General features: G+C 37.2%; 1 protein-coding gene across 2 annotated transcripts; it reads left to right on the top strand.

Moving 5' to 3' along the window:
- The first annotated feature begins 14,103 nt into the window (after positions 1–14,103).
- AT-HF (HIS HF) lies at positions 14,104–62,705 on the top strand. Of its 2 annotated transcripts, none has more exons than XM_089980957.1 (19): positions 14,104–14,318; positions 14,552–14,634; positions 16,443–16,537; positions 17,738–17,841; positions 19,821–19,990; positions 20,144–20,258; positions 23,267–23,325; positions 23,424–23,459; positions 23,646–23,744; positions 28,725–28,787; positions 28,885–28,947; positions 29,083–29,165; positions 29,801–29,909; positions 30,008–30,061; positions 30,660–30,747; positions 30,904–30,941; positions 31,788–31,893; positions 54,713–54,879; positions 62,436–62,705. In XM_089980957.1, the coding sequence occupies exons 1-19, from the start codon at positions 14,165–14,167 to the stop codon at positions 62,493–62,495; spliced, it is 1,746 nt and encodes a 581-aa protein (XP_089837083.1). In that variant the 5' UTR covers positions 14,104–14,164; the 3' UTR covers positions 62,496–62,705. The 2 variants fall into 2 exon arrangements, with proteins under 2 accessions (XP_089837083.1, XP_089837082.1); XM_089980956.1 differs by having other exon boundaries at positions 23,421–23,459.
- The last annotated feature ends 9,384 nt before the right edge of the window (positions 62,706–72,089 follow it).

The raw sequence follows: 72,089 nt of genomic DNA, 5'->3' as shown, positions 1-72,089 counted from the left end.
GACCTATTGAATGGCTATGTGATTGTTGTTAACCTCAATGCCCAAATAAATGAAGTTGAAGATGTGGCCACCTGTAGTGGTAGTTGTGAGAAGGCGGAGGAGGTATCTAACCAAGGGGTTAAAGTGAATATGGACCCTCCTCATAAAGTAGATGTAAGTGAAGTTTATGTGGTTGGTCGGATGTGAACACTGCTTAGGAGTCTGATGATGCTCTTTATACGTATGAAAAGTGCATGCTCCAACGAAGAGGTCACATTGGAGAAGAAGGTTCAATGCTCGTAGATAGGTAGAAATTCATTGTAATTTACTAATTTTATTCATTAATTGATATATATATATATATATATATATATATATATATATATATATATATATATATATATATATATATATATATATATATTGCTACTATGCACGAGTGCAATTGATTAGTTTGTCATGTACGTCTGCAACATGTTAAAATTCATTGCAATTGACTGATTTCATTGATTAAACTGATATATATATATATACATATATATATATAATATTGTTACTATGCATTAAATCATTGACGCCAACTGATTTGAGTAAAATTAATTTGGATTGCAGGATTCTCAGTCAATTGCACTACAAGAAAAACGTTAATTAGCGACATAAATAATCTGTCACAAATTTGTGATGGATTAGCTAGAGAACACTAGTCGTCCCTAAAATTAGAATTAGCTGCAGAATTAGTGAATGAAAAAATATGTCCAAATCCATCGCCAATTAGTGATAGATTAGCGACGGAAAAATTCTATCTCAAACTCCGTCGCAACTTAGCGACGGATGAGCGACAAAATATTTTCGTCGCTAATTGGTGATGGATTAGGAGACGGATTTTTTCTGTCACTAATTTCCCCATAAATTCCTAATGCGAGTCCCTTTCTTTCCCTTTCTTTTTCATTCCTCGCAGACAGTCGTTTCCTGTCGCCCGTCGGCCGAGTTCTTTCCTTTTGCCGCCCGCCGCTCGAGTAACTTCTTCCCTCACTCTGTCTCTCTCGCCGCCGCGTGCCGTCACCAATCACTAACCCCGAACCCTCACTCACCTTCCCAGAAACCTCTCTTGTTGATCATCGTGTGCCACCGCCAACCACCGACCGTCGTGTGCCACCGTCGACCACCGACCGCCGTGTTACTTTTTCCCTCACTCCATCTTTGTTGCCACCGTGTGCCACCACTGACCACCTACCCCGAACCCTCACTCACCTTCCCTGAACCCCCTCTCCTTCCATCGATCGCCGTGTGCCACTGTCGTGTGCCACCGCTGACCATCAACCGCCATGTGCCACCACCGACCATCGATTGCCGTGTTACTTCTTCCCTCACTTACATTGTTGAACCCTCTCCCTCGCTCGACTCTCATAGTCGAACCCTCATTCACCTCTCTAGGTAACCTCTCACCCCCTCTCTCTTTCTCTTGTGTCTTCTTCTTCTACTTCTGTTTCTTTTTTGTCGACCGACAGTGGCTTATCGTTCTTCCCTGTCGGCAAACCATGGCCGCTCCGTAGGGGCTTAAGGCCCTACCAATTTTTTTGACAGGTCGGCAGGGTAGACACCCTCTGCCACCTATGAAAAAAATCAACAGAGGCTTTGGGCCCCTGCCTCATTTTTCTTGATTTTAAGGGAGGGGCTCAACCCCTTCTCATTTCTCCTTCTTGGTAAGGGAGGGGTCGAGACCCCCTCTCTGTTGCTTGAGTTATGAGGGAGGGGTTCGGCCCCTTCATTGTACCTTCTTTGTTTTCATTCGGTCGTCAGGGGGCGGAGCCCCCTGTCCTTGGTTATTTCAGTCGGCAGGGTCCGGAGCTCCGCCGCCCTCAGTTCACTTTGTTTCTTCGGTCAGATGTTGTCTTTTTTCGTCGGACAGGGAGGGCGAAGCTCCTATCTGAGTGGTTCTTTTTCCGATAGGAGGAGGGAGCTCTACGCCCTGTCGTGTTCTCCTTTCGTCAGGCAGAGTGTGGCGAAGCTCATTGTCTGTGTCTTTGTCTTTAGCTGGCAGTCTTTGTCATTGCAGGTGCATAGCAGAGCAAAATGCGCGATGCTTAATGCTAAACATCGTATGCGACTTAAAATGCCATACGAAAAGAAAGAAGAAAAATGCACATGCAAATCGGGTAAATACCCATGGTGAGTAAGTGATACATGCACATCATAAGTTATTTACTTTCTTGGATGTAACATTTTCCTGCTCACACACTCACTTAGTTGTAGATATCTTGAACTATTTTGCTGGAGTTCGGATACCATGCTAGGTATGATAGTAGTTAGCGGGATATTAGATTGTGTTTGCTGCATGTACATGTTTGACATTGTTGTGATATGAATGATTGAATGTATTGCAATGTTTGATGTGACTATATGCATGCTTGCATAAAGTTATTTTGGATTTGATTATCATTTCATGTGAAATTGTATCATGAAAATATGCTTAAATTGAATGTATCGTATTTGTGAATGTGATTTCATCATTCTAAATATCCTTGTGATTTGTATAAATATGATGTGATGGTGTTATACACAAAAATATTGAATTATCAATGCATGCATAATAGTTTATGGAATTGCATTTCATGCTTGTAATAGAGAGGGGAAGAAAATTTGTGCATTAACTGAAACAAAAAAGTGCTCACCAACAATCACCAAACAAAAATTTCTAAAAGATTTGTAAATCACATAGCATTCTTATGATTCTCTTTTAATTGGTTAGGATAATATCCATAACATCATAGGATAAAATGACTGCAAATCGTGAATGGATGTACCGTAGGATAATTGACAATGAGGTATCACTTGAATATATGGATGGTGTTGATAGTTTTATTGAATTTGCAACGGCAAGTGTCAGTACAGTGGATCCCACAGGTCAGATCAGGTGCCTCTGCACGATGTGTAAGAACAATCGATTTATAGAACCTCATGATGTTAGACATCACCTATATAGGAAGGGTTTTGTGAGTGATTATCAGAATTGGACGCTTCATGGTGAAGAATTTTGGAATAATTTTAACGCATGGATGGATGTGGTGCACGATAATTCATATATGGATTTGATATTTGATGCCGTAGGACCAAAACTGGGTTCTGCTATGGGTTCTAATGATGTACCAACTGGGGCAAAGGAAGAAGCAGCAAATGATGCAGCTAGTAGATTTTATGACTTACTTAGAGATGTTGATGAGCCACTTTGGAATGGTTGCAAGAGTCACAATATCTTGTTTACAGTTCTTCAACTACTGAATTTGAAGTCCGCGCATAATTTGAGTCAATCATGTTTTGATCGTCTATGCTCTATTATGAAGAGTATGTTGCTCAAAGATGAAAAATTGTCATAAAATTTCTATTGTGCGAAGGTTATGATCAATACTCTAGGTATGGGGTATCAAAAGATAGATGCTTGTCTAAATCACTGCATGTTGTATTTTAAAGATCAAGAAAATAGTAGATCATGTCCGTCATGTGGGCATCCTCGGTTCAAGCTAAAGACAAAAGGCAATGGTAGCACGGGATCAAAAGAAGTGTCATACAAGTCGCTCTGCTACTTCCCTCTCACCCCTAGATTGCAACGATTGTATATGTCTTCGAGGACAGCTAAACACATGAGATGACATGCAAATAAAGTTCAATATGATGAAGACAAGATCATGTATCCTGTTGACGCGGAAGCATGAAAGCACTTTGATCGTACTCATCAGACCTTCACAATGAAATTGAGAAATGTTTGAATCGGTTTATGTACAAAGGGATTTAATCCATTTGAGGGTAGATCAACTCCATACTCGTATTGGCCAGTATTTGTCACCCCATACAACATTCCTCCAAGCTTGTGTATGAAGCATCAAAATCTTTTCTTGTCTCTATTGATCCCTGGTCCGACGTCTCCAAGCCAAAATCTTGATGTATATTTAAGGTCATTGATTGATGAACTGAAAATACTATGGGATGACAGTGTTCTTACGTACGATGCCCACAAAAAACAAAACTTTAATATAAAGGTTGTTGCTCTATGGACAATCAGTGACTTCTATGCATATGGTATGTTATCTGATTGGAGCACATATGAGAGATTGGTATGTCCATACTGCATGGAGGATACAAAATCTTTTAGATTGACGTAAGAAAGGAAGCCGTGTGGGTTTGATTGTCACCATCGATTTCTATCCAGCGACCATCCATTTTGACGACAAAGGAATGTGTTTCGAGCAGTCACAGCTGAAATAGAAGGTCCACCTACACGGTTGTTTGGCATAGAGATTTTAAGACGATTGCGATACTTTCTATATGGACTGACAGATGCCTATTGTCCGACACCCTTTCTTGGATTTAGGAAGGATCATAATTGGACAAAGAAATTTATATTTTAAGAACTACCATATTGGCCGACCTTATTGATATGACATAATTTGGATATGATGCATATAGAGAAAAATATGTTTGATAATGTCTTCAATACGGTAATGAATGACAGAAAAAATGAAGGATAACCTGAAGGCCCGTATGGAGTTAAAAGTAATATGCAAAAGACCATAATTGAAACTCAAAGGGTACAATGACAAAGTACTAAAACCAAAGGCAATGTACATGCTTGGACCAGATTAAGTAAAGCAGGTATGTCAATGGTTGAGACAGTTGAGACTTTCAGATGGATACGTCTCTAATATTGCTCGGGTTGCAAAGATAGACGAGGGACAATTATATGGGTTGAAGAGCCATGATTGTCATGTCATTATGCAATGGTTGATTCTCCTAGCATTCCATGATATATTAGACAAACCTATATGAGGGTATTATCCGAGTTGAGTAGATTTTTTAAAACATTATGTGCATCAGAAGTTGTAATAACTAAGATAAAGAATCTTGAGGATTCTGTCGTCACTACTATTTGTCAGTCAGAGAAGATATTTCTGCCAGCATTTTTTGATGTTATGGAACATGTGATCATACATTTGCCATATGAACTTAGGGTTAGTGGTCTTGTGCAATATCGATGGATGTACCAATTTGAAAGGTATATTTTTTTTTATATTTTTCTCTCCAATGCTACTGGGAATTTATTGTATTACGAGATGTATATTGTTGACAAATACATGTTTGACCTAAAAAAAGGTTCAGAATAAAGCAAGAGTGGAGGGTTCAATTTGTGAGGCATACACTTTAGAAGAGATTTTAAAAATTTCATCTATGTACTTTGAACCTCACATTTCAGTACGTTACACTTACCCACCTCGTAATGATAATGGAGAACAAGTTATTTGTGACTGACAAACTATCGATATTTAAACCACTTGAGCATGCCTTTGGCAGTTGCCGATCAAGACTCTTCGAAGATCGAGAGAAAGACGCAACACAAATCTATATCCTTTTTAATTGCTCAGCGATCGACCCCTACATCGAGCAAGTATACTTAATATGTTACAATAAGTTCTTTACGTACGTACATGGTTCAATAATATAATTATTTATTAAGTGTAGACGATTTGATCTGGAGTTGCGAAGAGAACTTCTACATCTCACTGATTCAGAAGTACAGAAACAACATGAAAATAAGTTTGTGTCATTAATGAAAGAGTTGGTAAGGACGATGACATACATTCTTTTCGTGTAAACAACAATATGTAACTTAATTGGTCGTAATCACAGTCATTGTTTATGCTTGTAGGTCCGCCATGGTGATGTTAATGATCAAGGAATATGTGATTTACAAAATGGTCCGACCAAAGTTGTGCAATATTACAACGAGTACATCGTAAATGACTATTGATTAAATACAAAAGACTACGATATAAACAAGTCAATGATGAATAGTGGCGTGTGTGTCAAGGATAACAGCTGTGATGAAAATGAACATGACTACTATGATGTTATAGAAGAAATAATGGAGTTGACTTACTTAGGCATAAATAACAGGGTAACTTTATTCAAGTGTCATTGGTTTGATCCCACAACAACAAGAGTCGATAAAGCCTTAGACATTGTGGAAGTGAATCATAAATCAAGGATTAGAACATATGAACTATTCATATTAGCCTCACAAACTCAACAAGTTTACTATATTTCATATCCGAATACAAGGAAGTCAGATAGAAATGAATGGTGGGCAGTTTGCATGGTGAAGTCTAATTTATACCCTGAGTATGATCAGTTATAGGAAGACAAGATTGCTAAAGGGGGTGATTACTATTAATCAGATGATATGTATGACTTCTCTTATAGTCACGATGTCACACATGGTCTACATGTCACATCTTCATTGTCCGATGGCACACGTATGGAAGAATGTGATCTAAATGATATACCAAGTGGATGAGTGTCTAATGAAGAAGAGGACGAAGATAAGGAGGAGGGAGATACGACAATGATATGTATTTATTGTATTAATAAACATTGTAATAAACAAGTTACCATGAATTACATTATTATAAACATTTAATTCTTAATTATTAATCTATACTATAATCATTACTTTGTAGGAGTCATACGAGCAACAGATGGTAGAGCGATATGGCAATGACTCCACTCAGCATCCGCCTTTTGATCCTACAACATTGGTGACTATAACCGGTGAACCCAAAAATGGTCGAGTATTCGGGTTTGGGAGTAATATGAACATCACACCGGTCATTGCCTCCTTCAGCCAGGGCTCTCAGAGTTCTCCGGCCAGCATCAACTCACAGTGTCCGATTGACCCTGCTAATTCTTGGGATGGTGTCCGCCAGCTTGTTAAAGACACAATACGTGACTTTTTACATGAAGCCATTTTCAACGTTGTCCATATTGAGTTATGCAGCCTTTTTCGGTACAGGGGAACTTCGTCTGCAGGTGCCCAGGTGCCCATCAGGTATGAAAGTTTCATATCATTTATTTCATGTCGTTAGATTTCAAGCTAGTATATGCATGATTTCATCACATATGAGCATGATTTCATAACTATGAAAGTTTTTTAACTGCCTTATAACACATATATGCATGATTGAATCACTATAAAAGTTTTTTTACAACTTTAGAACACATATATAAGCATGATTTCATCACTATGAAAGGTTTTTGACAACCTTAGAACACATATATGCATGATTGAATCACTATCAAAGTTTTTTGACAACCTTAGAACATATATGAGCATGATTTCATCACTATGAAAGTTTTTTTACTGCCTTATAACACATATATGCATTATTGGATCACTATGAAAGTTTTTTTACAACCTTAGAACACATATGAGCATGATTTCATCACTATAAAAGTTTTTTGACTGCCTTATAACACATATATGTATGATTGAATCACTATAAAAATTTCTTGACAACCTTAGAACACATATAAGCATGATTTCATCACTATGAAAGTTTTTTTGACAACCTTAGAACACATATATGCATGATTGAATCATTATGAAAGTTTTTTGACAATCTTAGAACATATATGAGCATGATTGAATCAATATGAAAGTTTTTTGACAACCTTAGAACATATATATATATATATATATATATATATATATATATATATATATATATATATATACATGATTGAATCACTATGAAAGTTTTTTGACAACCTTAGAACACATATATAAGCATGATTTCATCACTATGAAATTGTTTGACTGCCTTATAACATATATATGCATGATTGAATCACTATGAATTTTTTTTGACAACCTTAGAACACATATGAGCATGATTTCATCACTATAAAAGTTTTTTGACTGCCTTATAACACATATATGCATGATTTCATCACTATAAAAGTTTTTTGACGACCTTAAAACACATATAAGCATGATTTCATCACTATGAAAGTTTTTTTACTGCCTTATAACACATATATGCATGATTGAATCACTATAAAAGTTTTTTGACAACCTTAGAACACATATATAAGAATGATTTCATCACTATAAAATTGTTTGACTACCTTATAACACATATATGCATGATTGAATCACTATGAAAGTTTTTTGACAACCTTATAACACATATAAGCATGATTTCATCACTATGAAAGTTTTTTGACTGCCTTATAACACATATATGCATGATTGAATCACTATAAAAGTTTTTTGACAACCTTAGAACACATATATGCATGATTGAATCACTATGAAAGTTTTTTGACAGCCTTAGAACACATATATAAGCATGATTTCATCACTATGAAATTGTTTGACTGCCTTATAACACATATATGCATGATTGAATCACTATGAAAGTTTTTTTATAACCTTAGAACACATATAAGCATGATTGCATCACTATAAAAGTTTTTTGACTGCCTTATAACACATATATGTATGCTTGTGATACATAACACATTTATTTGACAACCTTATAAACCATATATGCATGCTTGAATCACTATGACATTTTTTTGACAACCTTAGAACACATCTGCGTAATTCAATCACTGTGAATTTTTTTTGTCAGCCCTAGAACACATATCTGAATTCTGTTAATGTCCTCTACTTTATTGCTAGTCTATGTGTCATTCATCCATGGTACTTTGATTGCCTTAGATTAGGTGCATTGCATATAATTTATTTCATTATATTTTGTTTATCAATACTAACATTTCGGTTCTCTTGTAGGATGCTGGAGATAATCAGCGTAGAGGAGCTGATGGAGTCATGGATGAAGGGGCAGATCGAGACAATGAAGAGGATGATGCTCTGAATCTTGACGATGATTAGATTCATGTGTTGAATTTGTTGCACTTTCTTGTTGTTTCAAACGAAACTCTTTGTATATGTTCACTTGTAAATAATTAAAACTTGGCAAGGATTATAGTGGATCGATAAAATTTTCCCCTTGTAACTTGTGTTAAATTTGTTTCACCTGCTTTATATATGTATTTTTTATGTGTATTTTGTTTTTTATACACATGTTATATAAATTGTATAACAAGAATTTTTTTCTCGATATTTATATTTTAAACAAATTTTTTTATTTATTTATTTTAAATTTATGATGGATATTCCGTCGCTAATATCCATTGCGAATTTAGCGACAGATTAGGGATGAATATTTATCTGTCTCAAAAATAGAATTATCTGATGTTTTGCGGCGGAATGTAATCCATCGCGAATCCGTCGATAAATTGGCGACAGAATTTAGCGATAGATTATCGACGAATATGTATCTATCACAAAACCAAATCAATCCTTATTTTGTGACAGATCATGACATTTGCTAATCCATCGCGAATTAGCGATGGAAGTAGCGACATATCAGTCATGTCGCTAATTAGCGACCAAGAAATTGTGACAGACTCTATCCATCGTTAAGTCGTCGCCAATTCGTTGCTAAACAGTTCAGTGATGGATTAGCGTCGGATAGCGTTCGTCGCTAATTTGCATAATTCTTGTAGTGTTGATTCAAAAGAACTGGCATCATGCATGCATCGGTTCTACTAGAACCAAGCACACCAATGGTTTTTAACACTAATAGAGGAAATGGAGGAGTTGTTGGATCAAATGTAATTTCGCAAATTCTTAATGATCACATCATAGAAGATCAGTCACCCCATCTTATAAGCCATTGCACAATTTTGAAATCCGACAATCATCACATTCTAATTCGAAGAACTTGAGATGACCATCACATTGGTGGACGTGGCACAAATAACCAGACTCAAGTGTCATGGAGAGCCAGTTAGTGGTCACATTAGGAAAATTTAAAGCACCCGTGTGATATTTATTTGCAAGCAGATGATAATGCGTTTAAAACCGATAAGATCAATTTTCATGGCTTAAGAGTAATTATGACCCTAATAAGATAAGGAGGATGAAGGTGAAACTACCCTGTGTTGGAGGGAAGGATGGTAAAAGGGTGGACAAGACAGTGAGCATATTCTTGTTGTACTTTTTTAGTTTATACTTATTTATCGACAATGGTGGGAAGTCTGTCCATGCATTGTACATTGAACTATTGGAATACCTGGATTGCGTCGATCAATACTTATGGAAAGTAGCTACACTTGCACACCTGTATGCAAGTCTGAGCAACACGAGGAGTGAAAGAAAAAATTTTGTTGGCATGTTGGTGTTGGAGGTATTTATTCTTTCATTATACTTAAACATTTGATTTATAGTTATTACTATACCTATATATTGTGTATCGGTCCTTGTTATCATTGTTATGTAGATTTGGATATGGGAGCACATATCTATTGAAAGACCTCATATGCTCAATGTTGCACATGAATTTTTACGTGCCGCAATGTGGAGTCGGTTACGCAACAAAGATTACCATAATCGAAGATTGATGGGTCCTTGCATGTCACATGTTGATTGCGTTGCATTGCTTCATAAGTTGACTAGGGCAAATGTAAGTATTGTTGTTGATATTTCCTATATATATATATATTTTAATAAATGCATGTATGTAAACCTAACCCTAAAGAAAATGTAGGTAAATTGGTGCCCCTATGAAGGTGCATTGGAGGAGGAGGAAAATATTGATGTGGTTGTAGGGGCAAATGTCATCCTTAGGAAGGACATTTGGATGTACAACATGAATGAAGTTGAGTATCAAATGGCCAACTGAGTCGTTCAACAATTTGGTTTTGTTCAACAACTAACCAGTCGCCCTTGCATGGTTAGCAAATTTCTATTGCACGTCATAAATGATCGGATGAAGGATTGACCCACGATATTCCTCTCCAAACATCGTCTTGTCGTCCATGGAACGTGCTAGCAATGACAATTTTATAGTTGTCTAGTAAGTTGAATGTTCTTCAACGACAAAGAGGGTCTTTCAGAGGAAAAAGAAAGTTGAAGAGAAGCACAAAAGGACTGTAAGTGGATCAGAGGGTGAGTTGACTTTTGCACTTGAAGAAATCCGTATGTTGAAGAATATAATACATACTTAAGAGGATATGATACGTACTTAAACTGGCCTTCTAGAGAACACAAATAAGGTCATCAAGGAGCTACGATTGCAACAATCACAATATCTTCAATCATAAAAATTTATTTGATTATTTTTTTATTTTTTATATATATTTAAAGATCAACATTGTAACTCATTGATTTGTATATAATGTCATTTGAATATTTTTATGAATAATTTTTTATATAAAGTTGTATGTTTGTTATTCTTTTGTATATAATGTCATTGATTGAATGTTTAAATGTAAATCTGAAATCATGGTTGAATGTTAAAATGTTTTGCATGATCAATCTTGAAAACATTGTTGAATGTTTAAATGATTTGAATGTTTAAACTAAAATCATTGTTGAATGATTTGTATATAACGTTAATTTTATATGCTTATATGTTTTCAAATCATTTGAATGTTTGAATGCCTATCTACTTACATTCACTGTTATTTGGTTTGTTATATGCAAAAATCTACAACTGGTTTATATATGATTCAAGAAATTCACAAAAAATAAGAAATATCATATATTTGTCATAATTTTGCAAATAATTAAGTACAATATTTGTGATATTTGGAGATTTGCAAATAACTTCATGCAAGAGCATTCGATATATGCGAAAAAGTTATTTACAAAATTAATGGTAAGTGTTATTTATGTGGTTTTATAAAGTATATGCGAAATAGTAGAATATTTATGAGAGGTGTTTTGTAAATATATTTGTGCAAAATATTAACATATATGCGAACACATAGGATATTTGTAATTTTGGTGGTTTCATTTTCACTGAAATTTCCCAAATAAATTTATGCGAATTCGTGATGTTTAAATTCACATAAATAAATATGCGATTCTTGATTTAAGTGGGTGTTGTAGGTAGCCGACGAGCGATACAATTTTATTGTAAAAAAGCCAAAGTTCACAGTTGTGAAGGACAAAAGGGTTCTGACAATGTCGAATATTTGCAATTTTGAATATCAAAAGAATATCAGAAATCGTAGAGTTTTTAGGAAATCAGCAAATTACCGGTACCATATGATTATTTTCCATGAAAGTTTCATACTACATCTGATATGTTTGCATTCGTAATTTGATATTCTTTTGTCTTTGTCCAAGGTTAGGTAAAAAAAAAAAACAACCCAATCCTGGCTGATCACCTGACCAATGTCCATCCCTAAGAAAAAATTGCTGCCATGCATGAATTTTTTCAGTGTTTAAATAAAATTTTTCAACCATTGATTCTTTGGGTGCCTTTAGCGATTGAGGAATTTGTTTGTCTTAAATTCTCTTCTATTCGTTTTACGTGCAAGTTGATTAAAAAAAAACGCATTTGGTAGAGAACAATGCAATACAAAATTCAGGAGGGTGTTGTTGACATGTCTCGTTATCCATTCTTTATTTGGCAATGAAAGGACGCTATTGTGGACCACAAGACAAAGAGTTTCTGGCCGTACCCGAACCTGAATAGGTTTAGGTTTGGTTTGAGTTTTACTTTTAGACCCGATTCAGAATGGGGTCTGATAAGAGCCTAACCTGACTCGGTTACACCCTAATATAGGTCATTTGAAAGGTTAAATTTCAAAACAATAAAAAAAGTATAAAAGACTGGATTATTTTTGCTCAACACGTACAGTGATACATCGTGTTACCCGTTTTTTTGAAAAATTGTAGGATTTGGATTGAGTGGTGATAATCGTGTTATATGGGTTATACATAGCCAATATTGTGACAATGGTACATACAGAATCTGAATCCGACCCGGATTCGGAATGTTGATCTGAAGACACTAGTCAGATCCTTTGGGACTTCGACCTATTTGCATCTCTAACACTGAGAGATAGGGCTCGGCATCGGGCCCACCCAACATGTTAATAGACCAGGTTTTGAGAGGCTCGGGTTTGAAGAAAAGCTCATGGCCCAGTTTATTAGCCCAACGAGCCAATGTAAAGTGGGTTGGGTCCGATCTAACCTGACCTTACCTAATCTTAAAAAGAATAAATGCTTGATTGAAATTATAAGTTAACCAGAGAATAACAAGTTCTCATGCAACTAATTCTTAATCAGCCAAATAATAATAATTAACAAATAACAAGTTTCTATGCAACTATTAAAATTTTTATATTAATAAAAAATTAATAAATAACTCAAGCTCATCCGCTGGCTCGAGCACGGCCTACGTATATAATGGGTCAGTTTTTGATCGGATACCTAACAAGATCAGACCTAAAATCATAATCCAATCCAATCCTAACCTATGGTGGACCTGGTCGGCTTTGCCCGTTGGGCTGGGAAGCAGACCAGGTCATGCTTAACATGAGTTTTTTTGCTCATGCCAACATCGTGGCTGCCTGTTTTGTATTTTGAAAAGTGAAAAAGTCAACGAAACAGTTATATACTAAGCGGCATTCATCCAAAATACAAACAACCGGTCACGGCAGGAACTAAAAAGCTTATGTTCAGACCTGATCTGCTTCTCAGCCCGACGGGCCAAGCCCAAGGGCGTAGCTTCCGGCCTCCCGAAACAGTTAATTTTTTTTGTTTTTTTTTTTAAAAGCCCAGCCCTGACTGCAGCAAATAGTTTGATTTGTCCAAAATAGATTTTTATTAATAATTGTAGCCATTTTTTATTTTATCTCAATTTTTTTTTTCGGGGGCCCGAACGCTTTTTTTGCTACACCCCTGTTTGCCCCCTCACATGAATCCTAGCTACGCCCCTGGCCAAAGCCGATCAGGCCGGCCATAGGTCATGATTGGATTATGATTTTAGGTCCGATCTCGTTAGGTATCGGATCGAAATCTGACCCGTTATATACGTAGGCCGTGCTCGAGCCAGCTGGATGAGACTGAGTTATTTATTAATTTTGTATTAATATAAAAATTTTAATAGTTGCATATAAACTTGTTATTTTAAATGTTGGCATGAGCAAGAAAGCTTATGTTCCGCGGAAGCAGATCAGGTCATGCTGAAAATGAGCGTTTTCGCTCATGCTGACATCGTGGCCATCCGATTTGCATTTTAAAACAAACTCAAAAGTCAACAAAACCACGTGGCATTCATCCAAAATGCAAACAGCGGCCACGATGTCCGCATGAGCAAAAACGCTCATTTTCGACCTGATCTGCTTCCATGTTCCGCGGGCTGCCTGGCCGGTTGCCCACACTACTGAGAGATAAGTTATCACGCCCCACTGGTTTTGGTCATTTCACTCGGAGATTGTTTATTTGGAGGGAAGGACCTCTCTGTCTGTCTGTCTCTCTCTCCGATCAATGGAGGCGACTCGGGCTTCTCCCCTGAACGCTTCATCGCGATCGTCGTCTCAATCCCTTCTCTTCAGACGTCACGGAGATTTCGCGAAGCTTCCTTTCTTCCGCCCCCGCTCGCGGAATTTCTCCATCCGTGCGTCCGCTGCTTCTGATTCAGGTGAAATTTGTTTTTCCTTCCAAAAACCCTAAAAACATCGTTTTTTTGTTCTCATCTCCATCTTATTATGCGCTTCTTTTTGTATGCGTTTTACTTTTCTTTTTTTAGCGGTTTCTTGAGTCTACCTTTGAGCTCTCTTCCATTCTCCCTCTCCTTTTTGTTATCAAATTTGCGGTATTCGATATTGATGCCTAGTTTGTGATTATTTCGTGTTGCTTCCCCGAAAATTTCAGTGGTTACGTTGCTGGATTACGGTGCTGGTAATGTCAGGAGCGTGCGTAATGCTATTCGGTCGCTCGGTTTCGAAATCAAAGATGTAATGATCTGCTCTCTTGCAACTAGAAATTCTCCCGTTGTTTCTCTATCGATTTCTTTTCTTATCTCATCTCTTTGCTCTTACTGCAATCTAGGATTCAGTTAAGTTGCATTGATCAAGAAACGTCTGATCTAGAACTACTATTTTCTTTCCGGATGGTGATGGTTAGAAGATATCGGTTATCTTGTGGAGAAAATGAAAATATTGTGATCGGATGGAGGGATATGCGCATTTGTGCAAACGATTGTCCTTGTATTGGCGATATGAATTGATTGAGGAGGATGCCTCCTTTCGGATTTCATACTCCCAATGGTTAAATAAAGCATGATTTCGATCAGTAATGCATGATATACCTTTTTCAATCAAAATGTGGCACATTATAGCTTATTAGTAGTGTTCGGCCATGTGTTCACAGTTGAAATAATGAGAATTGAGTTCTATACATGGAATGATGCGAGGAGAAAGCAGTGGAGGTGAGTGTACATTGAAAGTTTATTACAAAATGAGTGTTTCTTAATTAGAAGAGAATTGAAGCTTGATTACAAACAGTGTTTCTTAGTTAGAAGCGACCGTGCAAGACACCATTGATCATGGTGTTGGGCACTCTTGTACTATATTAACAAGGTTCTTTTTGTTTGGAGGTGACAACTAGTCATTCCTTTATCTCTTTTATTATCAATAGAAAATTCGCTTTGACAGCTGGAATTAAAAAACAACTCATTTTTACCTGAACAAGTAGTGTACTTCAAAATATTTCAATAGTTGATGGTGCAGATAATGGTTGGTAGGCACACTTGAGCCAGATTAACAATATTGTTTTAATTGGACAAGGAATATTGTAGTCGCTTTTGCTTGTAACCTTGAAATTTATTGGTGTAACCAACGAGGTGAATGCATATGTTCGATTGATGTTAAAAAATGTTGAAAAAAAGGAAAAAGAATGAGCTCATTTATGTTCAGCAGCTATTTCACTTCAAACTATTTCTTAATGGTGCTGCTCCTGGTGGGAGCACATATGCCACGTTAATAGGCTCATTTTTTTGGCAAGGAACCTTCCACATGCTTGATGACATTGTCTTTTATTGGCATAACTGGCATGATAGTATGAATAGTCTTTCTTGCCCCCTTGCATTGCACATGCATTTTATCCAATATATCCCAAAGTTTGCATTGAGATCCTTGGAAGTCTAAACCAGAGTTACTGGAAGCTTCTTGGATAGGTGGGAAGCTCGCTTCAGAAGTCTGATACTCCTCGCTTTCGAAACCTGATGAAAATCTCGATTCTCCCACGCTTCTCTTATGCTTTCCACATGCTTCATCTATTATTCTTATATGTTCTTTCACTCTACTTTTCATGTTTTTTTATGTGTTTCCTCTCGCGCTTCTCATTTACTTCCATGTGCTTTGTCTAAATTGACCATCGTCATTTTTAGATTTTGTTAAAAAAAAAAATTTACACTAAAAATCATAAAATTTAAGAATAGTCACTTTTATTTTAGTTTTTATTTGTGTTCAATTTTGATTCCCATTCAATTATTTTATTGCTTTTTATTTTTTATTTTTCGCTTACCGCTTCCTATACATTTTAAAATGCATCGCTTATCGCTTCCGCTTACCGTATCGTTTCCCTCTTCCTCTTCCTAGTCTGGAAACCTTGGTCTAAACAACTAGAGGTGCTGAAGGTAGAAAATGAAGGAAAAAAGGGAAGTTGCATACTGTGATTGCATTGATAAATTCATATTTTCATTGACTTTAAGGGGGAACTTGGTAGACTTTACATAGTTTTGAAGAAAACACTATGTTTTCAGGTACAAAGGCCAGAAGATATTCTTGATGCCAACCGACTTGTGTTTCCTGGTGTGGGAGCCTTTGCAGCAGCAATGGATGTGCTGAATCAGAGGGGGTATGTGCATCAGTTTATTCTCTGAAATGTCATTGTTCTACCATTTGGAGATAGTGATGTGTCTGTTATGTGTATGGGCTATAACTGTATCTATATCACAGTTGATGTGAATGCTGTATCATGACTGGCCATGTTGCACTTTAATGAGATCTCTTGGGTCAATTATCTCTTATTAAACAGGAAATAAGTTTACAAACAAGAATGCAAATTTACATAGTATCATCTTTGTCATCATTTGATCTCCATCAATACACAATTTCAACATTGTTGTGCTCCACCATTGTTATCTATCATCATACAAGACCACTATATACTTAACTTTATCAAATCATACACCATCAACATGGTCATGTCCCAAAGCCACCACCATCATCATAGCTACAGTTGCCAGTTCTCTGCTTTGGGCTGTGAATTGCGATCCTTGGTGCAGCATTCTGAGTGTATCCAAATCCTTTTTAGTTCAAATGAACTTACACCAGAGAACCCAGGTTGTTGAGTCTCGTGACTGGCAATCCTCAACCAGCAAACATGGTGACTATGATCATAGCATGCCTCAATAGCTACCATCATAAGTTTGGAGTACCATCTGAAACTTAAATGTTTTGCTGTTCTTCTATTCAAATTCCAAAATAAAAGTTTATTCTTGTAAATGGATGAGACATAAGAAATCTTTAGCTTTCCTCATTCTTAAGCTTCTAAGTATGTAACTGGTAATGAAATATCAGCTATGTAAACATTACCTCCACTCCCTGCTAGGAAGTAACACGCACACACATGCCAATGACGATGCATAGATTCACAGACATTTGTTGACATGGACTCATATGTGCACACAAACCCAAAAAGGGCATGCGGCGATCCAGACACAGGACACATGACAAAGAATTTATAGAAGAACGATATCTATGATTTTCAGCTCCAACCTTTTTTAAACTTGTAGGGAAGGGAAAATGATTTGCGTAGGAAGTCACCTTGCAATTCTACATATAGAGACAAGCATGCACACACACTCATTAAGTATGCTTACAGGTATCCTGTGGCTGTAATCTGATCCCTGTTCTTTTCTTGTCGAATCAAAATTTGTAAGGTGCCAAGTTTTTCTGGTCTTTTCTTTCATCGTAATTCAGTTCTTTCATATTGTCTCAAGTCCATTATCCATTACAATGAGTTTTTCCTGAACCTCTCTCTCTCTCTCACCAGTATGGTTGATGCACTTTCTACATACATACAACATGATCGGCCTTTTCTAGGAATCTGCCTGGGGCTCCAGTTGCTTTTTGAGTCTAGTGAGGAAAATGGCCCAGGTAAGAGCTGATGCTATTTATGTAGTCATTTCTGTAGCATGGATATGTGTGAGATTGTGATAATCAGATTTGGATTTTTAATATCTCATGAAAAAATTAATTCTCTTTTATGTTAATATTGGGTATATTACTATATTGTCACAGATATTACACCTGATACTGTGCACTGGTATACTTTATATGCCAGGTTGTATATACTCCTATAGAGTTAGCGATCTTATCCATTTTCTTGTTGCTGAAAGACGTTAATAGGTATAAGAGTTGATTTTTATTTCCATGGTAGAATTATAGTGTTTGTATTTATAATTACATTGTTAGTTCCAGATAACAACCAGATTTTCTTCAATATCATGGACATTGATTTAGTCCAAGGCTTTGTGAGGAAGAAGCACAGACAAGTTGAGAGACAGCATCAATTTACTTATCACCTATGTTATCGCAACACGGCACTTAGGGTGCCGTACTTGTGTCGACACGTGTCAACATGGGTACTGGTACCTGGACACGGCATTTGCCATGTCCTATATTATATTATATTTTCAATATATAATATATATTTTAGATATATAATATATATTTTCAGTATATATTTTAAATATTTAATATATATTTTCAGTATATATTTAGCCGTGTCCCCATACCCACATATTTTGGAATTGCCGTGTCGTACCCTCTGTACCTGTACCCGTACCCGTACCCGTACCAGCACCCGTACCCAGGTGACATAGCTTATCACAAATGCATGTAAAATTCAAGAGAAAAGAATTCAATATAGTGGTATAAGACCAAGAATATGTTAGTAGCTCTTGAACCATTTTTCAAGGGTTATAAGCTTTTCATTTTGTTTCATTTTAGGATCTAGTTTTTGTTTTGATCACATACCTCAAATTAGTGATGTGTCATTTATTGCCATTTTCCAGGTTTGGTTTTTGGAATAGTTAAGTGTGTTCTTTCTGAAGCAGTGAATATTTAGAAAATTCTGGTCACTTGTTTTTATGTAGAAGATGTTTAGGGGTGTAAAGTACAATTTTCATTTGGAAGTTTTCCAAAAAGGTTTCAAAAAGTTTATAATATGGGAAGAATTAGAAAATTATTAGTACACTAAGTTTTGTTTTTTTAGAATATTTTAAAGGTTTAGTAGCTTGTAGAAAGTTAGTTGGATGACAGAGGTCAAAGGTAGTTGATGCTTAGGAATTTCTATGAGTTCTGTAGGCCTTGGAGTTAAAGATTTACTCAAGTGTGAGGTGTTTATAGACAGACATGTAGCAGCAAGTTGATCTCCTCTCTTTGCTTGAGATTTTCTATCTTTATTGATTTTCATTGACGTGTTTCTACTACTTCTAAGTTGTATCTTTGACAGGACCATGCATTGAGATGGTGTTTAGGTTTTTGCTTCATGAGAGTTTTCCATGTCATTCATATACCTAGACATTCTGATTCTTCCACATCATCATGATATGCCTTTCGCATAAACTAAAATATGTATAATTGTTGATGGGGGATTTTCCGAAAGTTTGTTTTTCTGCATGAAGATGTTGATATTATCAAATACACCAGTTATATTGTGGCATGGATACAGATTTCGTGAGGCACATTTGTGAGAACAAATAAAAGCTAAGCTTATCATTTGTTGAGTTTGGATTTCAATAAACCCTTGGACCTGATATATCACACAAAAAAAAGGAAATAAGTGCTAGCTAAGTAGCCAATAAGGGTATCACACATGTTATGGTTAACCAAAAAACTAACTTTAACATTCAAGTTAGTTATTCTTGTAGTGAAAATATTGCATCAAGTTAAAAGTATACTGCTCCATTGTTTCTATTTTCAAGTTAGATGATTTATTTGTATGATTCTCAGTGAAAGATACGTGGCATGGTTGGGATTATTGTAATGAAAATATTGCATCAAATTAAGGATATACTTGTCCACATTTTTATTTTCAAGTTATATTGATGATTTATTTCTATGATTCTCAGTGAAGGGGCTTGGCCTCATACCTGGTGTGGTTGGGCGTTTTGATTCGTCTAGTGGTATCAGAGTGCCTCATATTGGGTGGAATGCTATTCAAATAGTAAATGATTCAAAGATTTTGGAGGACATTGATGGGCGCCATGTTTATTTTGTTCACTCATACCGTGTGATGCCTGTATGTGCTCATTGTTGGCTTTATTCATTTTGTATTACAAGATCCTGAAACGTTTATCACTATTTTTAACTTGGATGTGGCATTTATGATGAATGCATTTTGGGCTTGTCTTTTTGAAGTTCACTCAGGTGCATCATACATCTTTCTGTGCAGTCAGTGGCCAACAAAGAGTGGATTTCATCTACTTGCAATTATGGAGAAGTCTTCATTTCTTCAATCAGTAGGGGAAATGTACATGCTGTACAGTTCCATCCTGAAAAGAGTGGCGGTAAGGGATTATGTGCAGGATATTCTCTTCAATGTGTTTTTGATAAAAGAAGAGTGGTGGTAAGGCATTATATGCAAGCTGTTTGCTCTAATACTTTGCTGGTAAAGGTCCTAAAGGGCATTTTAGTTTTAGTCTCTCCCTCTTCTCTTTCTCTCTCTCTTGTACATATGTACACACGTGCACAGGCACACATGGCAGTCATTTTTTATCAATTCAAACTATCTTCTAAAATACCATGTTGAAAATGGGAAATTTTCATTTTGTAAAGTTCTGTAGTCATCTGCATAAGAATCCACTGAAGAGATTATGCATTCTGAGATCATGAATATAAGTGCTGATATAGACAAAACATCTCATATATGACCCAAGGCCACTTTGAGGCTGTCCATGTGTTACACATTCTGACTGAGGCTGAACGGAATTTACTTGAGTTAGACCCAGGGGTTGTCATCAAGCTGGGCCAATTGGATCCAAACCTGATAACTTTCAGTAATCTACTGCACTGGGATGAATTCAAAAGAAGGATCAAAGAGAGGTTTGGTCTGTTAAAGTTGTATATATAGGTGTATATATATAGTTATATATACCTATATAATATGTTTATATATATATACACATAAATATGTATATATATTATATATGTAATAGCCTAGGTAATACCCATTAGGGGTATTTTTGTCTTTTTACATTATGTAATAAGTTGTGCTCATTAAGGGCACTTTAGACATTTTTGTCTTTTTGTATTTTGCATTTTTATTAAGGGAATTATAGTCTTTATAATGCCCTTGACTCAAAGACTCGTTGGGAGTGCTCCCGATGGCTCTTTGAGCCCTTCTTTGTCTATATAAAGGGGTTGAATCCCCTCTTGTATTTTATGCTTTCTCAAGCATATTTGCTCCCATAAAGATCCTATTTTTATTTGTGTTCTTGGCCCCTAAGAGGCCCTTGCGCTTGTATTTTCTTATTGACCCATAAGTGGTCTTTGTGTTTATGCTCTTGTGTTCTTGTACGCCCATAAGAAGCACATTCTTGTATTGCTTTTCTTCTTTCATTACATGGTATCGGAGCCTTGGTGCTCTTTGATTGTAATTTGTATTTAAAGATCGCGTGGTGAATCGGGAGATCGGGTAAACACATGGTTGCCAGTTGAGGAAGCGGGAGCGGGAAGCGATACGGGAAGCGGGAGCGGGAAGCGAGGCACTTTCAAATTTTTAGGAAGCGGGGAAGCGTGGGACCACTTAGGAGCGATTCGGGAAGCGTCTCGGAAGCGACCTAGGAAGCGTCTCGGAAGCGAGGGGGAAGCAAAAAAAATAAAAATAAAAAATAAAAAATACAAAAAATTTGAAAAAACAGGGGAAGCGAGGGGGAAGCGTTGGGGAAGCGATGGGGAAGCGTGGGGAAGCGCGCTTCCCATTAAAGGGAAGCGCGTCCCCCATTAAAGGGAAACGCGTCCCCCATTAAAGGGAAGCGCGCTTCCCAAAAAAGGGGGACACTTCCCCCCACGCTTCGGAAGCGCGACGTTTCGCGCTTCCGAAGCGCGCTTCGGGGAAGCGCGCTTCCGAAGCGCGCTTCGGGGAAGCGCGCTTCGGGGAAGCGCGCTTCCCCTTTTAGCTAGGCGCTTCCGGTAACTCTGGGTAAACATTCCTTGCTTCGGGAAGCATATCATAATATGACTTCATCTTCCCTTACATCTCCCTCTTTTTTTCTCTTTGCTTCCATGGCCGACAAGGAAGTTGTAACTGTTGTTCTCATCAAATTTGATGGGACCAACCACAATATGTGGGCCACCGTAGTGAAGAAAATCTAGTGGAAAAGGAATTGTGGCACTTGGTTGATGGTTCTACACCGCAACCTCAACCTATTCTTACCAAGGTTGTGGGAGAATATGGTAAAACTAAAGAGGAAAATCCCAAAGGAAATGAGAGAGATAAAGCTCTCTTGTCTTACAAGAATCAGATTTGCAGTTTGATGTAAAATAAAAAACTTTGTATAAAAAAATCTTTGGTGAATCCAGCTATACGGATTCACATCGTCGGATATCCAACCCAAACCTGTACCATTTACATCCCTGTTCACATTTTGATGTAGTTTATAAAGTGAAGCACAATTGTAATAATGTGTGTGTGTGTGTAATGGATGGCTCCTTTACCAATCTTTTCCAAAATTTGAGTGCCTACCCACAGTACCTGTGTTGTACCCTGTACCCACCACCGTGTCCAGGTGGCATAGCCTGGTTCTTTCTTTGAATATAGATTTGGGTTGCGGTGATGGGAAGATGTATTGAGGCCTGATCATGACTCTGTGATTAATTGTAATGAAAAAGTTGTCTGTGCAGAGTGGAAGATCATATCATTTTATATATGGAATGAGAAAAACAGTAATAGTTGGAACTCTTTTGATTTAGTGTTTAAACTTTTTCTAATAGTTATGATATCATAGGTTTTTATAGTTTGAGGATGCCATTTATTAGCTTGAAGTGTCTTGAAACACATATAATGAACAGAGCAAGTTCTTATGTTCATATTCTGATACCTGAACCTTTCCGGAGTAGAGTGGTGGAATCTCAAGTCCTTGAACCAAGTTCAATGAGGGTTTCAGCTTTCCAGATTAAAGGGCATCTTGCATAGCTGAGTAAGAAAAAGATAATTTTATAAGTGGCTGCATAGTGGTTTTTCTTTCAGATCTCCATGATTAAGGCAACTTATATATGCATCTGCCATGATAAGTGCCTCTAAGCAGCTATTTCATGTTCTAGGTAAATGATTATGAAGCATCTTGTGTGTTAGTGAAAGATTGTGAGATTTGTACAGTTGTAAACAATGATTGAAATGTTTTTTTTTGTTCGTTTGCATTAAGTGCTGATAGGTAGTTCAGTTTTTGAGATGAACATTTTGTGAAGACTACTAGCTTATGTGCTTTTTATGTTTATCTTGTCTTATCATTGGCATCAGCATATACAACTGATTTGTTTTGACCTATTTATATACATTGACTTTTGTACTTTGCAGATGTGGGACTTTCTGTTTTAAAAAGTTTCTTGTACACCCAGAAATCATTTAACGGGAAGGTGCTCATCCTTGGTCCTTAAAAATTGCGTCATTCTCTATTTTTACTCTTGTTTTTTGTTTTCTCTGCAACTTCAAAATTTTCTGTTGGATGCAGAAGTTCAAACATGGAAAGGCATCAAGGCTTGCTAAAAGGGTAAGAACTCAATTTTCTATTGGTTGTCTTTTGCATTGACTTTAGGCATTTTTTATTCAATTATAGTGTCATTGTTTTCATATGCGATCTTTGGCAATGGTATTGCAACTCACTTCTTTATTGGCAATTTTTTTTACAATATAAAATATGGTTACTTCCATCATTAATTTGTTTATATTTTTTTAGGTTATTGCATGTCTAGATGTGCGCACAAATGACAAAGGAGACCTTGTTGTGACCAAGGGTGACCAGTATGATGTAAGAGAGCACACCAAGGAGAATGAGGTAAAGCAAATAATGTATAATCTTATGATATCTTCAGTTGACACTCTTTCTCATAGTTGGCAAACCCCGTGACTCGGGCTCGGATCGCTCGACCCTTTGACTCACGGGTCAGCGGGTTGACTCGGGTAACTTGGTCGGGTTAGGACCTAAATTTTTAAATTTTCTTTTTACATAATACTTTAAATATTGAATATAACACTGTTTTCTACAATGCAAATGCAAATAATCAAACTCCAAGCAGCAAATTCACTAAATCAAAGCATCAAATAACAAAAACTACAAAATATCTTATATTTGCATAACTCTCTTCCTTTTTTTGTCAATGAGCACTCCATGGTCCCAGCCAGGATCTCTATTCTTCGATTTACCTGATGTGTCTCCCATATTCTAATTTCTACCATGTCAATTTGAATTAGAAAAAGACAAAAAGTTACAAAAAAATGCAGCACATGAAATAAAAGCACGCACTATGCAGTAACTATGCAGTATGCACAAAGACAAAACAAAAAAAATGTGCAAACATGCCTGATTGTGCTAGACTACATATTCTGAAGCCACAAACTATGTTGTGGTGCAACCATGCAGTGCAGGTGCACTCTGCAGTGTGCAACTTCATGCTTAATAAAAAAAGATAAAAAATTACTAAATGTGGGGGCTTTTGTTGTCCACACTCAATCCCACAATGCCCACACTACACACACAGACACAAACATGATAAAGAAGGACCTCACTTCAGAGAGAGAGAGAGAGAGAGAGAGAGAGAGAGAGAGAGAGAGAGAGAGAGAGAGAGAGAGACCTGGCTGCCGGAGGTCGCTGGTGGTCGGTGGCCTGGTGCTAGGGTTTGAGGAGAGGAAGGCAGGATAGGAAGCGAGAGGTTTCTTGATAAGAAAACAACCTTTTATAATGTTAAGAACCGATTCGTATTGGGGGAAGCAGTTCACAACCCGATATGACTCGGTAACTTTGTACCAAATCGGTACACACTGTCTCAGTCTGGGTCGAAATTCCAGACCGATTCACACCCGATCCTGGGTAAACCACGGTTGGGGTGACTCGGTGGCCTAGTAAACTACCGATCCAACTCGGGCGATTTCTGGGTTGGATGACCGAGTTTGCCAACTATGCTTTTTCTAAATATGTTTGGAGCATGATTACCAGAAGCACGCCATAATATATGGGGAAGCGCGAAATGTGGCGATTCTGAAGCGTGCGGGGAAGCACAAAAAAATTTGAGAAGTGCGTTTCCCCCTCACTTCTCCTTATTTTTTCATTTTTTTGTGTTTTTTTTTCTTTTTTTTTCTCTTTTTTCGCTTCCCTCTCGCTTCCAGTTCACTTCTAAGACGATTCCTGGTTCGCTTATAAGTCGTCCTGCTCTTCCCGCTTCCTAAAAGTTTGGAAGTGCCTCACTTCCTGCCTCCCGCTCCTGCTTCCCCGACTGACAACTTTGGTTTGGACCCACCCATTTTAGAGAGGGTCCGACCCATTGACACCCCGGTGCCTATCGTCCACTTTCATACATACCTGAATCTATGTATGAAAATACATAGTCACAAATATTAGTATCGGCTATATCTCGGCGAGGCTGTTTCTCACGATATTATAGGTTTGGTGATAAATCTAGGGGCTTAAAAAATAACAAAAATAAGTAAGAAAATACCATGTTTAGACAACAAATACATAAATAATAAAATAAATAAGTAAAAAATGTAAAAGAAAGAAGAAAAACATATTTAAAATGTAAAAAATAAATAAAAACAGTTAGACTAATTGCACGAGAATATTGCGATATTCTCGTGATAATATCACAATATTCTCACGATACTATCACGATATTATCAAATTGGTGATATTTTCAAAATATCACAATATTTTACCTATATTATCGTGCTGAATTTACAGTGGTAATATCATGGTATTTTGAAAATATCGCCGATATCTGGGACTGTGAAAATATGCAGAACTCTTCCCACATCCTTTGTCCTTGTTCATTCTCACCCTTAGAGACATTTAGCCACAAGTTGATTTTGGTAATGATTAACCCCAAAGGAAAATCCTTGTTAGGGATTGTTATTGACAAATTAATTACAGACAATAACTATAAAATGAAGTTCAGGCATCTCGAGGAATGAAAGAAAACTGATTCATATATATGAACAATGTTAGGCATGTACCATAGAAAGCTGGTACAACAGCTGTGGTTACCTCCATACTACAGGGAAATTTATGATGCAGTCTAGGTGTTTGTTAAAATGTTTTTAAGGGACAAGAAAGTATTATATATATACATATATATACATACATGTATGTGTTTTTGTCTGTGTGAGAGAGAGTGTTTTGTTTTCTTTTTGTCTGTATAAAGTATGAACCATTATTTACCTCCAGCATTATCTCTCATCATCACAGTGTTAGATTTTGTCCACCAAAGCTTAGTTGCTGCAGAAGAAGAGAAGAATATAGAGAGACAGAAGGGCGTCTGCGACAAAGGGCGTCTTTCCTCAATCAGGAAAATCGTGCCCTGCTGTATTATAAGTATAAGACAGTTTGGATCGGGTCCTCCAGATCCAAACCAGATAGGGTAATTACAAAATACAGACATCCCGATAGGGTAATTACAAAATACAGACATGTACGGATCACATACGATCCAAACCCAATTACAGAAATATAAATACAAAAAATACAAACCAAACCAACTCAGTCGTACAATCTCAATACCCTCCCTCAAGTTGTGCATGGTCTACTATTATGGACAACTTGCTTTTTAACAACCAGAATCGTGCACTGGTAAGTCCTTTAGTGAACAAATCTGCCACTTGTTCAGCCGTGGGTACATAAACTGGCATAATTTCTTTGTCTTCCTCCTTTTGTCGAATGAAGTGTTGATCAATCTCGATATGTTTTGTTCAATTGTGATGAACAAGATTGAATGCAATTTGTATGGCACTCTGATTATCACGTAAAAGTGCAACATGCATAATGCTTTCTCCCAATTCAGTCAAAAGGTGTCTCAACCATGTAACTTCAGCCGTAGCCGCAGTCATAGACCGATAAGTTCCCTTGTCCTCTCCCTGAACCCATTCCCAAGATCAACACATCTTGGCTACTGGAATTCATGACCATCTCTTCCCCTCTAATGGTGATTTCACACTGCAATAGCTTTGCTCGAAGATCTTCAAAACTGGGAAGTGAAGGGAGACATAGAAGAGAGGTAACCAACATATGATAATCGGGTTTGAGTCCATTCAGCGTCTGTTGGACCTTTTCTTTATCACCAATCACACAGCCTACCATAGCCATTTGATCAGTAATGGTCTTCACTTTATTCATATATTCTGTGATTGTCATATTTTTCTTTTTCAAAAGCTCAAATTCCCTCTTTAAATGAAGAATTCTGGTCTCCGAGATCTGTGAATAGGTTTGAGCCAATTTCTGCTATAATTCAATAGCTGAACATTCATCTGGGATGCCTACTAATACCTCTTGGGAGAGCCTAGAGGTAATGTCTAATCCTTTTTCCTCCACATTGCATACTCTGGATTGCGAATCAGTTTGTTGGAAACCTTTCCTTTATCATTTTTCTCCTCCTGCATCACAAACTCTGATGGTGCATGAACTATCCCATCTAGGTGTCCATAGAGATCTAGGCTCTTGATGAAGGGCAAAATTTGCCTCTTCCAGGTCAGATAATTCGAATTATTCAAATTTTCAGAGATAAGTTGACCGAGGAAACTGGACGGTAGGGTAGGAGAATCCTTGACAAAGGTTATAAAGAAAAAAAAATCGGAGAATAGAATGAATAAATGCAGCAATGGAAAACTCGACTAGTGCAACAGTGCACAAAAAAAAATCTCAGCAAACGTGCCCCTTTCTTTTTTTAGGCAGGCCTTGCAAGGCTGATCAGAAACTATTAGGGCTGCTTAACCCTTGCTGTTCTTCTAAAAATAATTTTCTTTCAGATTTCGATTGCTGTAAGTCTTCAAGAAAGATATGACTGTTGAAAAATATATTGAGAAAGCAAAGGATGTCAGATCTATTAATGCATTCAGATCTGATGATGAAACCAGACAATATTCGCACAGATTTGAATAAGGTTTGGGCGCGTCAGATCTGACAAAGCCCTAAAGAAACAAAGGAATCTTAAGACGGCAAGAAGGATCAGATCTGACCCAAAACAAAATTGATCTATCGTCCAGATCAGATCTGACGTCTACCATCAATGGTCTGATCTGACGTTCAGACAAGGAAGGAAATATAGGACTGGCAGAAGAAAAGAGACAATATAGAAGAGGTTTGAATAGGTTTTCAAGACAAGATAGAAGATGAATAAGAGAAGACAAGAAGGAATAGAAAGCAGAAGAATGGGGAATAACCTGTCAAGACTGAATCTCGCAAGACACACTTTTTGGGATCAGTTTTCTGCACTCTGAGCAGCGATCAGAATCCAGCCCGCTCTGATACCATATTAGATTTTGTCCACCAAAGATTAGTTGCTGCAGAAGAAGAGAAGGATATAGAGAGATAGAAGGGCGGCTGCAACAAAGGGCGTCTTTCCTCAATCAGGAAAATCGTGCCCTGCTGTATTATAAGTATAAGACAGTTTGGATCGGGTCCTCCAGATACAGACCCGATAGGGTAATTACAAAATACAGACATGTACGGATCACATACGATCCAGATCCAATTACAGAAATATAAATACAAAAAATACAAACCAAACCAACTCAGTCATACAATCTCATTACACAGAACTGTTTCAGATAATCACTAATCAGTAGAAAGCTCTAGGATTTATGTGGCAGTTAAATAACTGAAAGGTTCTCTTCTCTTGATATATATTTTACTTGTTATGAATCAGATATTGTCTCTACTGTTTCCTCACTATTTAATTTTCATGCTGTTGCCTTTCTTCTCTGAGTTGTTTCCTATCGGCTTTAGGATAATTGTTTTTGGACTTATTATTCTATCTTTTAATATTTTAAGGTGAGAAACCTCGGCAAGCCAGTTGATCTTGCTGGGCAGTATTACAGGGATGGTGCTGATGAGGTGTGTCAATTGATCCTTGTGTGTCTTTGAGCGATGGGCATCTTATATCCTAATTTTGAGATTAAAGACTTCTTCATTAACTAAAATCCTGCCACAGGTTAGTTTTCTTAATATCACAGGTTTCCGCGATTTCCCTCTTGGTGATTTGCCAATGTTGAAGGTCTTCACTTACCCTTACCTTTCTATTTGAATTCTGCAAGAAAGTATATGATCATTTGAAACATTGTTTTATGTATTGAGCAACTATCTTCTTTTTTTTCTCTCATAGAAATTTGTTTTTGTTGATCTCTTTCAGGTGTTACGTTACACATCTGAAAATGTGTTTGTTCCGCTAACAGTCGGTGGAGGCATTAGGGACTTCACTGATGGAAACGGGAGGTATAACATGGAGTTTGTTTCAGTTTGAGACTTGGACTAATCTAGTTCTATTTTATATTTTTTCCTTCAAGAAGGGAATTTGGCATTTTGGCTTAAATGAAAAAAATTGATGTACATGGTGGTTTTTTGTGAGAAAAAAGGGTAGAGAAATCTCTGTAAAAATTGTTCATATTAGTGTTCTAAAACGCTTGAGCATTCTACAAGCCAAATATAATTGTTTCTCTTTTTTTCAAGGATAAAGAGGTCATTTCTTGTTAGTATGTGCATGGTATTAAGAGGAAATCATGCATGTTTCAGTCTATTCCCTTTATGTCTGGTCCATTCTAGATATTCTGGAATGTTAGTGCAAATTTAATTTTATGTTTCAAGATGATCCTGGCCATTGAATCAAGTTAGAGATGTTATTTCATTGATTGACATATCATCTTGGAAGGTTTTAGGTATGGGTGCCTGCAATTAACCAAGAATTCACTTCTTGGACAAACCGAATCCCATTGAGGGAAAAGACGATCTGCAGTAGCATGAACTGCAGCTATTTCTAAGAATGCTTGAGCTGACTGTTATCTTTATCGTTTTTGTTGCACCTATTTATTAAGTGTTCTAGAAAGTAACCTCCCTGTGCTCCTTTGCTGTAGGCATTACACTAGTCTGGAAGTTGCTTCAGAATATTTTAGGTCTGGAGCTGATAAAGTTTCCATTGGAAGTGATGCAGTTTATGCTGCTGAGACATACCTGAGAACAGGAGTAAGTATGATACTGCATCAGTGTGTACTCTCATTGGTATATGTGAGGTACTTGTTTGTTCTTTTCTTGTAAACCTCATTAACTGCCTTGTTATGAAGGTGAAAACGGGAAAAAGCAGTTTGGAGCAGATATCTCGTGTTTATGGGAATCAGGTTTTTGGCTGCCTAACTCATTATTCATTCCAATGTGTTTGTCAAATGTCAGAAATATTAATGAACATCTATATCACATGGACATGGACACCAGTACAGGACACAACATAGGCATAGTTGATAAACGTGGGAGTTTTATAAAACTAGGACACAGAGATATAGCTGTACATAAATAGATAAATGAGCTTGCTTCATGGTTGATCTGATTGAAGCATAAAGCAATGCCAGCAGACATATCGAATTGTTGGTTCATGCTTAGCTAGCCATTTTTATTCATGGGCAAGATTGCCCCTTCTCCTTTTACTTTATCTTAATAGGGGCTCTCAACTAGAAAATTTTCCTTATGCCAAGTGATGATTTGTTCTGCTTCAAGGGTATGTTGGACTTGGAATATTCTCGAGGCAACTCATTGGGTCATCTGACTAAAAGTTATGGATTTTTATCTGAAACAAACATCGACTTAAGGAAACACATGTAAATACCGTGCGTCACAAAAAACCTTTGGCTGTATGGAACTAATGTGAATATTTTCATTTTAGACATCATGTGCTTGAAAATGATTCAAATCTTCCAGTTGACTAATTCTTTCCTGCTATAGGCTGTTGTAGTAAGCATTGATCCACGAAGAGTGTACCTCAAGAGTCCTGATGATGTTCCATTCAAGGCAGTGAAAGTGACAAACCCAGGTGTTCTATGAAAATTTCTATTTGTTTGCTTGTTGAATGTATGGTGTGTTCATCATGTCTCACTAAAATGTTATCATTTATACTTTGTTGGGTGACAAACAATCTATTGGTATTATTTGATGATAATACCTGATAATCTTTCAATTCTGATCCCAGGCCCCAGTGGAGAGGAATATGCTTGGTATCAATGCACAGTAAGTTTCGTTTCTTATATATTTTGTTTAAAGCTACCTACTTTTTTATGGGAGTAGCACATGTAGAAGTATTAAATAGATTTACTTGTCTCTTCTCTATATGTTTGATCTGATTTTGACATGTTTAAAAATATTTTTACGGTAACGGTTTATATATAAATGGATCCTCTAAACTTTTTCAAACTTTTTCTTGTATAAATTAATATCTGAAACTATAAGGACTTGTGCTGAAATGGTACATTTTCAAGTTTCACTCTGATTGGATCTGGGCAACCTGAAATAACTTTTCATTTTCTTGGATCATCTATGTTGGATACTTCTTTCAAGAATGTAAATTTGTTTAGAGAACATCTTTTTATGATGTGAAAACCTGTCCAGGATGTCAGACTGTTACAGGTGAGTTCAAAATCCAGGTGGACTGCCCCCTACTCACCCACTAGGTAGATGCTCCCAGTGCTTTAACACTGGTGCACACATAGGGAATTGATCGCAGGATGTCCTGTAGAGAACGGACAATCAGGTATTGCCCTAACTGTCCGAGTGGGCCTGTGGTGGGCTTGTTTAGAGAACTTTGTCTGCAAATGTTGTGACAGTTGATCATTTTTCCTTGCATACAATTGAGTTAACTGGAAATTACAAGCTTCTCTTTGAACTAAGTCTAACTTGGTATATTATGCATATCTTAGGAGCAAACATGAGATTAGAATAAGAAAAGTTGCAGAAAGAGTTGAATGCCTGCTATAAAGTTTCTTCATGCATATTGGTTTGATTCTTTCCAAAGGCTTTCCCTTTGAGTGAAGTATGTTTATTGAACTTGATTGTTTTGATGATAATTATTTTGGGCAGGTTAATGGTGGCAGAGAGGATCGTCCAATTGGTGCATACGAACTTGCAAAAGCTGTTGAGGAGCTTGGAGCTGGTGAAATATTGCTTAATTGCATCGATTGTGATGGTAAGGCAATCCAGGGTCAATGTAGAACTTGGGCTCACAAGGGCCTGCTGACTTGCTTATCCTGCAGTATGCTTGGCCATTAATCAAGGCCAAGAAGCAGATACATTGTGTATGGGGGGATTCATGGGATACTTGTGTTAGAAAGTGACTTTGAATACATTAGGTTCAATAATGAACCCATACATGCACATGAAGTGCGAATAAACCCATTAAAGGGAACAACATAAGCACATAATGTGCTAACACATAAACCCACACAAGGGGCAAAAATATGACTTAAAGTCATAAGTTGAATATTATTGAAAGAAAGAAGAGGGGAAAAACCCCTTACAATGGAGCAAGAGCTCCTCCAAATCTCTAAGAAATACAAGGGGGAGACCCCTATTTATAACACAAGAGAGGAGCCACAAAGGGGGCTCCCAAAGGAGTCGTTGGGAGCCCCCAACGGTCACATTTGTGACCGTTGGGGGCTCCTCCACGACTCTTTGGGGAGCCTCCCTAGGTGGCGCAAACCCAAAAAAATAGAAAAAGAAAAAAGAAAAAATTAAATTAAATTACAAACATATTCCGAATGGAATATGCGTAAAACTGGAAATGTCTAAACTACCCCTATGCTTATAAATAGAAAAATATATATTTTATATATATAATTAGGATAATACATATGCATATATGTAAAATTGTCTATGAAAAGACAATATGCATACGAGCACAAATAATATAGAAAAGATGTGCACGAAGGCACTCTCACAACACTTTAACAAAATACGCAAAAGCGTAAAAATAATAAACATGCACAATGGCATGTATTTTATAGAAAGAACCGAATGCTTGAGTCTCTCAAGCTTATTCAACAACAAGGGGGAACACCCCTATTTATACAAGAGAGAAGAGGGGCTACAGGGGGCTCCCCAAAGGAGTCGTTGGGGAGCTCCCAACGGTCACAATTGTGACCGTTGGGGGCTCCCCAACGGTCACAATTGTGACCGTTGGGGGCTCCCCAACGACTCTATTGGGGAGACCCCCAATGCTCCCTTTTGGAAATACAAAAAGGGAAAAATAAAAAGAATTAAAACTAAAGGAAAAATTACAGCATATTCCAAATGGAATATGCGCAAAATTTAAAAGGACTAAAATACCCTTTTCGGGTAAAAAGGAGAAAAAATGTATAAATATATATACTTATATATAGAGATACGTATACATTTAACATATGTATACATATCTCTATTTATATAAGTATATATATTTATACTTACAATAATGTTTTTGAGTATACATTTTAACACCCCCCCTCAAACTTACGGTGTGATAACCGTAAGTTTGTCAAGAAGGAAATGAAATCTAGGCGAACAAAGAGCTTTTGTGAAGAAGTCCGCAAGTTGATACTCAGACGTCACGTATGGTAGATCAATGACCTTCTTCAAGTATTCTTCCCTGACATAATGGCAGTCCATCTCTATATGCTTTGTTTGCTCGTGAAATATGTGGTTCTTGGCAATGTAGATTGCACTTTTATTGTCACAACATAGCTTTGTTGGTTCTTTGACAATTACTCCCATATCTTCCAAAAGGCGTCGAATCCAAACTATTTCTATGGTGGTAGATGCCATGGCTCTGTATTCGGCTTCAGTGGATGATAAGGAGACCTTCTGTTGCTTTTTACATCGCCACGAGATCAAAGATTCTCCTAAGAAAATACAAAAACCAGTGGTGGAGTGACGGTTACTAGGGTCACCTCCCAAATCTGAGTCAGTATAAGCAAGTAATTTTAAATCAGAAGAAGAAGATAGAAATACTCCCTTATTTATTGTACCCTTCAAGTATCTGATGATGCGAAGAACAACACTCATATGAACGGTTGTGGGAGCGTGCTGAAACTGACTGGCAATGTGAATAGCATGAGACAAGTCAGGTCGAGTAATGCTAAGATACATTAATGAACCTACCAACTGCCTGTAAGGGGTAGGATCGGTTAAGGGAACACCATCGTCAATTTTCATTTTTGCTCCCACAACTTCAGGAGTTTCGCATACTTTGTCATCAGAAATCCCGGATCTGTCAATAATCTCACAAGCAAGTTTAGACTGAGATAGAAAATAACCACGTTGCGAATAGGCAACCTCAATTCCAAGAAAATATGTCAGAAAACCTAAGTCTGACATCTCAAATTTTGAAGTCAAGACGGACTTAATACCCTTGACTCCTTGAACATCATCACCTGTTATTAACATGTCATCAACGTAGAGTAACAAAATTACAATCCCTGCATTAGATTTTCTAGTAAACAAAGCAGTGCCAGTATAACATGATGAAAAACCATTTTCCAACATTATACTGGTAAATCTATCATACCAGGCTTTGGGGGGCCTGCTTTAAACCATAGAGAGCCTTACGAAGACGAAGAACTTTATCTTTAGGAATTATCATGCCTGGTGGGGCATCCATATATACTTTTTCGTTAAGATCACCATTTAAAAAAACATTTTTAACATCCATTTGAAAAATGTTCCAATTTTTAATAAATGCAATAGTAATAAGACACCTAACGGTAACCATCCGAGCTACAGGGGCAAAGGTTTCTTCGTAATCAATTTCATACTCTTGCCCATACCCTTTTGCAACTAGGCGAGCTTTATACCTTTCTAGAGAACCATCACTCTTAGTTTTAACTTTAAAGACCCATCGACAACCTATAGTTTTCTTTCTTATAAGTAGAGTTTGAAAATCCCAAGTTCCTGCCCTTTTAAGAGCATTAAGTTCACTTTGCATGGCTTCTTGCCATTCTATACATTTTTTAGCTTCTTCAAAATTTCTTTGTTCGAAATAAGAATGAATGACACTAAGACAAGCTCTATATCGAGGTGAAAAAGAATCAAACGATACAAAGCGAGTTGGAGGTCTTCTATTCCTTTCAGATCTTCTATGGTCAAGAGTGGTCGAAAGCTCACTATATTGATCAATAGCATTTCTAAAGGTGTCTTGGTTTCTACGAGAGCAGGTTATAGGTTCACTTGGAACTCTACTTTCTGGATCATTGGGTGAACTATGTTCACCAATATTTTCATCATTTTCCTCGTCATGGTTTAATGATACATCATCATCACTGGATATGTCATCATTACTAGATAATAAGTCGAATAAGAAGGAATAATCAAAATTTTCTTGTTGAGAAACATTTTTTTCAAAACCACTCTCATTTTCTAAAAAAGTTACATTTCTAGAGACATATAGCTTATCCTCTCGAAGGTCGTAACAACGAAAACCTTTTTGAGTTTCAGAATAACCAAGAAAAGCACAAGGAATAGCCTTGGGAGAAAGCTTGTCATTCTTATCCGTAAGTATGAAACACTTACATCCGAAGACTCTTAACCTATTATAATCAGGTTCAAGCTTATGTAATATCTCAAAGGGAGATATTTTACCTAATAACCTAGATGGTAGGCGATTTATCAAATAAACAGAAGCAAGGGCTGCTTCAGCCCAAAAGTTTTTAGGAATATTTTGAGATATAAGAAGAGTCCTAGTGGTCTCAATAATGTGCCTATGCTTTCTTTCAGCCAACCCATTCTGTTGAGGTGTTTTAGGACAAGACTTTTGGTGAATAATACCGTGATCCTCAAGATATACCTTAAATTGATTGGAGAGATATTCTCACCCAGAGTCACTTCTAAAAATCTTTATGTTGCTGTTGAATTGATTCTTAATCATTGCATGAAAACACTTCATGTTTAAACTTAAGAAAATATATCCACGAGTATCTGGAAAAATCATCCACAAATATTACGTAATAAGAAAAACCTCCTTTTGAAACAACAGGTGCAGGTCCCCAAACATCTGAATGAACAATTTCAAAAGTTTTAGAAGAGAACATAGTTCTTTGCTCAAAAGGTAAGCTTCGCATTTTTCCGAGAATGCAGTCATTACAAGAAAAAAAGCTTTTACATAGGTCTTTTGCAAAATGTAAATATGATAACTTGGTGATATTAGGATGACCAAGTCTTTTGTGCCACACATTTCAACATTACACAAAACTTTTGGAACTTGAAGAGATTCCATATAGTATAGATCTCCTCTTCTAAAGCCTTCCCCAATCAATTTTCCGGACTGGCGATCCTGTATTAAGCATTTATCACAAGAGAATTTAATATCGTAGCCATGGTCCGTGAGTTGAGAAACAGAGAGGAGGTTTAAGTTAAGTTTAGGTATAAATCTGATTTTTGTATTAGAAAATTCATGAGTTTCAAAATTACCTATTCCTTTAATTTCAAGAGAGGTTCCATCAGCAGTGGAGACATAAGATGGGGAACCATTTTTTAAATAATCGGAAAGTGAAAAAATGTTTTGGGACATATGAAAGGATGCACCAGAGTCCAAAAGCCAAGAGATTTTACCTGGAGAGGAAGAAGTGGATACAGCCGCACCGGAGGTAGATCCCTTGAGGAGAGGTTGAAGAGCTTCTACTATTTGATTTATAGAAAGGGTCCCACTCGAAGATGTCTCATCCTTCTGCGGTACACCAGTGGTAGCCATAGCTAGAAGTTTCTTCCATTTAGGACATACGGGTTTGATGTGCCCCGGTTCTTTACAAAAATGACATAGTTTTGCTATAGTCCCTTCTTCCTCTTTGACCACTATTTTCACCTTGATTTTGAAATTTAAAGTGAGGGGGACGATAGGTTCTTACATTGTTTTCGGGTCTTGATACGGCATTGACCTCACTATGTTCTTCAATATTACAAGGGACCGCAAGGACATTTGATCCTTGTTTACATAAATTCATACGAGTCTCTTCACCACTTAACTTGGTGAGAACATCTTCAAGAGAAGGGGGAGAGAAAGAGGAGAGAAGAGATGACCTTATTTGCTCAAATTCGGGCCTTAGCCCATTCAAAAAGTTGAAGAACCGATCTTCTTCAAGTTGCTTGTGACGGAGCTCAATTGCCTCTCCACTCCACTTTGGTTCAAGCATTGCAAGCTCATCCCAAATAGAGGAAAGATCGGCAAAGTATTCCCTAATCGTCATTTCACCTTGGGAGAGAGAGATAGCCTTCTTTTGAAGGTAGTACTTATGAGAGAGATCCCTTGAGGTGTACATTTTTTCAAGATAATGCCAAGCTTTCGATGCCTTTTTGAATTTAATAATGTTGGCATTAATCTTGGTTTTCACGGATGAGAAGAACCATGAAAGAATCTTGAAATTCTTCATTTCCCATTCATCATGTTTCTTGGAGTATTCTTCAAGAGCTTTGGTTCTTTCTTCTCCCTCAAGAATCTTGATTTCGCCTCCATTTACTATGGTAATCTTGGGTTCCGGTTCCGGAATTGTGCCAAGAACATATCCCCATAGGACTTTCCCTTTTATATGGGCCTCCATATTTCCGGCCCAAACATGATAGTTGGACCCATTTAATTTGAAACCAAGAGCAAAATGAGACTCTTTTTCGCCCATTAGAGAGAAAAGAGATAGAGAAAAAAGCGTATCAACACAATATTTCCAACACCAACTTTGCATAAGATTCTTCTAAAATATTTGAGAAGAAAGATCCACCACTTCAAACTTCAAAGATCGGAAGGCACGTTTTTCGAGGCACTCGAAAAAAGGAGAATCCCACGATCTTCAATAATCAACCTTGCTCTGATACCATGTAAAATTGTCTATGAAAAGACAATACGTATACGAGCACAAATAATATAGAAAAGATGTGCACGAAGGCACTCTCACAACACTTGAACAAAATACGCAAAAGCGTAAAAATAATAAACATGTACAATCGTATGTATTTTATAGAAAGAACCGAATGCTTGAGTCTCTCAAGCTTATTCAACAACAAGGGGGAACACCCCTATTTATACAAGAGAGAAGAGGGGCTAGAGGGGGCTCCCCAAAGGAGTCGTTGGGGAGCTCCCAACGACTCTATTGGGGAGACCCCCAATGCTCCTTTTTGGAAATACAAAAAGGGAAAAATAAAAAATAAAAAGAATTAAAACTAAAGGAAAAATTACAGCATATTTCAAATGGAATATGCGCAAAATATAAAAGGACTAAAATACCCTTTTCGGGTAAAAAGGAGAAAAATGTATAAATATATATACTTATATATAGAGATATGTATACATATAACATATGTATACGTATCTCTATTTATATAAGTATATATATTTATACTTACAATAATGTTTTTGAGTATACATTTTAACAATATATACAATATATGAATATGTATTATCCTTTATATATATAAAATATATATAGTATTACAAAGGTTGAATGATACATTTTAACACCCCCCCTCAACTTTGCGTGGGGAACGAACAGATTGAAGAAAGCAAGAGGAAGAATCTAAGGCTTCAAGAGCCTTTAGTCCGAATGCCATTGAAAATGTAAATGTCTTCCTCCAACGTCTTTAACGATGAGCATCTTCCATGATCTATCCAAGGTACTTCCTTTTCCACTTATCTTCAAGATCCTGTGGAACAACAACAAAGAACAAGTAAAAAATATCTTTGCACTTTACTCAAATGGAACTTTCCTAACAAGGTGCAAAATTATATTTATGCAAGATCACATGATAAAATACTTACTTTAGCATGAGGAAAATTTAGAAAAAAAAACAAGATTTCAAAATCATATATCATGTTAAATGGTAAGCGGAAGCAAATTATGCGGAAATGAATTGCAAGAATGCATAATTCATTCATAAGGTCCAACATTGGACAAACATAACCCCATAATGGGGAATAACACAATGGTCTCCTAAGGGACACCATAGCAAGCCTACGATGAGGCATAAGTTACATATGCTTTATTGAATGAGATCCTAAAAAGCCATAAAGAGCCTATGCATATATTATCATTAAATGAATTAATACTTAAAAGAATCATTAATGAACATGCTTCAAACATGTAATGAAGTGCTAAACAAGAGAAACGACGTCTCCAAGCATACTTTAGACAAAATAAACACAAGAGTTCACAAGGTTTTAAATCCATTTACGAGGCAAAACGAAGAGTGTTATTTGAGTAGAGAATCTTACCCATTTAGGAAAATCTCACTCAATTGACAAAAACACATTTTGCATACAAAAGTGGCCAAAGAACCATAAGCACTTAATATATGCCAAAAATTCAACTTGATTTTTAAAATATGCATATCAAAAATATGATTCACTTGAATATCTTAAAACACAAGTCATGAATGAAATTTTGCAAATTTCAACAATAGTTCATCCATTACAAACCACTACCTCATTAGTCCTCCAAAACCCATAAATCAAGTGTATAAGCTACTAGATCAAGAATATAAATATAATGCCATTAAAGGCCAAATGACACACACTAAGGTGTGTAAAAATACCTCTTGTCTACATATAATAATACTTGAAATGAGTGTATCAACGACAAGAACAAGAGAATACACGCCAACATGGACAAAAAACATCTCTTGTCTACGTAAAAATACACTCAAAATCAAATATGTTCAGCTACTAGAACAAGAGTATTAAGCCAACCATGGGCTAAAAACACAATACATCTCTTGTCTACATAAAATGACACTTGAATTGAGTGAAAGAAGCCAACCATGGGCATATAACTCAGCGACTAGAACAAAGACACACATGCCAACATAGGCTAAAATCACACACCATGGTGTGAATCAACGTGCCTTGTCTACATAAAATAACACTCAAAACAAGTGTGTTCAGCTACTAGACCAAGAGAGCAAAAGCCAACAAAGGGCAACCAACACACGAAGGTGTAATAAAATTCTTGTCTACATATGATGACACTTAGATAAGGGGCATAAAAGGATAAGACTTTTGAGGCAATAAAACTTGTAATGACAATCATATAAATAAAACCTTGAAACAATATTTTTCAAAAAAGAATACTCATAACAATATCATTTTGAAATAAAATGTGTGAATATACACACACCAAGAATACTTGTGCATAAGAGCACAAAACATAAATGTGCAAATGCACTCATATGATTCATAAACAATAAAAGGTTGGGCAAAAAACCCTAAAACCTTGATTTTAATATACCTTAAAACATTTAAGGTTTTAAACATTATATATCCATCACATTTATATATAAATAAGAGCATCCATAAGATCAATGGTCAACATTAAACTAGTGACACACTCATATACCAAATAATTCTAGAGTCCCAAGGTGCCCATAACTCACCTCAACCACCATCTATAATATGGCAAGTGGACAAAGTAAAATGACATAACAATAAGTGCCACACTCATAATTAGAGATCATATACCAAATCATTCTAAAGTCCTAAGGTGCCCATAACGCACCTCAATCACCATCTATAATATGGCAAGTGGACAATCTAGAATGATATAACACGAGGTGCCCATAACTCACCTCAAAAATCTCTAATATAACAATAGGGCCATAAAAGAATTGATGCATCATATGACAACATGTGATGGATAAAATAAGTGTCATTACAAGTCAAAAGAATACCTTGGCAACAAACATAATGACATGAAGAATACATCTTGGGATAATCAAGACAATCAAGCTTTTTAATCAAAGGAATCACAAGAACCGTAACGGTTCACAAAGAGAGGTTTAACTCAAAACTCAAAGAAAGAATATTCAATAGTACTTGAAAATTTATAGATTTGGGATAAAAATCCCATACAACAAGTTTTAAATATCCTTTGATTGTGATGAGATATGCGGAAACGTACAAAGTGCTATAAGTACTTATCATGTTTTATAATGATTTTAAAAAGGTTCAATATCTAAATTCATTATATTTTTCACAAAAAGAAATGTGCATAAAAGCTTCATAATGTAAGAAATGTCTACGAAGAGACAATAAGATGTGCACGAGGGCACTCATACAATATTTGAACAAATACACACCAAGGTGTAAACAAACATGCACTAAGGCATGTATTTCATTGAAAAGAGGAAATGCATACAAGCGCAACTATTTGAGAAACAAATGTATATAAAATACAAAAACACACAAAAGGGAGCAAGTATGCACTTTATAAAAAGAGCAATCCTTGAGATTTCTCAAACTTTTAATTATGCAATTATATGCTTGATAAATGTAATTTAGGACAAAGAGGACCATATGATGGTCAACATAGACATCTTTAGAGATATAAACAAGAGGTTTTGAAATCTTATGTGAAAAATACAAACCAACAAGTTTGTAAAGTTGTATCAATAAAATTAACGAAATCTTTTATACCAAAAAGATGTAATAGACACACTATGCACTCTATATAGTGTGAGAAATTCTTTTAAAAAATCTTTTACAATGGTTCGAACAACCTATTTATCACAAAAAAATCCTTTAAATAAACCAAAATCATTGAAACATCTTTAGGAGTTCTTATCATTAACAAGAACTACTTAGGATTCATAAAGAGGTAAGCTACAAAGATTTAGATGAGAAAATCAAAGAATATAGCAAAGAACATTAACTTATACAAGAATTATATAAGTTACAAAAAGTTTTGCCAAAAAAACCAAACACAAGAGTTTTTAAGCAAAAATCATTAATTTAGCAAGAAATCATATTTAAAAAGTTAACTTATATGTTAATCACGAAATTCTTATGAAAAGTCATAAATCTCACATAATTAAAAAATAATTTTGCAAACATAAATTACTATTATATGATGAGAAATCGATAACTATATAACCAAGCATTATATTTTTGAACAATAAACAAGTTTACCAAATTTAAAAGTAGATATACGAACACGCGAAAAAGTGAAAGGAAATGATTAAACTAAAAACACTAAATGTGCAAGAAAGATAGTTTCATAATGCATAATATGTTAAGAAAAGAGATACATACCGAAAAACTTTTAATAAAAAAAGAACAATGAATACTTCATCATTTCTTGAGCACCACGCTTTCCGTTGCGCCAAGAGACAATCCTATCGTAACCGGGCTCTGATACCATGTTAGAAAGTGGCTTTGAATACATTAGGTTCAATAATGAACCCATACATGCACATGAAGTGCGAATAAACCCATTAAAGGGAACAACATAAGCACATAATGTGCTAACACATAAACCCACACAAGGGGCAAAAATATGACTTAAAGTCATAAGTTGAATATTATTGAAAGAAAGGAAGAAGAGGGGAAAAACCCCTTACAATGGAGCAAGAGCTCCTCCAAATGTCTAAGAAATACAAGGGGGAGACCCCTATTTATAACACAAGAGAGGAGCCACAAAGGGGGCTCCCAAAGGAGTCGTTGGGAGCCCTCAACGGTCACATTTGTGACCGTTGGGGGCTCCCCAACGACTCTTTGGGGAGCCTCCCTAGGTGGCGCAAACCCAAAAAAATAGAAAAATAAAAAATAAAAAATAAAATAAAATTACAAACATATTCTGAATGAAATATGCGTAAAACTGGAAATGTCTAAACTACCCCTATGCCTATAAATAGAAAAATATTTTTTTTATATATATAATTAGGATAATACATATGCATATATGAATATGTATTATCCTTTATATATATATAATATATATAGTATTACGAAGGTTGAATGATACATTTTAACAACTTGTTACAAAAACTACGAGCAAGAAACAACCGAAGGAAACAATAAACAAGAATGATCAAACCAAACACAACAAGGACACACAGATTTACATGGAAAAACCTCCCCTCAAATCTGAGAGAGAGTAAAAAAAACCACGGCCGCCCAGAGGAAAAACTTTATTGCTCTTTTTCGACAGTTCCAAGAGAGAAAAAAAAGAAAGAATTTATACAAGGCAAGGGCGACAACCCTAAACCTAAACAAGTCGGGTCTGATCCATAAGAAACCGGGTCTCAAACTTAAGCCCAAGAAAAAAATTCCTTCGGGGGGCGCTGGGGGAGCCCCCGGGCAAAAACTCTGAATCAAGCTCCATAACTCATCAATACTGACACCTCATTGGCAGGTCCTGTGACCCTCATAGCCAATGCTGCCACAGAAGCATGGGTGGGCTGAACTTGCTCTAAGAGTAACATACACCAAATCTCGTTCTGCACCTACACATTTGTGCAGGAGAATTTAGTGCCTATCTGCGATTTGCCAACATAATCACGCAGTCTTCCAAAATCAAACTTCGTATCACTGACTGCTTTTATTTTGTGGTTTTTAGTCATGGTATGATTTTGATGTGGTCACCAGATTTTATAAGAGCAATTTAATGTCACGGAAAAATGGTGGAGTTGGGAAACAATTTTTGTTTAAGGGAGAAGTGGTGGCTAATAAATGTTGAGAGTCTTGAGACCTATATGTGAAAAGGTTTGAGATATTCAGAAAGAACCTAAGATTTTAATTTAACATACTAAATTCATTTTAAGAACTGGTATTATTTTCAGAAGCCTTTCTGATCAGTTCATAATGGTTGTAAGCTATGTCACGCAGTCACTCCATTTTGCTCTCCGTACCCATGTCGACATGTGTGTCCCCGTATCGACACACACATCGACACCTGAACACGCCAGTTTATCCTCCGGGCTTACAAGTTTGTATTCAATTTATAATTTATAATTATATTTTCAGTATATAATATATAATTTAGATATAACATATATATTTAGATTATATTTAGTTTATTATATATATATATAGCCGTGTCCCCGTACCCACTTTTTTTGGAATTGCCGTGTTGTACCCTCCGTACCCGCACCCGCACCCGTACCCAGGTGACATAGGTTGTAAGTTATTAATAATAGTTCAATGGCAGGTATAACTATTAATCGAGATTTGGTTGTGATTTAACAATAAACAATTAAACATGTCCCTTCAGTCACAACATAGTCCAACATCCAATTTATACTTGTTATGCCAATGTGTAAATCTCATACTTACATATATCATGATCTGCCTGGAAGGGCGTATCAGTGCAGACAAAGGACTGCCCAACCATCCTTCAATTCTTAAAACATTTGAAATATGAGTCCTAAAGTTATAGATTTCAATCGACACTACACTGAAAATTCATTTTTTTTTTTATTTCTATGGTTGGTGATAAGGTTTTTGTTAAAATTATATATATATATATATATATATATATATATATATATATAGAGAGAGAGAGAGAGAGAGAGAGTATGTAATTTCTCTTTTTGAGTCAGGGGTATTTTGGTCTTTTCCCCTTGTAATAAACACTGTCCACTAGGGACAACCCTTTTTTATTTTTTTATTTTTGTCTTTTAACCAAAGACTAGGGGCTCTTTGGTCATTGGACCAAAGAGTCGGAGCTGCCCAACGGTCATATCTACGACCGTTGGGAGCTCCAATGACTCTTTGGAGCTCCCAATGGCTTCCTTCTTTTGTGTGTTATTGTGTATAAATAGGGGTTCAACCCCACTTGTTCTTTTAATGCTTGTGTTAAGCATTTGATCAATAAAGGCTCCAATTGGAGCTCCTAATGGCCTCCCCGTTTTGTGTGCTATTGTGCATGAATAGGGGTTAAACTCCAATTGTTCTTTCAATGTTTGTGTTAAGCATTTGATTAATAAAGGCTGATATTTTTTACATTCCTGTGTATTTTTTTTTTGCTCGACTTTTGTATTGTCCCATAGTGGACTTGTGCATGTGCACTTGTATGATTGTGATCTTGTAAGCCCTTAGTGGCTAGTGTTTTGTGCTTCCACATATTTCATTACATGGTATTAGAGCCATAGTGTTCTTGGATTTGTAGAAAGTTGCCATCAAGTTATCGTGTTCGTGACAAAGTTTTCTAAGGGACCGTGCTCTCCTCTCCATTCCACTCTCTTCCTCTTCCTCTCTTTCTCACATAATGGAGACCAAAATCGACCTCTCATTCAAGCTCAATGAAAAAAAATACCTGATGTGGGCATCCGCTATGAAAAACAATCTCAAAGAAAAGAAGCTTTGGGGGTATGTGATGGGACTATCTTCAAACCCTAACTCAAGCTCACAAAAATTGAAGGAGGTTAAGAGAAGGCTTTAGAGGAAGATGCTTGTGCCAAGGCCATTGAGGATCATCATAAGAAAGTAGAAGATTGGGAGAGCAACTATGAAAAAATTCTTACATGGTTCATGAACAATGTTAAGCTTAAGGTACGTGCAAACATTGCTAAATTTCAAAAATCCAATAAAGCTTGGTTTTTTATGAAGGGTATCTATACCCAAAACGATCTTGCAAGAGAATATTTTTTGCAAGAAAAAGTTAGAACTACTAAGCAAGGGGATTTTAAGTATCCAAAAATTTTATAGTGCTTTAAATCTCCTATCGGATGAACTAGCACTTTTGGAGTTTAAGTGAGTTGCCATTGAAGATGTGAGACTTAGGCAAAAACAAATGGAACAAGAGGGATTTTTTCAATTCTTGTATGGGCTTTGTCCCAAATTTGAGCAAGTAAGATCTTCTCTTCTACATAGATCTACTCATCTTCCTCTTGAAGATGTTATAGTCGAAATTGTCCAAGAAAAAACTCGTTTTGGTATGAGTAAAAGTTGTGATGAAGTGTTGGCGGTATCTAAATCGGCAACAATGTTAAGACCTATAAGACTCCGCACTTTGGGAGACAAAACAACTATACTAATAATAATAACTATACTGGTGAAAGACAAAGAAGAAAATTGATTATTTGTCATCATTGTAATGAGTCAGGTCACGTTAAACCCACTTGTCTTAAGTTTAATGGAACCTTAAAGTATAATGTTGCTTTCGTTGAAGAATCTACTCTTAACAAGGAGAAGGCAAAAGTGGAGGCAATCTTAAAAACACACTTGGCCGAATATCCATGGCACTTTATAAATTCTTAAAACAACCTCATCTCCATCGGGTGCTGCCATTGCTTCCTCATTTTCACCCGGTATGTATTTTTGGATTCTAGATTTAAGAGCATCTTTTCATATGACCTCTTATGAGAATGCCTTATTCGATATATGCACCAACTCAAACTTGTCTTGTGTTGCTACCGCCAATGGAACCATTTTGAAAATTAAAAGTACATGAACTTTGGATTTTAAAAATGTTCAAAATTTTTTTGTTCCAAAAGTTAGTCTTTCCCAAGCTAAATTTAAACCTTTTTTTAATCTCTCAAATTGCCGACCATGGGCGTGAAATATCTTTTTCATCTAAAGGTTACTTTGTACAGGATCTCCGGTCAGAGAAGCGGATTGGGCAAGGCCATAGGAAATGAGATCTTTACTTTATGGACTCATTGTCTCTCCCTTTAAAATCTTTTTGTAACCATGTCCAAGATAAAAGAATTGAAATTTGGCATAAAAGACTTAGACATCCAAGCTATTCTAAAATATATCCCTTTTCTTTTGAAGAGAAATTTTGTAATGAAAAAGATATGACATGCAAAGATTGTATCCTTGAGAAAATAAAATCTATCCAATTTTCAAATGGAACTTTTGTTTCCACAAGACCTTTTGAATTTGTGCACTCGGATGTATGGGGCCCTTCTCTGGTTATATCTAAAGGTAGTTACTCATATTGCGGTACTTTTGTTGATAACTTTACTGGATATGCATGGGTTTATTTTCTTAATTTAAATTGAAAGTCTTCTCTTTCTTTAAAGAATTTCACATGAAAGTTAGAAAGCAATTTCAAAGCAATATATCTACTTTTAGATTGGATTTGGGTGGGGAATACATATCAAATAAATTTTAAAACTATTTAAAGCAAAATGGGATTTGCTATAAAAAATCGTACCCTAAAACCCCTCTACAAAATGGACTAGCGGAAAGAAGACATAACCATATAATAGAAACCGTTAGAACTCTACTTATTTCAAAAAATATTTCCAAAAGTTTTTAAGCCAAAGTCGTTTTAACTTCCACTTGTTTGATAAATAGAATGCCATTATTCATCTTGAAAAATGTTTTTCCTTATTAAAAACTTCTCAAAATGACACCCAATTTTATTCGTTTACGAGTTTTTTGTTATAAATGTTTTGTGTTATTACACAGAAGAGATAAGTTATTTCCAAAAGCAATTGAATGTGTGTTCATTGGATGTGGTGAAAATAAAAAATGATATAGATGCTTTGATTTCAAAAATAATAAACTTTATGTTTTTAAAGATGTGACATTCTTAGAGGATGAAAATGGCTTTGAAGAGAATGATAAGAAAGCGGAAATAAACTATATGTTTTTGTATGATCTCTTTCCAAGAGAAGATTTACATATTCATGATACTTCTTTGAATCATCATGAAATTATAGATGATAACAACCATCAATATCCTAATATTGAAACATCATCGAGTAGTGATGACACCATTAATAGTTCTAAGAATATTCAAGTTTATACCCGGCGTGAGTAAAATAATCCTACTAGTGCCTTAGAAAAGTTTTCTCAATACAGTGAGCCTATAAAAGAAATTTCACTTAAAAGATTTAACAGAGTGTCCATTCCACCAAATAGGTTTGTCTCTTAATGAGTCATTATCTCCTAATTATAGGATTTGCCTAATAGCATTCATTCACACCATGAGCCTTCACATTATAATGAAGCTAAAAATGTTTGTCATTGGATCGAAGCTATGAACATAAAACTAGATGCCCTTAGGAAAGCAAAAACTTGAGAAATAGTTACATTACCTTTAAACAAGAAAACTGTAACACCCCAAAATCATGAACTTGTAATCTTTTAGGAGAAATTTAAATGCTTTGCAACCAATCCTTTTTCAGAGTTTAAAATGACAGTTCAACAAAAAAATAGTGTTTGAAATAATAAGTCAACGGACCTTGGGGGCATTACAGGCGAACTTTCCCTTATATAATAGATTTGTATCTCTGTATAAGCATTGAAACCACAAAGATTCAAAATAAGGTTTTTATTAATTAAAGTTTATACAAAAAAGAAATTTCAAAAGAAAACCCTTGTGCAAAATTACAAAACGTGTTCAGGAACGAAACGTCAGAGAAAAAGTGGGATCTTGATATCATTGCGCCATCGCCTGTCGTACCAACTTAATCATCACTTGTACCCCATAAAACATGTTAGACTTATAAAAATTTGGTAGGTGCGTAGATATCAAAATTCAGAACATGACTAACATATACGTTGTTTCTTTAATGATGTGTAGTTCATAATAAGCTAAACGAGCATGATAATCTTGTTTCGATAATTACCTGTCCTGAGGGTACGCACACGAAAAACGTAGAAACAACTGAGACTGCCCGAGGGTTTGTTATTCCATGTATTTTAATACCCTGAACAACTAAGGGGACGACCAATGATCGAGAGAGAATTCCCCATAGGCCACTTGTTCAAGGGGATGCATCCGAACTTTTGCAGAAGTCATTGGGATCTACTTCCTAGGATAATTTTTGGTAGCGTAGTCCCCTAACTCCGATGATCGGGGACACCGAGTCATTGCTACTCGAGGAGCGTAATTGTTAACAACTTGTTCATCGAAGTTTTTGTATCATCCCATCCTCTCTTTTAACAAAACCAGAAAGACGAATGTGTATGTCAGGTTCTATTTTAACTGATGACCCATTCTTCATGCTTTGGTCATTTAAACCAAATCAAATATCTTGTCTGTGAATGCGATCATCACCATTTATGTGATTTTCTTTTAATCATCGTGTATTTTCACGCTACAAGGTTATCATAAACCTCCCGTCAGATCATCGTAGTACTAACATGTCATGCATGTCTGATAGTACCCCTACGATGAGAGGGATATTGGTTTCTCAGAAAGAAACCCCAATATTTATTTAGAATTTTCAAAGTTTCGTGCTTTAAACTGGAGAATATTCCAGTCATTTCAAATACGAAAAAGGACTGGGCGTACGTATCACCTAGGGCTACGTAGTCGATGCCTTTTCGTTATGCTAGTTTGAGGAGAAAAACTCGATTGCGAATACGCAAACGCCAAATGCTTGTTTTGCTTTTTGAGACAGTAAATAATGCGAGCTTGAAATCTCGCATTTGAAATCTTTTAAAAATAAAGACTTGGCGAGGATGCACAAATCTGCGTCCTTAAAAACATGCAGGCGTAATATAAAATAGGCATAAGTATGCAAAACTGTATACTTTGTAAAGTTATATATGTATATATGATACATATATATTAAAGCATAAGCTTGTGCACATTACAACGTGGCGGCAAAGTAAATGATATAAAGCAAGACCCGATATGTGAAACCACACATCGAGCTAAACAAATTGTGTAAGCGATGCGCAATATACGAAACCGTACATCGACTAAATAAACTGCGTAAGCGATGTGCGATATATAAAATCATACATCGGCTAAATAAACTGCGTAAGCGATGCACGATGTATGAAAACATACATCGGCTAAATAAATTGCGTAAGTGATGCACAATATATGAAACCGTACATCAACTAAGTAAATTGCTTTAGCGATGTACGATGTACGAAACCGTACATCGGCTAAATAAATTGCGTAAGTAGTAGCCTATGTACATTACAACGCGACGACAAAGTAATTGACATAATTTAAATGAGCAAGAATACACAAAACTACATCCTTGAGTTAGAGGCTATGTCACATGGGTGCGGTTGCGGGGGTGCGGCACTTTCAAAAACCTTGGGTGCGGGGGTGCGGCAATATATATATATATTATATAATTTTTAAGTTTTATCCGTTATTAGTTAAAAAAATATGTTTTAATGAGCCATTCGCAGTTTCACAGTCTGAATTAGTTCATACTTACACATGCATGGCTTAATCTTTGAGACAAGCATATGACTACTGGCAGGATTCCGACATTGAAAATATCAGGGCAGGAAGGATAGTTGTTTCGACTCCCCACCTGAGCCAACACATACCGAACATCTGAAAGCCCACATAGCGGCAAGGGAACCAACAACGACTGAATGTTGCAGTGTGGCATGCCAAACCGCATGTCCAAGCCCTCTGGCAAGATGCATAAGGAACCTTGCGGTTGAGCCGTTAGCACCGAGTAGGGACACGATTCCGCTGCGGCAAAGGGAAAGCAAACACAGAGATCCAAAAAAGCACAAGTTGTGCGCACGGAGACCCCGACGTTCTAAGAGGGAGAGAGGGAAGGTGGAGAGGAGAGGAGGAGAGCAGAGGAGTCGGAGAGGAGGAGAGCAGAGGGGGGCATACCTGGAGCGGTCGGCAGCGTCGGGGTCGGCGGAGAGCAGAGGGAGTCAGAGAGGAGACAAAGGGAGGATTAGGGCAAAAATTGCCCTAATCCCCTCCGCAGCCCATTTTATCGGGCATAATTTTTTTAAATTAAAAAGCTAGACCAAAATGACCCTGAGTGCGTTGACTGCACTGGGTATCGCACCCGCACGCGCACGCGCAACCGCGTTGTGTGGACGCAGGTGCAACACCTGGTTGGCCGAATCCCTGTGACATAGGTTAGAGGTATATATATAAATATAAAGTTAGAAGTATTTCATTATTTGTTCTCGTATGCAACTTTTTCCTACCTCAGAGATGGTCTGACTCATTGATGATTCTGAGTGTAGGTTCTTAAGGGCTCATGCCTTGGTAAACGTGTCTCGTCCGTTGTGCTGACTTGGTATGTTGCAATTGACTTCACTATGTTAAGTTCTTAGGTTTTGATGAAAGCGACGATGATTACGTCACAACGGTCGAACTTGAACCCCATTTGAACAGATCGTATTGAGCCGGACTTGGAGAAATCGAGTCAACACTTGGCGCACACGAGTCAGCTTGGGTTACGAGTTCGACTCGGGCTGTGCTCGATGATAGCCAAGCTGGGTCTGGCCCCAAACAAGACAAGACCGAGCCTAGTCTCGGTCCTTCTGCTTAAAGAACCGAGCTAGGATCGGTTCAAGTGGAGCTCAGCTCGGTAGGCTGACCCACAGGACAACTGCAACTGGTAGGAAGGTCGGACAACCGAAGGCAGTGGCTGTCGCGACTGCCGAGGACTGAAGGCCCCTGCCCGCCACTGGTGGCGCGGCGAAACCCGAGCTTGACTCAGGTTCAAGAAGGCCAAAAATACATCGGCAGGAGAAGAAAAGCGAAGAGGGGTGCTCGACACCCCTCTCTCCTGGCAAGCCCCTATCTGTCGATGACAGACAGGAAAAAAAATGGGAGGAGAGGGTGCTCGGCACCATCCCTCCTGTCCAGTCGAGCTCCAACCTACCAGCGACAAATAGGGAAGGAGAGGAAAAAAGAAAAAAAAGAGGCGGCACCCGAATGGTGCTGCCACCTTTGAAAAAAAAACAACGGCACCCGAGTGGTGCCGCTGCTTCCGACAGGGCGATAACACTGAGAGAAATAGGGAATAGAAAAGTGGGGGGGGGGGATCGTACCTGAGAGAGAGATGGTGTCAGGTCGGGTGCACCGACGAGAGGAAGGAGTCGAGGGTGAAAGAGGGAAACAGAGAGGCAAGAGGGCTCCGGCGAGCCTTCAGCGAGGTGCAGGAAGGGGCATCAGCTTCATGCTCCGGCGTGACTTAGGCGAGAGTTCGGAGGGCTCTGGCGAGGATGAGGCATCAGAGAGAGAGAGAGAGAGAGAGTTTGGCGGAGGTGAGGCGTCGGTATGGGCAACGGTGTCGGGGGGGGGGGGGGGGGGGGATCGGGTCGCGCTTTGGGTGCTCATGGAAGAGTCGAGAGGTGGGGTGGGGTGGGGGTGACTCGGATCCAGCGGGATCCAACCTGGATTCATTTTTTTTTTAAATGCACGAGTATTACAAAAACTATTGGATGTTGATGGGTTTTTAAGGTCAAAACTAAAAGTGATGGAACTCTAGAAAGATATAAAGGTAGGTTAGTAGCTAAAGGATACTCCCAAGAGTATGAAATTGACTATGAGGAAGCTTTTGCACCCGTGGCTAGAATGACTAGTATTATAACTCTAATTGTTGTTGATTCAACTAAGAAATGACTTATATATTAATTAGATGTTAAAAATATTTTTTTAATGGAGAACTAAATAAAAAAGTCTATATTGGATCCTCCATCAGAATTTGATACTGAAAAAGAAAAATATCTTGAAGTTTTAAAGGCTTTGTATGGTCTTAAACATGCTCATAAGGCTTGGTGTGATAGATTCAGCAATGTTATGATTAATTTGGGTTTTCATTCCTGCTATACTGATGCTGTTCTTTTTGTCAAAAGTACAGGTACCAACATTGTTATCCTTCTACTTTACGTTGATGATATGATAATAACAGGAAATGACATACAAGGAGTTAGTCATGTTAAAAATATTTTTAAAAGAAAAATTGATGTCTGACTTAGGATTCTTAAGATATTTTTTAGAAATTTAAATTGCATATTTCTGCAGAGGGTACATCATTTCTCAAATAAAACTTACTGCACATATCTGTGCTAAATCTAAAATTTCAAATAAGAAAGTGAAAATTCCTGAAGTGGTGAATGTTAAATTAAGACTTAAAGATGAGACTCTTCTTGAAGATCATACACCTTACAGACAACTAATTGGGTCTCTCACTTATCTGTCTATCATCAGACCAGATATAGCACATGCAGTTTATTCTGCCAGTCAATTTCAATATGCATCAACAACTGTGCACATGAATGTTGTACTAATGATCGTCAAATATATCAATAACACCATAACTAAAAAGCTCTTTCTATCCTCATTCTCATATTTAGATTTACTTGCTTATACTGATGTTGATTGGGGAGAAAATCTCAATGATAGAATCTCAACTATTGGTTTTTGTATTTTTTTAGGAGATTCACTGATTGCCTAGAGATGCAAGAAGTAATAGAAAGTCTCACTGTCCTTTACTAAAGTTGAATAATGAGTTATAACAACGACAACTATGAAACTTGTATGGTTAAAAAATCTTCTCAGAGATATGGGTGTCAACATTTCCAAACCTTCGAAGATATGTTGTGATAATAAAAATGCAGTTTATATTTTCAGCAACTACACCTTCCATGAGCGCACCAAGCACATCGAGATGGACTGTCATTATGTTCGTGATGATTTTTTTAGAGAAACTATTGAGTTGCCCTTTGTCACTTCAAAATTTCAGCTTGCAGACTTCTTTACTAAAACTCTTACTGCTCCACGTCTTTTATTTTTATTCAACAAACTTTCGGTGTTGGGGGGATGTTAAAATTATATATATATATATATATATATATATATATATATATATATATATATATATGTCTGTAATTTCTCTTTTTGAGTCATTGGTATTTTGGTCTTTTCTTCTTGTAATAAACTTTGTCCACTAGGGACAGCCCTTTTTTATTTTTTTACTTTTTTCTTTTTGTCTTTTAACCAAAGACTAGGGGCTCTTTGGTCATTGGACCAAAGATTCATTGGAGCTGTCCAACGGTCATATTTATGACCCTTGGGAGCTCCAAGGACTCTTTGGAGCTCCCAATGGCCTCCCCTTTTTGTGTGCTATTGTGTATGAATATGAATTAAACCCCACTTGTTCTTTCAATGCTTGTGATAAGCATTTGATCAATAAGGGCTGATATTTTTTACATTCTGTATTGTCCCACAGTGGACTTGTGCATATGCACTTGTATGATTGTGATCTTGTAAGCCCTTAGTGGCTAGTGTTTCGTGCTTTCGCATATTTCATTACAATTTTTTCTTTTCTCTTTTCCTTGAACTATCCTCCCAAAAAATGCATTTTTTATTTTATAGAAATTCAGTATTTTATTTTGGAAATCTCAATAGTATATCTTGTTTGACCAAGGTTTTTCTTTTTCCTGTTTCTAGTTATCCTTCTTAGTGCTTGAGTGATGTAATAAAGTTTCAATTCTTTCCATTCCTGCAGTACTTCTGTTGTACTGCAACATTTGGTAGAATTTAGTGTTTTCTTGGACCAATTTACAAAATTACCTATCAATAAATCTGGACTTTTCATAAAAATTGTAATGAAATATGCGAAAATACAAAACATGGGCTTCTAAGAACTTATAAGATCATAAACACAAAGTGCGTATCCACGTACACAAGTCCAACTAAGAGACAATACAAGAGCTCAAAGGCACTACACAAGCACTAACATCAAAGAACTAAACAAAGTAACACAAAAATATAAAAATATTCATCTTATTGAGCATGAATGCTTAAGAGAAGCATTATTTTACAAAGAGGAGAAAGACACTATATATATATAGCCAAGATGGGCAACAGTTCAACAAGCATTATCTTACGAAGAGGATAAAGGCACTATATAAGCGAAGCATCATATTTATGATTGTTGGAACAGTCCCAACAGTCCAACAATCATATTTATAAACAGTCATAAATATAACTATTGGAACAGTCCAAATAGCTGTTGGACTGTTCCAACGGTCATATAGACCCCCTACACTATACAATAAAGACAAAATTAAAATAAAGAACAAAAATACAATACTGTCCCTAGTGGACAATCACTTTTTACATGAATATAACAAGACCAAATGCCCCTAGAGAGCATTACCTATTAGGTAATATACTATATATATATATCAGTGAATACTGGATGCTAAAGTATGGTTTTGATAAGCATGCGAAGCCTTTGTCCCTTCTTCCTCTTTTTGTCAATATTTTTTAGCCTCCTGTCTGTTGTTAACCATTCTTAGTTCTTATGATGTATTATCAACAGGAAACATCGTTGTGACACTTTAGTTATCAGTTTTTTGCATCCATCAGTTAGACTTATGAATTAACAAGAAATCTATTTGGTACCTTCAGCATTCTTCAAAACAAGCTCTCATATTTAACTGTAAGAATTAGAGGGCTCATGATTGTTGTATGATTGGCTTCTTCCAATTAATTTTGTCTTGATTTTATTGTTTGGTTGTAATGTTCATTTCATTTTCTTAATGCTGTATACAACTGGATTTTGATGTTTTGACATTTTTGCAGGTCAGGGACAAGGGTTTGACATAGATTTAGTCGAGCTGGTTTCTGATGCTGTGAGTATTCCAGTCATTGCAAGTAGCGGAGCGGGTGCAGTTCAACACTTCTCTGAAGTTTTTGAGAAAACAAATGCTTCAGCTGCCCTTGCAGCTGGCATTTTCCATAGAAAGGAGGTAACTGATAAGAAGTTTTATTTATGAGTTTATTAATCATGGACTACAGAATGAACTTCATTTCTGGCATAACATTAAGCAACTGTGCTGACAAAACGGCAGCTGCCTGGATTTTTTACCAGAAATTGCTTCAACACCCATGATATTTTCCTCTATTTCTGTTGTATGCCAAACCTCTAGTTAGCTCCATATCTCATCTGTGATCATTAGTCCATATGCTTTAAATGGGTAGGTTCCTTAACAACAGAAGACTGACTTTTGAATTGATCGCCAACGGGCATTTAACTTGATGGTGTATGGTATTCTCAAGTATGGCATGATTACAAGCTCAGTTCCATCCAATTTTATCTTGATTATTGTCCTGTTTCTAAAGCTTTTCCAGTAAATGAGACTAGAAACCTAAGGTGCATGTTGGGCCTGTTGTCTAAACCAAAGAACATTTTTATTCATCTAGAGGTCATGGATATTGTAATGCAGTGTATTTTGATTGTTTTATCATTTAGCTGAATTTAGAGTTTTTTACCCTTTTACTGCTTTATTTTTGTATTACAGCTAGGCCTGGACAACAGGCCTCATTGAGGCAGCGTGGCCCAGTTCCTTGGATGAGCTGACTGGCCCATTGATGGCTGGGCCTGTACCATGAAAAAGCCAGGCTGGGCCTAATCCTGGTTCATGATGGGCCAAGTGCCCAAACCATGGCCTAGGCCTGGTGAAGACAGGCTGGGCTACGGGCCACGGGCCACCTACAGCTTGACTGTTTTTAAAGGACAAAGATGCTGGGCGGACTGTTTTAACCCGACCTGTGGGCTGCTGGGCCCGATTTCCTCCCTTAATTACAGCTTAGGGTAGTAGTTGTATTTCTTTGCTGGATGATCTGGGAATGACTCTGTGAGCTAGGATTCACATGTGCTGTATGTCTTGAAATGCCGCCCTTTCATTCCTGATCCCTTCCCTCTAGGGTTGCAAGTGTCAGCAAAACTTCTTCATAGTCACTAAAAAATTTGTTTACGCAACATGAATAAGGTGACCAAGTTCTATTATTCATGCGCTTGTAGCATAGTCACAAATATCTTCTGTATTCTGCAATGTTGCAATATAGTTCTGATATTATTATTAAATGGTATTCAATGCATTCTGTAACACTATTTTGAAAATGTGGTCCTCTCTGTCATGGGATTGTTGTGAAATATCATATCTATCTTTCACATTCTCAAATAGTCAAATGTGTCCAACTTAAACTGAAACCTTTTCTGTTACTTTTGCTATTTATTGTTGGGTTCATTTATTCCAATAAAATCAACTCTCTCTCTCTCTCTCTCTCTCTCTCTCTCTCTCTCTCTCTCCCAATTAACAGCGGCTTTTAGATGATTATTTCTAGGTTCTATTGCCTCCACAAGAAAGTGCTGGTTATGCTTGGTGATTAGTTGCAATTTGCCCAAGTTGATGGGATAGAAGAGCTACAAATTCCATTAGATGGCTCAAATGGTTCACATAGACTAAATTTGGAAATCATCTGGCCTTAGTGATTGCACTCTTGGACTATGTCACAGAGACATGGGCATATATATATATACATCCCTATATATATAAGTATATATATACATATATGTATATATATACATATATGTATATATATACATATATGTATATATATACTGTTTTCTCTTTTAGTGAAATACCCGATAGGGGTATTCTTGTAAAACTGCCAATGTACTTTTTGTTTTTTACTTTTTTTCTTTTTTCTTTTTTCTTTTTCCTTTTTACTTTTTCCTCTTTTTATTTTTGTCTTTTTGTAAGACCATAAGGGGCCCCACACTTGTAGTCGTTGGGGCCCCAACGGTCAGATTTCTGACAGTTGGGGCTCCCAACGTCTACAAGGGAGCCCCCTTGTGGTCCCTTCTTAGTGCCTCCCTCCTCTATAAATAGAGGAGGTTTTCTCCTCTTGTAAGCATGGGTTTTTAACCCTTCTCTTCCTTTCTTCAATAATATCCAACTTATGACTTTAAGTCATTTTCTATCTTTGAGAGTTTTGTGTGTATTTGGTGTTTGTGTTTTTGGCTCTAGTGGTCACTCTTAAAGAGTGCCTTTTGCTCTATTGGTGCTTCCGCCTCTTTTCATTACATGGTATCAGAGCACGGTTGGTGATTGGGCTTTTCTTTGGAACGTGTGCCTTTCAAATTTTTGAAGAAATGAAGGATTTTTCGTGTTGATGGAACGTGACGCTAAAGTAGAGCTTTCTTTTAAGCTAAATGGGTCCAACTATCTCATGTGGGCCTCTGCCATGGAAAATCATCTAAGAGATAAGAAACTTTGGGGTTTTGTTATGGGAACTACTCCCGAACCCTCTCTTGTTCTCACCAAAATCGAAAATGAGGTTGAAAAAACTTTAGATGGCGATGAGCGCATCAAAGCTATTAATGACCATCAATCCAAAATTGAGGATTGGGAAAGTAACCATGCCAAAATTTTGGCATGGTTTATGAACAATGTTGACCTTAAAAATTGTGCTAATATTGCCAAATTTAGAAGGGCCAATGAGACTTGGTTTTTCCTTAAGGGTATGTATACCCAAAAGGATCTTGCTCGACAATTTTTTTGTCAAGAAAAAATCCGTTCCACCAAACAAATGGATATGAGTGTCCGGGACTATTTTAGCTCTCTAACCCCTCTTTGGTATGAACTTGCTCTTCTTGAGCCTAAGTGGGTGGCTCCGGAAGATATTGAATTAAGAAGGGAACAAATTGAAAAGGAGCATTTTTTTCAATTTCTTCATGGTCTTCGCCCGGAATTTGAACAAGTTAGGGCATCTCTTCTCCATAGAAGCAAAGCTCTACCTATTGAAGATGCCCTTGCCGAAATATGCCAAGAGGAAACTCGACTTGGCTTAAGTGTTAAGAGTGATGAAGTTTTGGCCGTTACTAGGCCCGGATCAAATATGAAAGCATATAGATCCCCTCACTTTAACAAAAATAGCAATGGGCCTAGAAAGGGAATAATATGCCATTATTGTAATGAACCGGGGCACATTAGACCGGTTTGTTCCAAACTTAAGGGAAAAGTAGCCGCGGTTGGAGAAAAATCTCCAAAGAAGGAAGAAGAAAGTGCCAAAGAGGGAGATATCAAAGAAACTCTTAATCATATCTCCGAAGTTCTCCAACATCTTCTCAAGACTTCTTCTTCAACTTCCGGAGCCTCCATCGCCTATTCTTCATCACCTCCAGGTATGTGGATACTAGACTCTGGTGCTTCTTTTTATATGACATCTCATAAAAACTCTCTTTCAAATGTTTTTTCCGAACCCATATCCTCTTGTGTTTCAATGGCCGATGGAACATCATTAAAAATTGAAAGTATTGGAACACTTGATTTTAAAAACTTTTTCGTTCCTAAAGTAAGAATCGTTCCTAAAATTAATTTAAACCTTTTTTCCGTTTCTCAAATCACCGATCATGGATGCCAAGTCTCTTTCTCACCTAAAGATTGCACCGTGCAGGATCTCCAGTCAGGGAAGCTGATTGGGCAAGGCCATAGAAGGGGTGACCTCTACTTTATGGACTTTTTGACTCTTCCATCTAAGTCATCTTGCAATCTTGTAAAAGACAAAAGTATTGGAATTTGGCATGAGAGACTTGGCCATCCAAATTTTGTAAAAATGTCTCTTTTTCCGTTTTTGAACAATACTTGTAAAGGCAATCACATGACTTGTAAAGATTGCATTTTTGGGAAATCTAAAGCTACTCCATTTCCTCAAAGAAGTTACTTTACCACTCGGCCATTTCAACTTGTTCATTCCGATGTGTGGGGACCTTCCCCTATTTTGTTTAAAGGAGGATTTTTGTATTATGTGGTCTTTATTGATGACTTCACTCGATTTACGTGGATTTACTTCCTAAGTCGCAAATCCGAAGTTTTCTCCTTCTTTAAAGAATTTCATGCAATGGTTAAAAATCAATTTTTGGGAAATCTATCTATTCTTAGTTCCGATTCGGGAGGCGAATATATGTCCAATGATTTTCAAAGCTATTTAAAAGAAAATGGAATTTGTCACCAACGCTCTTGTCCCAACACTCCGCAACAAAATGGTCTTGCGGAAAGAAAGCATAGACACATAATAGAAACTACAAGAACGTTATTAATTTCAAAAAATATTTCAAAATCCTTTTGGGCCGAAGCGGTTCTAACCTCAACATATCTTATCAATAGAACTCCTTCATCCTCTTTGAAAGATCTTTCTCCATTTGAAAAACTTTACAATATGTCTCCCGATTATAAAAGATTAAGAATTTTTGGATGTAAATGTTTTGTTCTAACTCACAAAAATGATAAACTTTCTCCTAGGGCTATTGAATGTATCTTTTTGGGATATGGCGAAAAACAAAAAGGTTATCGGTGTTTTGACATACTTAAGAACAAACTTTATATCTCAAAAGATGTCATATTCCTTGAAGAGGAAAATGGTTTTTCGCACCAACCAAATGAAAATATTGATTATTCCTTTCTATTTGACTTGTTGCCTCAAGAAAACATCATAGATGATCATATTGATCCTAGTGAATCCCTTAGCGAAGATCATTTTGAACATCCAAGTGATGATCAAAACTTAGAAGAAAATATTTCAAGACAAATACAAGTCTACTCTAGAAGGAATGAAAGAAATCCTCCTTGTGCCCTTGAAAATTTTTCCCAAAGTGAGTCAATCGAAGAGATCTCTCAAAGAAGATCAAATCGGATTCCCAAAATACCAAATAGATTTGTCTCTTATGATTCTTTTTCTCCTAACTTTCGAGCATGCCTACTTGCTCTTCATTCCTTTCATGAACCATCTCATTATAATGATGCTAAGCAATATGCTCATTGGAATGAAGCTATGGAACTAGAACTTAATGTTCTTAAAAAGGCACAAACTTGGGAAATCATTGATCCTCCCAATGGCAAGAAACCCATTGGATGTAGGTGGGTTTTTAAAGTAAAAACTAAGAGTGATGGTTCATTGGAAAGATATAAGGCTAGGTTGGTAGCCAAGGGATATGCCCAAGAGTATGGGGTAAATTATGATGAAACTTTTGCCCCAGTTGCTCGAATGACTAGTGTTCGAGCTCTTATTGCTATTGCCTCAGTTAAAAAATGGCCAATCTTTCAACTTGATGTCAAAAATGCCTTTTTGAATGGTAATTTAAATGAAGAAGTTTATATGGAACCGCCTCCAGGTATGAATTTAAATGGAAAAATTTTGAAATTAAAAAAGGCTTTATATGGACTTAAGCAAGCTCCTAAAGCTTGGTATGATAGGTTTAGTAATGTATTAATCAATTTAGGATTTTTTTCTTGCTATACTGACACTGCTTTTTTTGTTAAAAGAACAGGTGACTCCATAATTATGCTTCTACTGTATGTTGATATGATCATCACTGAGAATGACAAAAGGGAGTAAATGATGCAAAGTCTATGTTAAAAGAAACTTTTGATATGTCTGACCTTGGTTATTTGAGATATTTTTTAGGGATTGAAGTGGCTTATTCCCCGCGAGGATATATTTTATCTCAAATGAAATTAGTTGCAGAAATTTGTACCAAATCAGGAAAATTTGATAAAAAGAAAGTGGAGACTCCCGAAGTTATTAATGCAAAACTGAGACTTGGAGATGGTGTCCTTCTTGAGGATCCAACCACCTACCATCAATTAATCGGATCTCTCACCTATCTATCCATCACACGTCCAGACATAGCTCATGTGGTTCATGCAACAAGCCAGTTTTAGCATGCACCTACTTCGGTTCATATGGCAGCCGTAATGAGAATTGTGCGATATATCAAAAATACTATATCCAAGGGACTCTTCTTATCCTCTTCCTCGTCTCTTGACTTAACTGTTTTTACTGATGCTGACTGGGGAGGAAATCCCAATGATCGTATCTCAATAACGGGTCTTTGTGTTTTTTTAGGCGAATCCCTCATTTCGTGGAGATGCAAGAAGCAGCAGAAGGTTTCACTGTCATCCATTGAAGCTGAATATCGGGCCATGGCAATGACAACTATGGAAATCGTATGGCTCAAAAGTCTCCTTAGTGACATGGGCGTCCCCATTTCTACTCCCACCAAGCTCTTCTGTGATAACAAAAGTGCGATATACATTGTCAGCAATCACACCTTTCATGAGCGGACCAAGCACATCGAAATGGATTGCCATTATGTTCGAGACGAATACCTCAGAGGGACTATCTTATTACCATATGTTACTTCAGAATATCAACTAGCTGACTTCTTCACCAAGGCGCTCCCAACTCCACGATTTATGTTTCTCCTTAGCAAACTTTCGGTCTTCTCCTCGTAAAGTTTGAGGGGGCATGTTAAAATATGTATATATATATATATATATATATATATATATATATATATATATACATATACTTATATATATACATCCGTATATATATAAGTATATATATACATATATGTATATATATACTGTTTTCTCTTTTAGTGAAATACCCGATAGGGGTATTCTTGTAAAACTGCCAATGTACTTTTTGTTTTTTACTTTTTTTCTTTTTCCTTTTTACTTTTTCCTCTTTTTATTTTTGTCTTTTTGTAAGACCACAAGGGGCCCCACACTTGTAGTCATTGGGGCCCCAACGGTCAGATTTCTAACCGTTGGTTGGGGCTCCCAACGTCTACAAGGGAGCCCCCTTGTGGTCCCTTCTTAGTGCCTCCCTCCTCTATAAATAGAGAAGGTTTTCTCCTCTTGTAAGCATGGGTTTTTAACCCTTCTCTTCCTTTCTTCGATAATATCCAACTTATGACTTTAAGTCATTTTCTATCTTTGAGAGTTTTGTGTGTATTTGGTGTTTGTGTTCTTGGCTCTAGTGGTCACTCTTAAAGAGTGCCTTTTGCTCTATTGGTGCTTCCGCCTCTTTTCATTACAGTGGACACGCTTAGCACAAATGAGAGTTTTGTAAGAATAGGACATGTAGACATTATGATGGTAGTATGATTATGTACATCAAAAATTTCTTATTCTAAAGCAACAAAGCATTAGTACTGTCAAGTGCAAATTCCTGAACAGCAATTCTAAATGCTTATGTAATATAAAAATTAAATAAATTAATTATGTTAACAAATTGAAATGTGCACTGCATAACCAATGATAAATTTTTAAAGAATGATATGCAAATAAATATAAAGTAGGCAATTTAAATCATGAAAGGAAATAGATAAGTTAGGGACATAATGTTGATCATGTTCAACACACATTTGGTTTCATCTATGAAGTGTTTTGGTGTCATGTGTGGTGTCATATCGTATCGACATGGGGCATGCATGTTGTGCCTGTTTGGCATAGTTCTTAGAACTTCCAAGGTAAAATCTATTGTTTTAAACATTGTCGCTATCTGTTGTGACGCCATATAGAGTTTTCTTTTGCCTTTGCTTTGTATTGCTTTTGGAACTGATCAGTTTATTTGTCAAATGGGTGGATGGATTTATTAATCTTTTTCTGGGTTATGTATGCAATTTCATATTTCAAGATTATTGATGTATTTCTTTATGATGATTGTACAGGTCCCTATTGTTTCTGTCAAACAGCATTTGATGGAGAAAGAGATCGAGGTCAGGATGTAATTCTTTAAAGAGGTTTGTGTTCCCTCCAAGTGTTGTAATTTTGGTCTCAGATAAAATTTTGTTTTTCTTCTTCTTAATTTAAAGTTGAATGATACAATATTTTGTACTCCCAATCTTAGTTCAGCATGAATGATGGTTCAACTGAGACTAAATCAGACTTGTGTGGCTAAGTTTTGTAATGTGCAAAGTTGCTGACTGACTTCACTGAAATTAAACAGGGGATTAGTTTCAAGCCTGCTACTTAACGTTTGGTATACTTTGTGTTTCTTGTGGAATTAAAATCTTTTGTTCAATAACTTCGTTTCAGAATACATGGTTCTTTTTCCTTACACTAGGAAAAAAGAATTGCACATTTGCAAGGAAAATTAAATTGAGGATAACTTTGCCAATCCAACCGGCCTTAACCTTTGTTATTCCAACTTTTAATTTTACTGCCTTTCCACCAATAGAGAAGCAAATAGGCTTACGTTAAAGTGATATATTAGGCTAATGTAAGTGCAGCTGCTGCTGTGGAATATTTTCCACAGGATTTAGAAAGGAGGGGGCCGGGGTGTTCAACCCAGTTATCCTAGGTGGGACGTACGATGGGCAGCAACCTGGTAAGAATGACCACAAGGGCTCTTCTCATCTGGTAGGGGTGGCTTGCGAATGTCACCAAGTTGGTGATGTCACGAGTTCGAAGCCACAAGGTTGAAGCTGGGTGTACTCCTTGGTGGACAGGGTCACAAGGGGGGATGCTCAGGGGTTTTACCTGCCAGAGGTCTTTCAGTGTGTGGCTGGTGATGGAGGTTTTCCTTTGGCCTAGCCCGAAAAAAAAAATGTTAATAATACTCGGTGCATTTGAGGTTTGCATATATGGTTGGTCAAATCAGGTGCAAATAGCATCTGGCACGGACTTGGTGAAGAAAGCATTAGTTGAAATGCTTAGCCTGGCACTCTTCTCGTTTTATGAACTGGCAGTTCCTTGGATTAGTGGGTAATCGTGTTTTGTTTTCTTGGAAACTTTGGTTGGGATGGTATTTCTCACGCTGTGTAATTGTTCGAGGTGACTGATTTATCTGTTAAGATACTATTCATTAGTAGATTAAGAACCTCTTGGTGATTTACTGAAACCTTTTATTAGTTTGATTAATCTCTTCATGTTGGTTTGTACGAGGTCCTGGGCTATCATGACCAAGGGGTCTCGGGTTTGAATCCCATGGATCCCTCAGCTTGCCTATGAAAAAAGATAAATCTCTTCATGTCCAAATGAAGTTTTCACCTATCTTAAATTGTTGGCAAATTTAGCAAATCAATCTTTGAATTGATAAAACCACATCATAATTATGTACTTATGCAAAAGTTTGTGTTGGTGGGGCGCTTTTGGAGTGATCAGTTGATAGATCATTCATGAAAGCATAGGCAAATCTAACTTATGAAAATGGTGTCATATTTTCAAATTTTTGTTTTTTGGGGAAACTTTTAGGGAAACATTGGTAAATCACACAAGTGTGCAAAGTAATTTCGTGTGTTTTTTCATGATTTTTAAATTCAAAAACTAGGAAATTTTGATTAAGAACTTTACTGAATATGATAAAAATCATGAAAAATATCCTCAAATATAGGTGACACCAGCTGGATCTGGGTGTGGCCCAGGGTTCACTGATAAGACCAAAATAAGATGATTAATATTTATAAATATTTTTATTTTTAACCTTTAAATTTAAGAAAAAATTAAGCGAAATTCAAGTTAAATTCAGGCAAAATTCGGACGCAAAAATCAGGTAAGTATATACTTAGATGTGTGTCGTAATTATGAGAACATTGATATTTTGTTTTTCTAAAATCGGGTTACGATTGGCTTGAAATTTTTATTCTTAAAAAATATTTGTCTTCCATTTTTACCTTTTTTTGGATTGGATCAGACTGGATTTGATTCATTTGATCCAAGTTAATATGGATTTGGATCCAATTTATGCTCCATATTAAATAAGATCTGGTCTAAGTTGGATCTATATTGATTTTGGATATATATTTGGATCTTAGATTCAGATCTAGATCTGAAATTCAAGTGTAACCAATTTAAAACTTTAAAATCAATTTAAAAGTTAAATTAAGAAAGAATTTCTCTATGAGAAGACTTCCAGAGTGGGACGACACTTCTGAAATATTTTTAAATTTTAATATTTAATAATTAAATATTAAATAAATAATGAAATATATTAATTAATTAAAATTTGAAAATTTATTTATTGGATAAGATGGAGTTCTATGTGAAGTAGAACTCTACCTAGATAGGTCCTCTAGATGGGGGTGTACTTCTAATTAAAATAATAAAAAAAAGACAAGATAATAAAATGATAATAAGGAGCGGTTAGAGAGATAGAGTTATACCTTAGGTATAACTCTACTTTCTATAGGAGAGAAGACTCTAGAGGGGCGTCACCCTCTAGAGGTATCTTTTAGGGATTAAACAAAAAAAATAAAAATTCTAGAAAGATTATAAAAGGGGTTGGATTTTCCCCCTTTCTAAGATCAACATTCTAGAGAGAGAGGGAACCCAACTCTTGAGAGAAATGGAGAGAGAAAGAGGGAAAAAAAGAAGAAAAAGGAGAGAAAAGGAGGTAGATCTGTCATTTTTGCCCAACATTCGATGATTTTTCAGACTTTTTTTTTTCAAAGTCTGTCTATGTGAATTGAATGACTTAATAAGTTTTTCATGCATGCAAATTAAATCATAAATCTTTACTGTTCTGCATTAGTTCATACCTTCGTACTTATTATGTTTTGTATGGAAATTGTTATTGCATGGTACTTGTTTTAATGCTTGAATGGTAAGTTGATTATGGAAATTGTTCTTGTTATATTCCTCTGAAATTATGCATGAATTTGGTATATACTCTCTCCTTTCTGTTTGAATTTTTAGAAGAATTCGTAGAAAGGACATTGGTTCTTACCCTGTATTTCAAAAATACTTTTTAAGACCGAGAACTAAGTGATGGAGTGACTTGCTACATGAAACTTGTGGGTTTCCGTGACATATTCTGAGTTCTTGACAGAGTGGCTCTCTGTGACAGACTATCTTATTATTTCTGTTTATATGACCTTCATTTATTATATTGATTAATAAAGTTGGTTATTCCTTTGTTGATTCAATATGCTATCTCTTGTGGTTTGATATTTATTAAATCTGTGAGACCCCAGATCCTTGGGTTTTGTTTCCGCAATTGTTTAAAAAAAAACGTTCCCTTTTCACGAGGATAATTTGTGGTTGTTACAGAGTTGGTATCAGAGTCAGTCCACAAATTTTTTTATTGAACCATTTTTGGTATACCAAATTGTATTTGTATAAGACAAGGTTAGTATTTGAGCCCTGTTAGATCTGTCAGAACCATTATCAGAAAGTCACGGCTCGTACTGTAGAAGCAGTCTACATCACTCGTAAGAGCTATTTTGTACATTTATCTTTACTGTTATGAAATTGCTAAATTTATATGTTGTTGACCGTAAGGATAATTTGACTTAATTCCATATGTGTGAATTAAAAATTTGATGTGTTTGTATGATTGTGATTTTATGGGGATCAATTCTAAGGAGATAGGTTTGATCAAGGTACGAATTTTTTAATAACTCTTCATGTTATAGATATATACCCATGCTCGAGCTTCATCTTCCGACGCTCTAGCTGACTGGCAGGAACAGAGAAACTTTTTTACGAATGCCCTCAACACCCTAGCAACGACGATGACCACTCACATCCAGGCGCAGGCGACGTAGCGGACGACATGTGTTCATCCTGTCGAGGTTACTCTAAACCCTGACGCAATCATTTTCAAGAAGTTTATGAGGTTAGGTTCGCCAACCTTCTTCGGAAAGGCCGACCCAGAGGCATCTCAGATCATGGTTAAGGAGATAGAGCGAGCATGTGTCCTGCCTGTGCTCGAGGACATGCATACTGATTTTGGCACATACCGACTGGAGGACAATGTCAAGAAGTGCTGGGACACCCTACGATGGGTGAAGTACGCGGGCGAGGAGGACATTTCCTGAGAGATGTTCAAGGAGGAATTTTTGGATGCATACTTCTTGCTTATGTCCGGGAGTGTATATAATAACATATCCTCAAGTTGATTCAAGGGAACATGAGTTTCGTGGACTACAACACCAAATTTTGGAGTTTGGAGTGTTATTGCCCAAACCTGATCGTTGATGATAATGCGAGAGTGGCAAAGTACGTGTGCAGTCTAAAGGACGGTCTTCGGGTTCATGTGATGACGAGCCATCCTACAACGTTCAGTGATACGATAGAGTCTGCATCCATCCTGAACGAGGAGTGAGAGCGGTTCAAAGGTGGATTGCAGAAGAAAGGAGGCAATGAAAGTGACACTAGTGGTGGCGCGACGAAAAACACACCTTAAGGCGACAAGCCGCAAGGGGTAAGGCAAAGAGGTAGAGGACCCAACAGGGGGCCAAGCAGAGGCTGCAGTAGGGGAAGACTCAATCCATATGTCGAAGGTGCAATAAGAGCCATCATCAAGGCTCTTGTCCGCTCTTCAAGGGAGTCTGCTACCAGTGTCAGCAGCTCAGATACATCGCAGCCTACTGTCCGAACAAGCTGGTGGCTCAGGGCGGACAATAGTAGCAGCAACAACCATAACAACAAAAGTAGAGATCTCAGTCGCAGGTGCAACGGAGGATGAACGGGAGAGTGTACGCTGCCATAGCTACCGAGCGGGGCGATCAGGCTGACCTGATCGAAGGTATATTCGTAGTGGCTGACCATTTTGCTCGTGTGATGTTCGATTCAACTGCTACCCATTCGTTTATTTCATCTTTTTTTGTGGGTTTGCTCGACCTCATTCCGTCTAGCCTAGAGAAGACTCTCGATGTGATGTCTTCGATGAGTTTGTCTACTCGTGGAAAGTACTTTCCTACAGTCCGAGTGATCATTGAGGGGCATGAGTTGTTTGCCGACCTGATCATACTAAACATGACTTTGTGCAACATTATTCTGGGTATGAATTGGTTGTCCACACACAATGCTACCCTTTAGTGTCGGAGGAAGAAGGTTTTGTTGGCACACCCTGACTTGTCTGCGCTGGTATTCCAGATAACTAGGCCTGTAAGTGAGGTAAAGATCGTCTCGACTTTGAAGATCTCTATTACCACAAGTAGGGTTATATGATGTTCTTAGCCGGTGTGTTCGCGGCGGACAATCAGGCGACACCTTTGGAGCAGTTGGATGTGGTTTATGAGTTTTTGAATGGTTTCTATGAGGACTTGTCGGGTTTGCCGCCTCACAGAGAGATCGAGTTCTCAATCGAGCTAGTGTCTGGCACGACACCAGTTTCACGTGCACCGTATCACATGGTACCTGTAGAGCTGGTTGAACTGAAGAAGTAACTGCAAAAATTTCTTGACAAGGGTTTCATCAGGTCGAGTGTATCACCTTAGGGTGCACCGGTTCTTTTTGTCAAGAAGAAAGATGGGTTCATGCGACTTTGCATAGACTACTGTATGCTGAACCAGATAACCGTGAAGAACAAGTACTCTTTGCCTAGGATTAATGATTTATTCGACCAATTGCGTAAGGCAAAGGTGTTCTCCAAGATCAATCTTCGTTCCAGGTACCATCAATTGCAAATCAGGGCAGAGGATGTTTCGAAGACTGCGTTCAGGTCCAAATACAGATACTACGAGTTCTTGGTGATGTCTTTTAGACTCATCACTGCTCCTGCAACATTTATGGATCTAATGAATCAGGTCTTCAATTTGTAGCTAGATTTGTTTGTCATTATATTTATCTATGACATTCTAATTTATTCTAAGAGCGTGGAGGAGCACTGAGAGCATCTAGATCATGTTGCAGACATTGGGAGAACATAAGTTGTATGTTAAGTTCTCGAAGTGTGAGTTTTGGCTTAACAGAGTGATGTTCCTCGACTATGTGATATCAAAGAAGGGCTTAGAGGTCGATCCAACCAAGGTGGAGACAGCGTTGTCTTGGGAGAAATCAAAGACGGTTTCAGAGGTCATGAGTTTCTTAGGATTGGCAGGCTACTACCGTTAATTTATACAGGACTTCTCGCATATAGCTGCTTCTATGACTCGGCTGTTGTAGAAAGGGGTGAAGTTTGTTTGGTTACTTCGGTGCGATGAGAGCTTCCAGGAGCTGAAGTGGAAGTTGACCTCAGCCCTGGTGTTATCTTTGCCTTCTGGGACGGACGAGTTTGTAGTGTACAACAATGCTTCGGGGACTGAATTAGGTTGTGTCTTGATACAACACAGGAAGGTCATTGTGTACGCTTCTCGGTAGCTGAAGGTGCACGAGAAGAACTATCCCACACATGACTTGGAGTTGGCGGTTGTTGTCTTCGCACTAAAGATCTGGCGTCACTACTTGTATGGGGAAGAATTCGAGGTCCTTTATGATCACAAGCGTCTTAAGTACATTTTCACGCAGCGTGATTTGAATTTGTGGCAACACAAATGGTTAGAGTTCCTCAAGGACTATGAGTTCTCAATCGCCTATCATCATGGTAAGGCGAATGTAGTGGCAGACACGTTGAGTAAGAAGACATTAGTCTCGATAGCCAGCTTGATCAGACGCAGTTGGGACTTGATTGAGGAGTTTGTCAGGTGTCAGTTGTTTGCAGATGATTCTGGATGCATCCTTTATGCGGGGATGCAGACGCGTCCTAAGATCCTAAACCATATCGAGGAGCTTCAGTTGGTCAATTCAGATTTCGAGAGGTTGTGCATGAGTGCCCATAAGCCTGATGCGCAGTTTCACCATGAGGAGGACATAACCATCATGTTTGGAGACAGATGGTGTATTCTTTAGGCATTGCAGGAGGAGCTGATGAGTGAGGCCCAAAGGTCTAGGTATTCTGTTCACCTTGGTTCTACCAAGATGTTCAAGGATCTCGAACGAACTTATTGGTGGAACAGGATGAAGCAGGATATTGCGGAGTTTGTGTCTCAGTGTCTCACCTGACAGTAGGTGAAGATCGAGCATCAGAAACCTGATAGATTTCTTCAATTGTTGGACATTTTAGAGTGAAAGTGGGAGGACATCTCGATGGATTTCATCGTGGGTTTGTCAAGGATACGTCATCAGCATGATGCCATCTGGGTGATAGTGGATCGATTGACAAAGAGTGCCCATTTTCTGCCTATTAAGGTCAGTCAGAGTTTAGAGAGCTTAGTAGATCTGTATATGGATGAGATTATCTGACTTCATGGGGTGGCACGCTCGATCTTGTTAGACCGAGACCCTTGCTTCATGTCTTATTTTTTGTGCTAATTATAAAGGTTCTTGGTACCACGTTGAAGTTCAACATGACATTTCACCCACAGACTGACAGACATATATAGCACACAATAAAGACACTTAATGATATGCTTAGAGTGTGCGTGCTGGATTGGGTAAGGGGGTGAGATAGACATATGAAGCTTGCAGACTTTGTCTTGTGGCAGCCGTTTGCATACGATTCTAGATGCATCCTTTGTGTTGGGATGCATGCGTGACTTGAGATTATAGACCATATTAAGGAGCTTCAGTCAATCGATTCAGACTTCGAGGGGTTGTGTGTGAGTGCTCAGAAGCCTGATGCGCAGTTTCGCCACAAGGATGTGATCATGTTTGGAGACAGATGGTGGGTTCTGAAGGCAATGTGGGAGGAGCTAATGAGTGAGGCTCACAGGTCAAGATATTCTGTTCACCCTGGTTCTACCAAGATGTTAAAGGATCTCCAGCGGACTTATTGGTGAAACGAGATGAAGCAGGATATCACAGAATTCGTGTCTCGGTGTCTCACCTGTCATCAGGTAAAGATCGAGCATCAGAGGCCTGGTGGACTTCTTCATTCACTAGACATTTTAGAGTGAAAGTGGGATGACATCTCGATGGACTTCATCGTGGGGTTGCCGAATACCAATTTTCAGCACAACGTCATCTGGGTGATAGTAGACAGGTTGACGAAAAGTGTCAATTTTCTGTCGACCAGGATCAGTCACAACTTAAAGAGTCTAGCAGATCTTTATGTGGATGAGATTGTCCGACTTCACGGGGTGACACGTTTGATCGTGTTAGACCGAGACCCTTCACGATTTGATTTTGACAGCGGTTGCAGAAGGCCCTTGCTACCACGTTGAAGTTTAGCATGACTTTTCACCCAACGACTGACGAGTAGACATCGCATGATATAAACACTTGAGGATATGCTTAGAGTGTGTGCGTTGGATTGGGCGGGGGAGTGAGATATGCATGTGAAGCTTGCAGAGTTCTTGTACAACAATAATTACCATGCAAGTATTAGTATGGCCCCTTAGGAAGTTCTGTATGAAAAACTATGCAAATCTCTGGTACGTTGGGATGAGGTTGGAGTGAGAGCAATGGAGTCTCCATAGGTCATTCAGCACTACTCAGACTAGGTGTGGTTGATTCGACAGAGGTTGGTCGCAGTGCAGAGCAGGCAGAAGAGCTACGCCGATCAGCGGCGTAGGGAGCTCAGTTTTGTTGTGGGCAATCACGAGTTTGTTCGGATCTCGCCTACTAAGAGTGTACTCTGATTCGAGAAGGGAAAGTTGAGTCCTCGGTATGTTAAACTTTTTGAGATCCTTAAGCGTGTTGGCGAGTCAGCGTACCATGTGGTGCTTCCTCCTCAGTTTACAACGTATTTTATGTCTTGATGTTGAGGAAGTATGTGTCTGACCCCTCATACGTGATCCACTATGAGGTGGTTGAGGTACAACCCGACTTGATGACAGAGGAGAGGTCGATCGAGATTGTGGATCGTTAAGAAAGGACACTACGTAGTAGGACAATCACGTTCGTAAAGGTGTATTGGCAGCATCACGGATTGGACGAGTGTACCTAGGAGCCTGAGGTCGATATGTGTGACCACTACCCACATTTATTACGTACGTTTTAATTTTGCGGACAAAACTCTTTTGAGGGGGTAGGGATGTAATATCATGTTATAAAGTTTTGACTAAGTACTTTACTGAACATGATAAAAATCATGAAAAATATTTTCAAATATAGGTGATGCGAGCTGGGTCTGGGCGTGGCCCAGGGCCCACTGACAAGACCAAAACGAGACGATTAATATTTGTAAAACTTTTTATTTTTAACCTTTAAATTCAAGCAAAAATTGAGCAAAATTCAGGTTAAATTTAGGCAAAATTAAAAGGTGAAAATCGGGTAAGTATATCGTTAGATGCATCTAGTAATTTTGAGAACATTGGTATTTCATTTTTCTAAAATCGGGTTACAATTAGACCGAAAATCACATTTTTCAAAAATCGGATCGAATCAGACTGGATTTGATTCATTTGATCCAAGTTTATATGGATCTAGACCCAGTCCAAGACCTGTATTAACTTGGATCTGGTCCATGTTTGATCCATATGGATTTTGGATATGAATTTAGATCTTGATCCGAAATCTAAGTGTAACCAATTAAAAACTTTAAAATCAATTTAAAGGTTAAATTAATAGAAAATTTCACTATGAGAGGATTTCCAAAGGGAGGTAACACCCTCTGAAATATTCTTAAAATTAATTATTTAATAATTAAATGTTAAATAAATAATAAAATATAGTAATTA

This window comes from Nuphar pumila, chromosome 11 (genome assembly GCF_984573655.1).
Source record: "Nuphar pumila chromosome 11, dmNupPumi1.hap1.1, whole genome shotgun sequence".
Classification (NCBI taxonomy): domain Eukaryota; kingdom Viridiplantae; phylum Streptophyta; class Magnoliopsida; order Nymphaeales; family Nymphaeaceae; genus Nuphar; species Nuphar pumila.
This window is presented reverse-complemented; position numbering and strand designations above follow the sequence as displayed.

Bases quoted from the DNA above. Each gene is read 5' to 3' on its own strand.
- AT-HF (XM_089980956.1), top strand. From the start codon at position 14,165: ATGGAGGCGACTCGGGCTTCTCCCCTGAACGCTTCATCGCGATCGTCG. The intron at 23,745-28,724 runs GTAAAGCAAATA...TAATATTTTAAG, and splicing joins AGCACACCAAGGAGAATGAG to GTGAGAAACCTCGGCAAGCC. The intron at 29,166-29,800 runs GTATAACATGGA...CCTTTGCTGTAG, and splicing joins TTCACTGATGGAAACGGGAG to GCATTACACTAGTCTGGAAG.